General features: G+C 40.5%; 1 protein-coding gene across 3 annotated transcripts; it reads left to right on the top strand.

Moving 5' to 3' along the window:
• The first annotated feature begins 3,157 nt into the window (after nt 1-3,157).
• On the top strand, nt 3,158-54,309 carry ZDHHC13 (zinc finger DHHC-type palmitoyltransferase 13). Of its 3 annotated transcripts, XM_061406224.1 has the most exons (18): nt 3,158-3,272; nt 9,431-9,498; nt 17,804-17,949; nt 20,156-20,278; nt 22,488-22,565; nt 23,736-23,880; nt 25,288-25,352; nt 26,710-26,872; nt 27,271-27,396; nt 30,680-30,813; nt 34,135-34,237; nt 39,662-39,784; nt 40,849-40,911; nt 41,619-41,712; nt 43,471-43,554; nt 47,997-48,154; nt 51,316-51,413; nt 53,697-54,309. In XM_061406224.1, the coding sequence occupies exons 2-18, from the start codon at nt 9,445-9,447 to the stop codon at nt 53,833-53,835; spliced, it is 1,896 nt and encodes a 631-aa protein (XP_061262208.1). In that variant the 5' UTR covers nt 3,158-3,272; nt 9,431-9,444; the 3' UTR covers nt 53,836-54,309. The 3 variants fall into 3 exon arrangements, with proteins under 3 accessions (XP_061262208.1, XP_061262209.1, XP_061262210.1); XM_061406225.1 differs by lacking the exon at nt 9,431-9,498 and having other exon boundaries at nt 3,159-3,272; XM_061406226.1 differs by lacking the exon at nt 9,431-9,498 and having other exon boundaries at nt 3,180-3,272; nt 17,809-17,949.
• The last annotated feature ends 6,639 nt before the right edge of the window (nt 54,310-60,948 follow it).

The following is a 60,948-nucleotide window of genomic DNA, read 5'->3' as shown; positions in this document are numbered from 1 at the left end:
AAAATCAGAGACATTACTTTGCCAACAAAGGTCCATCTAGTCAAAGCTATGGTTTTTCCAGTAGTCATGTGTGGATGTGAGAGTTGGACTATAAAGAAAGCTGAGCACTGAAGAATTGATGCTTTTGAACTGTGGTGTTGGAGAAAACTCTTGAGAGTTCCTTGGACTGCAAGGAGATCAAACCAGTCCATCATAAAGGAGATCAGTCCTGAGTATTCACTGGAAGGATTGATGCTGAAGCTGAAACTCTAATACTTTGGCCATCTGATGCGAAGAACTGACTCATTGGAAAAGACCCTGATGCTGGGAAAGACTGAATGCAGAAAGAGAAGGGGACGACAGAGGATGAGATGATTGGATGGCATCACCGACTCGATGGACATGAGTTTGAGCAAGCTCTGGGAGTTGGTGATGGACAGGGAGGCCTGGCATGCTGCAGTCCAAGGAGTCACAAAGAGTCGGACATGACTGAGCAACTGAACTGAAAAGAACTGAACTGAACTGAACACAGTGTTATGGGCTGCATTTTGCCCCTCCTCCCCATTCATATATTGGAGTCTTAACTCCTAGTACCTTAGAATGTGACTGAATTTGGAAGTAGAGTCTTTAAAGAGAGAAGTTCAAATGAGGTCATTTTAGGGCCCTAATCCATTATGACTAGTGTCCTTATAAGAAGAGGAGATAAGGTGCAGATAACACACACAGAGGGAATGTGAAGACACAGGAATAAGATAGCCATTTGAATCCAAGCAGAGAGGCCTTCGAAGAAACAACTCTACTGACACCATAATCTTGGATTCTGGCCTCTAGAATTGTGAGAAAAATAAATTTCTGCTGTTTAAACCAGCCAGCCTGTGGCACTTTGTCATGGCAGCTCCAAGTCAACTAATGTACATGGTAAATAATGGCAAAGTTTGGACTAGAAGCCAGGTCTGCTGAGTGTGTGTCTTCAGCCCTTTACATGACCACCTCCAGCTGGTCCATTTGGTACTCTTTCCACCACCCACTGCTGAGGAGGACGATGACAATGACAATGGCAGCTAACCCATATACAGTGCCTATTAGGTTCCATGCACTCCTCTAAGTACTTTACGTACAATGGCTCATGTAATTCTCCCAACAGCCCTGTGAAGTAAGTACTATCATTTCCCCATTTTTATATTTTACAGATTAGGAAACTGAAACACAAAGAGATTGAGCAACTTGCCCAAGATCATATGACAACTCAGTGCTGGCACTGGGATTCAGGCCCAGATGGTCTGCTCTAGGAACATGCCCCCTACCACTGGGCTATTCTCCAGTGCTATGTCAACACGCTAAGCCAGAGGCATTTTCAAAGATGAGAAGTAAGGGTGGCATTTCAAGGCCTCACTGGGTTTGCTTTCCTTCAGCCACCAGCTACGGATATACCCATCCCAATCTGAAGAAGCTCAATAGAGGCATTAAAAAAAGGGGGCGGGGGAGGGGACTTGAAAGTGAAACAACCAAACCACTTCTGCTGAAGCACTTTGTGGTAAGAGACATGGGTTAGAATCCTTTCTCCACCACTTACCAGCTGAGTGATTTGGGGTTCATGGAATCAGTCTGAAACACAGTTTCTCCTTCTGGAAACATAGTAAGTGATCAATAAACAGAGCTCTTGTTAAGCAAAATGACCAAAGGCTCTCTCCTCTGTGAAACCTTGCCCAGTGTCTCATCCTGGGGTGTTCAAATTGATTGCTTGCTCCACTGGCTTTCAAGGGACGTTGCTTGCACTTCTATTTGCCACTTAATTTGTCCTACCTTATATCATAGAAGTTGATGACACACCTATCCATTCACCCATCCACTCAGTAAAATTGTACCAAGCATTTTCCATGTACCAATGCTGTGCCAGGCACCAGGAGTTCACAGGTGGATACAATAAGGCCCCAGCCTCGAAGACCTTGGGCTTTTGGGGCAACTCAGGACTGCTGCTGCTGCTGCTAAGTCGCTTCAGTCGTGTCCGACTCTGTGCGACCCCATAGACAGCAGCCCACCAGGCTCCTCCGTCCATGGGATCTTCCAGGCAACAGTACTGGAGTGGAGTGCCATTGCCTTCTCTGAACTCAGGACTGGATGTTCCCAATAGGTAGCAGCACTATAATAATAATAATAACAGTCAAACTTTACAATTATACTGTATTATAGTATTTATCACAGGAAAACCCAGCACTTTGTTTCCTTTCTAGACATTTATTTTATGGTTTAGAACTATTATAGTAGAATAGAGGAGACATCATTCTTTCAATCTTTTTCCAGTTTAACTTTCCAAAGGTTTGGTTTGGCAACAGATACATTAAGGAACAATTGCAAAGACTGTATTAAGTGCTGGGCTAGAAGAAGCCCTAGTGTTTTCTGGAGGCTGAGGCAGGAGAACCCATTTCCCCAGTGGACTCCCAAGGGCAGAAGCTAAGTCTTCACCTAGCTTCATGTCTGTCCTTCAGGCTGGATAGAGGTTAGGTGTCAGCTACTTCAGTGCAGTTCACAAAAGGGCGTGGGGAGCGCAGATGGCGGCTCTTCCCAATCCACCTGAGCGATGGAACTCACATATTTTTTTCTTTTGCTGAGGATGCAGAGCCCCAGAGGTGAAAGAGACTTGCCCAAGATGACAGGAACAGAGTGGCAAATGTTTTAATAGTTACCATTTATTGGTTCCTTCTTATGTCAAACATTGGCTAGGGGGCTTTACATGCTTAATCTCGTTCAACCCTTCTGACAATTCTGTGAAATAAGTACCCTCGTTTTCTCCATTTCACAGATGTGAAAATTGAGGTAAAGTTAAGAGACGGTTTCACAAGGCCATCTAGCTATTAAACAGCCAAGTCCCGATTTGCACTCTGCAGATGGTGGCTGACGTTGGAATAACCGCCAGATCCTGGACGTACACTAGCGGCAGAATGAGGCATGGGGACAGGGGGACACCTACCTGGGCAAGCAGTGCGCAGCCTTGGCCAGCGGCTCTTAGCACCCGGCGTGGGCGGGGTGTGGGCGGGGCCTCAGACTCGCAGTTCTCCACTAGCCTCCCTGGCGGCGTGAGAGTCCCGCCCCCAGCCGAAAGAAGGCCATGGATTGGCTCTTTCGAGGCCGATTGACGGCGCAGCGCTCGAGCCAGGGACGCGGTGGAGGCGGAGTCACAGGAGGAAGTGGGAGTAGAGACGGCTCGAGGCGGGCTGGCCAGCGGGCCGCCGCCGCCACTTTGTCGAGTCGCTGCTGCCACTGGGGAGATGGAGGAGCCGGGACTGGGCTCGCAGGTGAGTGCGGATGGGCGCAAACGTCTCAGGGGCCCGGCGGGTGGCCGAGGCGATGAAGAGACGGAGAGTTTGGGTGTGAGGTAGCTCCCAGAGGGGCCTCAGGGAGCGGAGGGGCAGGATCCAGGGAGGGGGAAACCTGGAAACGCCGAGAATGATGCAGGGAATTCTCTCCGAGGCGACCGGGAAGAAAAGGCGAAGACATAGGGTGAGTGCCATACCGGCTCTCCCGCATTCGCCGTAGGGCTGGGACCGCTGTGGGGCCTGGGAGGGGAGGGAAGCCGTTCCTGGGAGAGGTGTCAGCTGACACACCTGAGTTGGACCAGCCCTTCGTGACCTTGGCCTGAAGTCTGTGAGGTTCTATTCATTTCTTTTCCGGCCGAGGCGCCTGGGAACCTGTCTTCGCCCCACCCAGCCCCGTACTAGCTCCCTGTTGCCATATCCTTGCTTATTCCTTGAAAGATCTGAGGCTGTTTGTTTAGGCCAGAGAAAGCGGGGTGGAGAGGGAGGTGCGTGATGGCTATCTGCAAAATCCCAAAGGACTCTGTGTGTGTGGCGGAGGTCGTGCTGGAAGCCAGATGTAGTTTCAGAAAACAGAAGGGGCCAATGGCGAGTGACAGGAGGTACATGTTAGCTCCAGGAGAACTAGATTTTTGTCCTTTTTGTTTATGGTCCTGACTGGCATATTATAGCTGTTTACTTAGTATTTGTTGAATATATGAAAAATACTCAGGTTCGGCCAGGGTCTAGTGAGTTCTTAGCATATATATGCCAAATGCTTTTGTGTGCATTATTTAGTTACAGAATTGAAGCATCCTTAAGAAGGTAATAGAATCCCCATTTACAGATGAGAAAACTGAAGCTGTCTCCAGCTGGAGTGAGTTGGGTAGTAGATTTTTTCTGTCCCTAAGTGGGATTCAAGCAGTTTGAGATTGATTGGCTTAGCTGGCCTCTCTAAGAAACGTCTTTGCCATCTTGAGAATGTTCCTCATTTTTCCCTTTTCCCTCCATTCTTTCAGCAAGCTGATGTAAGATTAAGTGAGGAACAAAACAGGAGGGAAGTTGTCAAATGTTCTTGCATTTTGATAGAATAAAAAAGGTTTGCAAGCAGACCAGATATTACAAAACAGTGTAGAACCTTCACGTGGAAACTGTCTCCTTTGTTTGTTTTCTTCCCCCTTAGAGTTTCAAGGAAAAGTTAGTAGGAATAATTATCATATCTTAATTACTACCACTCATTTACAGAAGCCTTTAAGTGCTTAAACTTCATTACCTGGTGCTTCAGGAAAGATTGCCCTGCTTGAATTCCCTGCCACATGGAGGGAGAGCATGATTCAGAGGTTGGGATTAAATGGGACAAGGTAGAAATCATTGTTGTTGTTAATAATAATTGCTATTAACTTTTTCAATAATAACGTAAAGATCTTACCTATATACGATGCTCTGCAGCTTGCAAAATACTTCTGTATTCTTAACCCTCACTGTGACTCTGTGAGGTGGGGAGGGATTGTTGCTACAGTTTTAAAGATTAGAATTGAGGCTCAAAAAGTTGAGAGTCATGGAATTTCCCTGGAGGTCCAGTGGTTAGGACTCAGTGCTTTCACTCCCATGGCTCAGGTTCATTCCCTGGTTGGGGAACTGAGGATCCTGTAAGCTTTGTGGTGAGGCCAAAAAAAAAAAGAGGAGTCATTTGTTAAAAGTCAAATAGCTGGTAAGTGACAGAGCCAAGACCTCATTCCTTCTACCAGGGGTTAAGCATTGTTACAGGTGCTGGAGATTAATTGGTGAACAAAACAGACAAGAACATTCCTGCTCTGGTTGAATTTGGTTCCTCTGATTCCAGATGAAAGGTTTTTACCAGATTTGCCTTTACTCTCTGGCCCCCAGTTTCCTCTCTGACCTCATTTTTTATTAATACTGCTTTCTTGCTCAATCAACCAAAGCCACACTGGCCCCAAGGCCTTTGTACTTACTATTTGCTCTATCTGGAAAACTCTTTTCTCATATATTCACATGGCTTACTCCCTCCACTTTTGTAAGGTCTGGACACAAATGTCATGGCAATGTTGGCAGGCCCTCCCCATCATAACCACTATCTGCAACATTCCCTAACCCCCTTCCTTCCTTTATGTTTCTTCTCAGCATTTAATGTCATTAACATACTCTGTAAATAATTTCCCAGTGAATAAACTTGGATACTTAACTCTGTTAATACAGAGTACTTGTTAATGCCATGAGAAATTTTAAAGGTTATCTGTCCAATCTCTCTTTCTGTCTTTGTTTTATTTGATAATCATCAGGATTTTGAGCCTCATGAGAGTTTAAATACGGTTTTCTAGATCTTGGTTTTCTCTTTAGTTAATTAACTTTAATGGTACTTATATACTATTTAGAAAAAATAATTGGATTCAAGATATCTCCATGTGAGAAATACCTGTTATATGTTAACTGTGTTCCAGTCATCTACTGCTGCTGCTAAGTCACTTCAGTCGTGTCCGACTCTGTGCGACCCCATAGACGGCAGCCCACCAGACTCCTCCGTCCCTGGGATTCTCCAGGCAAGAAAACTGGAGTGGGTTGCCATTTCCTTCTCCAGTGCGTGAAAGTGAAGTCACTCAGTCATGTCCGACTCTTAGCGATCCCATGGACTGCAGCCTACCAGGCTCCTCCATCCTTGGGAGTTTCCAGGCAAGAGTACTGGAGTGGGTTGCCAGTGCTTTCTCCGAATCATCTACTACTGTGTAACAAATCATCCCTAATCATAGCAGTCAGGATTTTGGCCAGGGCAAAGCAGGGATGGTTTGTTTCTGTTCCATCATGTCCGGAGCCTCTGCTGGAAAGACTTGTCCCCTGGGATGACTCAGACTGGTATCATTTGGTGGTACCCTCAGTCACATGTCATGATGATTTTGAGCAGGGACACCTGCACATGCCCTGGGCCTCTGGACAGCATGGCGGCTGGGCTCCAAGAGTGAACATTTCAAGAGACAGAAAGAGGAAGCTGCCGGTTTCTGAGGCCTGAGCCTGCCGAGTATCACTGACCGAGTGTCACTTCTGTGGTATTTTATTATTGAAGTAGTCAGAGAGCTCAGATTTGAGAGGGAGGGACATAGATTCTTTCCTTTTGATGGAGAAGTATCAAAGAACTTGGGGACTTTGTTATAATAATCACCACACATGTATTCATAGCTGTCTTATAGAATTTTGTAATATCTTGTTCTGCTTTTTCTGTTCCTTGTGGAGGAGAGTATTCAGCTAGCTACAAGTCTTTTTTTTTTTGGTATCCCTGCCCCTCCTTTTGGAGAAGGCAATGGCAACCCACTTCGATACTCTTGCCCGGAAAATCCCATGGACGGAGGAGCCTGGTAGGCTGCAGTCCATGGGGTCGCCAAGAGTTGGACACGACTGAGCGAGTTCACTTTCACTTTTCACTTTCATGCATCGGAGAAGGAAATGGCAACCCACTCCAGTGTTCTTGCCTGGAGAATCCCAGGGATGGCAGAACCTGGTGGGCTGCCATCTATGGGGCTGCACAGAGTCACACGACTGAAGCGACTTAGCAGTAGCAGCAGCCCCTCCTTTTCTTTTTCTTATTTTGGACTGTGTTTGTTGTGTTCAGGGCCATATCAAGGTATTTCTCCAACAGTGACTGACACATTGAGTAGGCATTCAAGAAACACCTGGTGAATGAATGAATGGATTGTAGCAAGAATTTTGTTTTATTCATCCTTTATCTCTAAGTACCTAATACCCTGATTGGTATATAGTAGGTGTTCTTTACATTTCCCTGAGTGAATGATTAATGAAAACTCATATGAGTTTGCTGGTGTCCATTGCTCAGTCTATTCTGTTACCTTAATATTGTAGGTAGCCATATTATCAGTTAGGCTTCCACTGCCACGAAGGGTGTTTGTTTATGCAGTGATGCCTTTACCAGTACACATGTCAATAATAACTACTGTAACAGCTCTTCTTAGAACTGTAAACATGAATTTGGAAGTAACTTTATAGCTACATTGATCTCCTCCTTTCATTTTACAAATGTAGAAACTGAAGCCCTAAATCAGGTAGATGATTAGCTACCATCATACAGCCAACCTGAAATCTGAGACTTGGACCTTGTTCTCAAGAAGATTTTTCCTTTCAACATGGTAAAAAGGAAACAACTAGAGAAAACTTAAAAAAACATTTTGTAAGCTAAACAGCAAGTAATTTCTAAGAAGGATGTGGGATCGCGACAAACTTTGCTTTAACCTTTGCACTGGGACTCCATGGTTGTTTTCTGTAAACATTTTATGTGACTGTCCCTGAAGTTAACCTCCTCCCAAAGCAGGTCATTTCCTTTCTCACCTGTAGCTCTTACCGCAGAATTTTGAGAGGGAGTGATATCTAGAGCAAAGAACATAACTTACAGCTGTGTCCTCTAAGCTTTTTTGATCAAAAAAAAAAAGAACTTGGGGACTTTTCACTTTCATGCATTGGAGAAGGAAATGGCAACCCACTCCAGTGTTCTTGCCTGGAGAATCCCAGGGACGGGGGAGCCTGGTGGGCTGCCATCTATGGGGTCGCACAGGGTCAGACACGACTGAAGTAACTTAGCAAGTTATTTTGTAAACAGACCATGAGGAGTGACCTGCTTGATATACAGATTGCATGAGTCTTCCAGGACTAAAAACTCATAAAGATTAAAGAAGACAAATTTATAAACTTTTGTGGCTTTCCCTCCCCCCTTTCTAAAAAATACAGAAGTTATTATAATAGTAGCTTCAACATTTTCTTCTGTTACTGAGTGCTTGGCCTTGAGTGTGGCTCCTCACTTTGGAGACCGTTGGCTCTGAAACAAAGCTTTGAGTTTATGTAATCATCTTTAGCTTTTACTCTGATTTGGATTTAGGCAAAAACGGCATGAACACAAGGTGCCTCCTGTTGTCTACTCTTGGTCACCAATTTTTGCCGTTGCATCATATACTGCTTCAGTTATCACTTGAAGTATCTCTTTGTCTCTGACTTAGCTTCCCCATTAGACTTAAGCTCCTAAAGGATATACACTGATGTCTTGTGTTCCTAGCATAATGCTTTGCATGTCATAAAAACACAGGAATTAATTGCTGAATAAACTTCATAATAAATAAATGCTCTTTATATTGAAATGTGTAATCCTCCTCAATTTTCTGCATGAAAAATGAAACTGATGTCCTTAAAGCCCTGAGGCATAATGAGAAGTAATACATTTTTATCTATATAATATACAACATTTATTTGTGATGAAAAATCTGTATATAAAGAAAGGCTTAATCTTCTTAATGTATAAATGGAAAAAAGATACATAATCCATTAGAAGAACAGACTATGAAAAGGCAACCCACAAAAGAGAAAATATGAGACAATAAATGATAAAAAGCATTTTTTTATGTGTTTTAGCCATCAGATTGGAAAGATTGTAAAAAGATTGATAATAATCAGTTATGGGGAGGTTTTTGGGGAAAAGAACACTTATAGTTGCTGCTGGGAATGTGAATTAGGGAAGATAATTGGTCAGTATCTGTTTATGTTTAAAATACGTATATATTTTTTTGACCCAGCAGTCCTGTGTTGGTGAATCAATGTTAGAGAATGTATGCGATGTTAATTACAGGGTTGTTTAGAGAGTGAATGCTGAAATCAGCTTTCATGTCTAATGTCTAATTATGCTAGGTCTTTACAATGGAATAAGATTCAACTATTGTTTACTGATTCCAGGGCTGTACATGATATATTGTTAGGTGAGACAGGCAAGTTGATGAATAATTATATAATCAAATCCCATGTTTGAAGATGTTTTGTTAAATATAAGAAAATCATAAAAACCTGTGTATGCTCTATGATGTTATATATATTAAAGTATATACAGATAGTGAGGAAAGATATATACCAAACTGTTAATAATAGTATCTCTACTGGTACAAGATTGGGAGGGAAAGAGTCCAGAATATCAGCTAAAGTCTTCATGTCTGTATTGCTGGAGCTTTAAAATTAGTGTGAATTACTTTATGATTTAAAAAAATTTAAGTTTTATATAAAAAGCAGACTGATTTCTCTGTCGTCTACATCTGCTGTTTATTGAGACTGTAGAAATTCTGAGTAGAGTTTAACTCTTTCCTTGGTCCTTTGTCTTCTCTCAGTTGGAGGTAGTTACATGCGGTATGGTGAAGAGAATCCTGATGTCCTTTTGATGTTTTCATCTCACTACGTATGTGTTTATTTTTATCTGTGTGTGTGCATGTAAAATTAGAGTTTCATGCAGTGAGGTTGAATTTACCAGAGAAGTCAGAACTTGTGTATTCAAAAAAACATTTGTGATTCTAGCTCTGGCTAAGAAGGAGCAAAAAACACTCCACCCTGTCTGTCCCCTTGAATGGACTGGATAGAATAGAATGCTCTTTAAGGATTCTCGAAAGAAAATTGTAGCAGGCAGAGCAGAGGGAAAGACCGGAATTCGAAAAACCACTGAACCAGGAGCTAATTTACTGTTTTCCCATCTGAGTCCCCTCCTCTCCGTCCCCCACCCTGGGACTTGAACCCTGGCAGTGAGCATCCCTGCAGACAGGAGTGCTCCTGGAGAAGCCCTCTAGTTCAGGTTCAAGGAACAGGAAAGCGGTCTCCTGGCAGCACAAGCACCTGAAAGCCTGAGGGAGGAGAACTTCCTCTCTGAGCAGAGGAGTTGCAGTCCCAAGGCAGTGGTTGTTAGAAGTGACAGCAGAAGCATGATCCATGAAAGAAAAAAAAAATTGCTACATTATACTTTATTAAATTGAAAATCTTTGCTGTATGAAAGAGACTTAAGAAATTGGAAGGTAAGCTACAGATGGGGAAAATATATTTACAAATCACATATCTGACCAAGGACTTACTTATGTCTAGCATGTGTAGTATGGAGAAGGCAATGGCACCCCACTCCAGTACTCTTGCCTGGAAAATCCCATGGATGGAGGAGCCTGGTAGGCTGCAGTCCATGGGGTCACACAGAATTGGACACGACTGAGCGACTACCTTTTCACTTTTCACTTTCATGCACTGGAGAAGGAAATGGCAACCCACTCTAGTGTTCTTGCCTGGAGAATCCCAGGGACGGGGGAGCCTGGTGGGCTGCCGTCAATGGGGTCGCACAGAGTCAGACACGACTGAAGCGACTTAGCAGCAGCAGCAGCAGCAGCATGTGTAGTATAAGGAACTCTGAAAACTTAGCAGTGAGAAAATAACCCAATTAAAAAATGAGTAAAAAGACAGTTCACCCAAGAAGATACACAGATAGCAGATAGCACATGAAATGACACTCAGCCCCCATTAGCCATCAGGGATATGCATCTCTTACACTGACAAGAGAGAGTCAGTGCCAGAGGATGCAGAGCAAGTGGAACGCTCATAATTTGCTAATGGCAATGCAAAGTGGTCCAGCCACCCTGGAAAACGATTTGGCAACTCCTTATAAATTTAACATCTACTTACCAGATGGTCAAGCAAATTTCACTGTTAGAGAAGCAAAACATACGTTCACACAAAATGTATGTTTATAGCAGCTCCATTTATAATTGCCAGAAGCTGGAAACAACCCAGGTGGGTTGTTTAAATGGATAAACTGTGATACATTCATGTAATGGAATACTATATAGCAAGAAAGGAACTATTACTAACATACAGTAACTTGGATGAGTCTCAGCATTATGCTGAGTGCCAGAAGCCAGTCTTAGAAGATTATATTCTGCATTATTCCATTGTTTGACAGTCTGGGAAAGAAAAAAATAAGTAATGAAGAACATATCCGTGGTTGCCAGGAGCTGAGGTAGTTGAGTTAGAGATGTGGCTTAAAAGGAATATTCCAAGGGAGTCTTTTGAGGTGTTGAAACTGTTCTGGATCCTGATTTTGGTAGTGGTTACAAGACTCCACATGTGTTAAAATCCACAGAACTATACACCAAAAGGTCAATTTAACTGTAAGATAACTTAGAACAAAAGTACTGATCCCTTATGAGTAACCCTTTGAGGGATTATGAACTTCTTTCAGTAAACCTATCATTTCTTGAATCTTTTTTGGAACTCCTGGAGAATTGATGTGAGCACATTTCACGTATCTTCAATTTTCTATTCTTGATGTGTATTCATCCTTTCAGAGTTGTTTTTAAACAATGAGAAGTTGTTCAGAGACAGGTCTGGTGAATAAGGTGGATAAAGGTCTGGTAACAACTTTATGGTATCTTTACCATAGATGGGATTAGAAAATAACAAGCCAGTTTGGATTTCTAGGCATGATTTGCTAGATATTTGATGTGAACCTCTCCCTTAAATGCAACTAAACATGCTGGATACAGTAGAAAATCTTTTTAAGTATTTTATATTGTATGCTACTGCTGCTGCTGCTAAGTCACGTCAGTTGTGTCCGACTATGTTCGACCTCATAGACAGCAGCCCACCAGGCTCCTCCATCCCTGGGATTCTCCAGGCAAGAACACTGGAGTGGGCTGCCATTTCCTTCTCCAATGCATTTAAGTGGAAAGTGAAAGCCGCTCAGTCGTGTCCGACTCCTATTGTAAATTTTAAAAAAGATCCCTTTGGGTTTTCTGTGTATATGATCATATTGTCTGTATATAAAGGTGAATTTGCTTCTTTTCTAATCTCTATGCATTTTTTCTTTCCTTTACTCTTATTCTGTCCAGGACCTCATTACATTGTTGATTACAAGTGGTGATAATGGGCATTCTTGTTTTGTCTCAGTCTTTACAGTTAAAGCATTCATTCTTTTACTGTTAAGTGTGTGGTAGCTATAGATTTTTAAAAAATAATTTACTTATTTTTGGCTGTTCTAGGTCTTTGTTGCTGTGTGGGCTTTTCTCTAGTTGCGGGGGGCAGGGAACGACTCTGTTGCAGTGCATGGGCTTCTTGTTACGGTGACTCCTCTTGTGTTTAGGCTTCGGTAGTTGGGGTGCATGGGCTCAGGAGTTGTGGTTCTTGGACTCTAGAGCACAGGTTCAATAGCTGTGGTGCATGGGCTTAGCTGCTGGCAGCATGTGGGATCTTCCCAGTCCAGGGCTCATACCCTTGTCTCCTGCATTGACATGTGGATTCTTTACCATTGAGCTACCAGGGAAGCCCTGTAGATTTCTTATAAATGATCTTTATCAGGTTGAGGAAGTCCCCTTCTTTCCCTAGTGTCCAAAGAGTGTCATGCATGGGTGTTGAATTCTGTCAAATGCTTTTGTTCTGCTGAATTGAATATATTTATTTTGTGAAGATGATGGATTGTACTGATTCCTTTTGAAATGTTTAAGCTTGGTTGTAATGTATATTACCCTTTTTATATTTGAATCACTGAATACAATTTTGCTGACATTTCATTGGGATCTTTACATGTGTGTTCATGAAGGGTATTAAGTCTGTAGTTTTGTTACTGCGAATGTCTGTTGGTTTTATTTTGGGGATCATGCTGCTTCCTAAAATGAGCTAGGAAGCAATTACTCTGTATTCTGAAGGAGCTGGTATCGTTTCTTCCCTGAATGTTTTCATAGTGTTTGCCGGTTAAAAGTTATGTGGGCCTGGAGTTGTTTTGCTTTTGTTTGATGGGAAGTTTTTGTTTGTTTAATATTTTTATTTATTTACTTGACCACACCAGGTCTTCACTGTGGGGTGTGAACTCCGGTGTGGGATGTGGGGTCTAGTTCCGTGACCAGGGATCAGACCTGGGCCCCCTGCATTGGGAGCACAGTCTTAGCCACTGGACTATGAGGAAGTCCCTATTGGGAAGTTTTAAAATTATGAACTCAATTTCCTTAATAGATAGAGTGCTACTCATTTCTTTTTAATTCCATTTTGATAACTTGTGTGTTCCAAGAAAATGTTTTGCATTTCATCTAGGTCATTGAATTTAATGGCATAAACATGATCACAGAAGTCCCTTATTATCCTTTTAGTGTTTCCAGAATCTTGTAATAGTGTCCTCTTTTTTAAACCTGCTATATGTCATTGACATCTTTATTTTTGATCAGTCTGGAGGTTTATCAATTTTATTGATTTATTATTTCCAAAGAACCAGCTATTTAAAGAAAAACTACACTCTGTTTTTGTTTTTAGTAATTTTTATTTATTTTGGTTGCCCTGAGTCTTCATTGCTTTGGCGGGCTTCTGAATTTCAGCAGTCACGGGCTACTCTTCGTTGCGATGTGTGGGCTTCTCATTGCAGTGGCTTCTCTTGTTGCGGAACACAGGCTCTAGGCACGGGGGCTTTAGTAGCTGTGGCTCGTGGGCTCAGTAGTTGTGTCACATGGGCCCAGCTGCCCTATGGCCCATGTAATCTCACGACCAGGGATGGAACCACGGGCAGATTCCCATCTGCTGCACCACCAGGGAAGGCCCAAGAACAGCTGTTGGTTTCAGTGGTTCTGCATTTGTTTTCTTTTTTATATTTCGTGGATTTCCATATCTTTATTGTTTCATTCATTCTATTTTGGGTTTACTTTCCTTCTCTAGGTTCTTAAGGCAAAAGCTTAGGTCATTTATATTAGTTCCTTCTTTTTTCCCATTTAGCCACTCAGTCGTGTCCAACTCTTTGCAACCCCGTGGACTACAGTACGCCAGGCCTCCCTGTCCATCACCAACTCCCGAAGTTTACTCAAACTCATGTTCATTGAGTTGGTGATGCCATCCAACCATCTCATCCTCTGTCGTCCCCTTCTCCTCCCGCCTTCAATCTTTCCCAGCATCAGGGTCTTTACCAATGAGTCAGTCCTTCATATCAGGTGGCTAAAGTATTGAAGTTTAAGCTTCAGCATCAGTCCTTCCAATGAATATTCAGGACTGATTTCCTTTAGGATGGACTGGTTTGATCTCCTTGCCATCCAAGGGACTCTCAAGAGTCTTTTTCTGATTATAAGCGTTTAAAGCTAAAAATTCACTGTATTTACAACTGTGTTGTTTAGTTTCCAAATATTTGAGAATATTCTACATATCCTTTCGTTATTGATTTTTAATCTAATTCCAGCTATGGCCAGAGAACATACTCTGTATGAATTCAACCCATATAAGTTTGTTGAGACTTGTTTTATGGCCCAGAATATTATCTGTCTTGATGAATATTCCATGTGTACTTGGAACACATATCTATTTTGTTGTTGGGTGGGATTTTATGAAAATGTCAGTTAGATCCAGTTGGTGGATAGTGTTAAGTCTTCTTGGTGGTGCAGTGGTAAAGAATTTGCCTGCCAGTGCAGGAGACAGGGTAGACGCGAGTTTGATCCCTGGGTCGGGAAGATCCTCTGGAGAAGGAAATGGCAACCCACTCCAGTATTCTTACCTGGAGAATCCTGTGGACAGAGGAGCCTGGCGGGCTACAGTCCATGGGGTCGCAAAGAGTCGGACACGACTGAGCGATTGAGCACGCACACGTGCATCTGTTTCTGATTTCTCTGTTTTTCTAGTAGCTGAAAGAAGTATTAAAATACTCGACTATAATAATGAATCTTCCTGTTTTTCTTTTTTGCTTTATGAATTTTGAAGTTCCTTTTGGGTACATGTGTATTTAAGGATGTTGTATCTTGATAAATTGCCTTCTTTAATATTTTGAGATGTCTCTCCTTATCTCTGGTAATATTTCTTGTGTTGATGTCTACTTTGTCTTATATTAATATAACCATTGAATTCCTTATGCTTATTTTTTTTTTCATGGCATATCTCTTTCTATCCTTTACCTTTAACCTATGTATATTTTTGTATTTAATGTGAGTTTCCTGTAGATGACATGTAGTTTTCTAGGTGTTTGCTTTTTAAAAAATCCAGTCTACCAAACTGTCTTTCATTTGGTTTTCTTTAGACCATTAGTATTTAACGTGATTATAAATATAGTTTAGTATAAATATATTACCGTATATGTTTTATTCCTTCTCTGTTCTTTGTTCATTTTCCCTCTACTTTTCCTGTAGTTTGAAAAATACTGAGTATGTTTTAAGTATTTTATTTCTGCTATTGGCTTATTGCAAGACTTGATTTATTTAGAAGTTGCTCTTGGGTTTACTTATAACTGTTTATCTGCAAATACTGTTTTAAGAATCTCCTGTAACAATATACTTCTGTTTTTTGTCATCAAGAAATTAAAAAAACGTGACAAAATCTGTTATGTTGACCCACATAATTATACATATTAACCATGTAGTTCTGTCACTCTCTATTTCTTTGTATTGATTCAGATTTCTATCTGGTATTATTTTTCTTTAGCCTGAAAAACATCCTTTATTATTTCTTGTAAGATAGTGTCTGTTGGCAGTTTTCTAAGCTTTGATTTGTTTGAAAAAAGTGTTTCTTTCATTCCTATTTTTCAAGAATATTTTTGTTAGTGTTTGCAGGTTAAGTTTTTTCTTTTAGATTTTTAAAACTGTTTTGCTTTTGTCTTCTGGCTGGTACTTACTGATAAGAAGTCTGAGTTCATTCTTATCTTTGTTTTTTTGAACATAATGTGTCTTTTTCCTTGGACCGCTATCTTTATCATTGGTTTTGAGTAGTTTGATTTTTATATGCCTTGGTGTAATATGAGCTTGGTGCCGCTTGGGTTTGTTGAGCTTGTAGGAGCTGTGGGTTTATAATTTTCACCAAATTTGGAAGATTTTTGGCTATTTTTTAGTCAAATTATTTAAAAGTATTTCCTTTTCCTCTTCTGGGATTTCATTTATACATTGGGATGTAGCCTTAGGGTGTATTTGCCATGACTTCCTGAAGCAGACGTGACCTTCCTGCTGTCAAGAGCCATGACCCTCGACCTATTACAAGTAACAGAATACTTTAGTGTCTTTTGCAGATGGCCTTTGTTTTATGGCAGAACTATTTGGTTGGTGTAAATGTTATTGCGGTTTCAGACCATGAATGTTATATCATTATAACTAGGTTCAAGCACATCTTTATTAATAGGAACTATTACAATCAGCATGTTTTTGTCAACGAGAATAAGTGTGTGTATTCCTGTAGTGTAAAAATCTGTGCTTTGCAATTCAACACTCTTGAAAAGCATTTTCTGTCTCTTGTTGGTTTTGGAAGGATTTTCCCTGCAAAAAGTTGTCGAGATGCTTGAAGAAGTGATAGTCATTTGGTGAAAGGTCAGGTGACAATGAGGGCTTCCCTGGTGGCTCAGATGGTAAAGAATCTGCCTGCAATGCAGGAGATCCAGGTTCGGTCCCTGGTTTGGGAAGATCCCCTGGAGAAGAGAGTGGCTACCCATTCTAGTATTCTTGCCTAGAGAATTCCATGGACAGAGGAGCCTGCTGGGCTAGAGTCCATGGAGTTGCAAAGAGTCAGACACAACTGAGCAACTGACACTTTCACTTCAGGTGAGTATGGTGGATGAGGCAAAAGTTTGTAGCCCACTTTGTTCAACTTTTGAAGTGTTGGTTGTGCGATGTGTGGTCGGGCATTGTCATGGAGAAGAATTGGGCCCTTCGTGTTGACCAGTGCCAGCTGCAGAGATTGCAGCTTTCTGTTCATCTTATCGATTTGCTGAGCATACTTCTCCGATGTAATGGTTTCACTGGGATTCAGAAAGCTGTAGTGGATCAGACTGGCAGCAGACCACCAGACTGACCATGACCTTTTATTTTGGTGTAAGTTTGGCTTTGGAAAGTGCTTTGGAACTTTTTTTCAGTCCAGCCACTGAGCTGATTGTTACCCGGGGTTGTATGGAATCCACTTTTTGTCGCACATCACAATCACAATCAATAAATGGTTTGTTGTTGTTGTGTAGAATAAGAGAAGATGACACCTCAAAACGATATTTTTGGTTTGCAGTCAGCTCATGAAGCACCCACTTACTGAGCTGTTTCAGCTTTCCAGTTTGCTTCAAATGCTGAATGACCATAGAATGGTTGATGTTGGGTTCTTCGGCACTTTCAGTAGCTGTAAGAGGATCAGCTTGATGATGGCTCTCCGCTGGTCGTTGTCAACTTCTGACGGCTGCCACTGTGCTCTTCATCTTCGAGGCTCTCGTCTCCTTTGCAAAACTTCTTGAAGCACCACTGCACATACTGTTCATTAGCAGTTTCTGAGCCAAGTGCGCTGTTGATGTTGCGAGTTGTCTCTGCTGCTTTGTGATCCATTTTGAACTTGAATTAAAAAATCACTGGAATTTAGTTTTTGTCTAACATCATTTCCACAGTCTAAGATAAATATAAACAGTAGGTAATAAGTCATTAGCAAAAATACATAGTGAGAAGTATGCATTAAAGTGATATATAAGATAACCACATTTATTTAAGAATGTATTCCAGTGTTGAATGGCAGAGTTCAACAGTGCAAAACCTCAATTACTTTTGCACCAACCTAATACATAGTTTGGACTTTTCTAATAGTAAGCATCTAATCCTAGTGAATAGAATTAAAATGAAAATTTTCTGTAGGATGTACCTCTAAGAATGAAAAAAAATCATTTAATTGATGGATATTGTTGATAGTACCAAATGCTTTATGATGTAGTTGAATGTGACATTGATTCTTTTACCGTGCATTGTCAAATTACTCTTACTCTTCAGTGCAGGAATCACAGCCATGGCCCCTACCCTCCAGGATTTGGTCGACATGGAGTCTGTGCACATGAAAACAAAGAACTTGCCAAGGCGAGAGAGGCTCTTCCTCTTATAGAGGATTCTAGTAACTGTGACATTGTAAAAGCTACTCAGTAAGTCTTCCTAATGCTTTGTTTTATCCTTCATTTCTGTTGAGTTGTAATAACCTATGTGCAGTCCGTGGCACTCCTGTGCACACCTTCTCCCTTCATACTCCAGTGATAGTATGTATGCTTGTCAGACCAGCATCAGAACAGCTGATACAGTGCAGCTTAGTTTTTTATTAATGGTCTCTTCCATTAGATTGTGAACTTCTGAGCAAAAGCATGTCTTTTTCATCTTTGTAAGCCCAGTGCTTTTGCACAGTTTGTCTTGTATTAGGTGCTCAGTAAATGTTCATTGAGTGAGCAGATGGTTTTAAATGACACTCATGCTAGACTCTGAATTTGAAACACACAATCTTAGGCTTTTAAAATGTACTACAACCTAAATATGAAGATGAGATAGAAGAATATAACTCACACATTAATGAGTATTTTAAACATTTATTGATTACTTTCTGTGTAGCTGTTATCTTGGGTGCACTAGAAGAAAGTCAGCAAAATAGAAACAGGTTTTCTGACCACTTGAAACTATAGTCGGTTGTTTTGCTTTCACTGAAAATGAAATATGTTTCGAGTTTCTCCTTAAGATTTCCACCTGTGGGTATTTGCATAAAATCATTTCCAACATTATCACCCTCATGGATCTCACTGATTGTTAACATCTACCACATCTCTTGCCATTGAATATGTTTTGAAATATTTTACTTGTCAGATTATGTTAATTAGTAGGCCACTTTATTAGTAATCAAATATTAGCCTGCCTGTCAGAGCTTCTAATCTGCATGAAAGAAACTGATGTTACTGCACAAACTTGATATATATCATTTCTGTCAAAAGTGAAGATGTTTGGTGATTAGTTAACCTGTTTGGCTTTAATGTAGACTAACATATTGCTTATATTTGTTAAAGAGTGATTGACAATTATTTGAATATTATAATTACTAATTTACATTAACTCTGGAGGCCCTGGGAACCACTACTTTGAGTTCAGTTCAGTCGCTAAGTTGTGTCCGACTCTTTGCGACCCCATGAATCGCTGCATGCCAGGCCTCCCTGTCCATCACCAACTCCCAGAGTTCACTCAGACTCACGTCCATTGAGTTGGTGATGCCATCCAGCCATCTCATCCTCTGTCATCCCCTTCTCCTGCCCCCAATCCCTCCCAGCATGGTTTAGTAGGACTTAATAGTTTCTATTGAAAAGAAATAGAGCTAATGAATGATTTTGAAAATTATTTTAGCATTAAAAAGAGATAAATTCTCTCCTACTTATCATTCTGATAGTTAAATAACTGTCTTAAATATCCCTTCAATCTTTCCCTCCTTTTCCATTCCTTTTACCTGAGGCTCCCTTTGCTGATCACCTGTCTCTAATACAAGAGCCTCTAAACTGGTCTCTCAGTCTTCACCTAAAATTAGCTTCCATACTGCACCAATGTGATCTTTCTTACAGCCCAAAGCCTGAGTGCTTTCTTCTTTAAAACCTGCGCTGGCTTCCCCTTGAGCCGTAAAGACTAAATTTCAAAGCGTGGCAGAGAAGGATCATGCAGGCTTTGCCTGCCTCTCCTAGCCTCATCTCCTGCCATTGCCTTTCTTATGCTTTATGCTTTTGCGGTGCTAAATTGCTTATTATTTCTCCAGGTATCCGTGTAGTTTCATATCTCTGGTTTTCATACATGCTATTCCCTCTGCCTGAAATGTCTTCCCTTCGTAGCTTGTATATCGTGTTCCATCTACTTCAGGAAGGGCTAATCATTCCTTCCTTTTCTGTACCTACACCGTGTCCATGTTTTATTGTTGAATTTACCCTGTTCCAGTTTGCTTTTAGTCTCGCTCCCTTATTGTGAGATCATTGGTTGGGCTTTGTTTGATTTGGGGATACGATTATTGTCCCGAATCAGCACCATGCATTCCTGATGCGTAGTGGAAGATCCAGTGAAACTTATTGAAAGAGGGAAACTGTGAATGTTAAAAATTTATTTCAGAAAATCAGGTAAGTCCAAATAGATTCATCTATCTCATCAGCTAGTAGCCAAGTTTACTTCTGTTGTTTGGCTTTACATTCCATCCACTTTGTGAATACCTTTGCTAATTATTATATTTCTGCATTGACCAAAATACACACTGGATAAAGACATGGTAAAAGAAAGAAATCTTGACAGCTGAAATTATTTTAATAGTATCATTTATGCCTTTTATTTTCCATCTTATTGCAGATACGGAATTTTTGAACGATGTAAAGAGTTGGTAGAAGCAGGATATGATGTCAGGCAACCAGACAAAGAAAATGTGTCTCTTCTTCATTGGGCTGCCATTAATAACAGGCTGGATCTTGTAAAGTAAGATGGGATATATGTGTGTTAATTAAGTATGTGTTTTATAATTCTAAACCTTTCCTTCATTTGTCTTTTCTCTTTTCAAGTGCAAGTATGTATGTTGAGCCATCTCTAATCCTTTATTATAAATGAATGCTTGAACTTTGTACCATGCACAATGGTTATTATAGTATTGAAAAGGACCTCAGAGATCATCTGGACCAGGACTCACTGGCCTAAAAAGAAAAATTAAAAATGAAGTCACAGTTCAGGCAATGAATGTGAACATTTTTGGACATGGAACAACAGGCTGATTCAAAACTGGGAAAGAAGTACATCAAAGCTGTATATTGTCACTCTGCTTATTTAACTTACATGCAGAGTACATCATGCAAAAAGCTGGGCTGGATAAAGCACAAGCTGGAGTCAGCATTGCTGGTAGAAATATCAATAACCTCAGATATGCAGATGATACCACCCTTATGGCAGAAAGCGAAGAGGAACTGAAGAGCCTCTTGATGAAGGTGAAAGAGGAGAGTGAAAAAGCTGACTTAAAACTCAACATTCAAAAAACTAAGATCGTAGCATCTGTTTCCATCACTTCCTGGCAAATAGATGGGGAAACGATGGAAACAGTGACAGACTCTTTTTTCATAGGCTCCAAAATCACTGCGGATGGTGACTGCAACCTTGAAAGTTTTAAAAGACACTTGCTCCTTGGAAGAAAAGCTATGACAAACCTAGACAGTGTATTAAAAAGTAGAGACATTACTTGGCCGACAAAGGTCTGTATAGTCCAAGCTGTGTTTTTTGTAGTAGTCATGTATGAATGTGAGAGTTGGATCATAAAGAAGGCTGAGCGCCCAAGAACTGATGCTTTTGAACTGTGGTGCTGGAGAAGACTCTTGAGAGTCCCTTGGAGTGCAAGGAGATCCAACCAGTCCATTTTTAAGGAAATCAACCCTGAATATTCATTGGAAGGACTGGTGCTGAAGCTGAAACTCCAATACTTTGGCCACCTGATGTGAAGAACTGACTCAGTGGAAAAGACCCTGATGCTGGTTAAGATTGAAGGCAGGAGGAGAACGGGATGACAGAGGATGAGATGGTTGGATGGTATCACTGACTCAATGGACATGAGTTTGAATAAGCTCCAGGAGCTGGTGAAGGACAAGGAAACCTGGTGTGCTGCAGTCCATGGGGTCACACAGAGTAGGACATGATTGAGTGACAGCATAACAACATGTTTTTCACAATAGAACAGATAGTTTCACCAAGTTTAAAAGAATCACTGAAATTGTTACATTGTAATAATGCTAGGAGGAATGGATGGGTAGGGGAATAATTTAACAGCAAAATTAAATATGGAATACATTTTAGATTAGGCATGTATTAGATTGTATAAAATTATTCCCCTACATAAAGCACTACTGTGGGTTTTTTTTTAATATCTTAGCATGTAAAATGTGTATGTATACATGAATGTGTATATGTTTTGTATTATACACATTTAAAATCCTGTGGTTTAGGAAAGTAAAAATATACTGAAGGTTAGAATAAGGAGATATACTCACAGCCATACTCCTTTTCTGTGGAAATAAACTGGTGTATTGTTTAGATAATGTATATGAAGCACAACTTTGAAATAATGAGACTAATTCCTGTAAGCCACAGAAGAAAATAAGTCTCTTTACCTTATAGTTTCACTTTATACAATGTATCCCATCAATACCTCCAAAATAGAGAGTGAAATGCTCAAAATGTCTAACTTTTCTGGAAGAATTTTGAGTTATTTTTTTGCTACCTACTTTTAGCATCATTATTTCTACATAGTAACTCTAACTTTAAGCTGTTAGTTGTGACATGGTTTCACCTTTCTTCTTGCAAGTTAAGTAGAACATCTGTAATAGAAACCTTTTAAATATAAACCATTTCAAGAGTTTTGTGGTTAGAATAAGCAGAGAGTAGTTATTATGTGTTCAGTGTATAGTTGTAAAGGAATACTCATGACAGCAGGAGTAATCACTTACATGATGAGAATATTTCACCAGGGATCTGTTTGATGCTTTTATGTGAATCTTTCCGACTTCTGCAGATCTGAGTGTTTTAGAGAGGGGCATTATTATAATTTCTGTTTTCGAATACTTTTATTACTAAGAAAAATGGATATTTTCTTTCTTAGTATGAATTTTAAATTTTAAACCTTATTTTCACTTATGTCTGCTCTTAACAGGTTTTATATTTCAAAAGGCGCTGTGGTAGATCAGTTGGGTGGTGATTTAAATTCAACTCCTCTTCACTGGGCCATCAGGTAAAGGTTTCTTTAAATACTGAAATTGCTGTTCAGAATCAAAACTGACATATGTATTTTCTGAACATTAAAGACCAGCACTTTGCAATAGAATTTTCTGTGAAGATGGAAGTGTTTGTGCTGTCCAGTAAAGGAGCACCACTAGCCACATGTGAAATGTAAAGTGTGGCTAATGCCACTAAGGAATTGGGTTTTTAATTTTAGTAAATTTTAGCTAATTTGCATTTAAATAACTATATATGTCTAGTAGTTCATATTGGAATTGCAGTTACAGACCACTTGAAAGACTTTCTTTTGTTTTTACCCCTTCATTGAAAAAAAAAATACAGTTTTAAAGAGTTTCCATAGATGATGTTTTTGTGTTTAATTGAGGCCCAAACTAAATCAAAGTAAATATTTTTAATATTTGATCACATGGACAAATGTGGTAGTTTAGTGAGTGTAAACTCCATCAGTTCTTTTCCCTGGTATGTACTGGCATCTGAAGCTGAAGTTAGTAAGTGTCTATTTGGATACTTAGCAACTTCTTCATCTTTCATTTTAACTCCATGCTCTCTGATCAGTGAAATTGATAGGAACCTGAAAGTGAAGTGGATAATTGTTCATTTAAGGCAAGAAGTTGAATCTTTGCTCTGGAGTCGAGAATTTTGAAGAATCTGGGGTTAGCTCATTCCCTTAAGCTACAGTGCTTTACATAGAAATGAGCTGTATTCAAAGAGAAATATGTAGTTCCTAAGAACAGTATTATCACCTGTGATCTGGGAATTGTTACCCTTCATTCAGCATACCTGTTTCATGATTGTTTTTTGTTTTTAAAATAACAATGGCAAAGTCCAAGTGATTTTTAATTTCCATTTTTATTGTTAGTTATGTAAAATTATTTATACATGGTAGTAGTCTTACACATAAGATTTAAGGTAGATTGGGAGGTTATTATTAATAAGCTTATTACCTGCACTTAAGAAGAACTGTCCAGATAGTTCTGAGTTTCGAATGTCTACGTAAAAGATATTTAGAGAAGCTCCAGTGTTTTAAAAATCTGTGCACTGTTAAGAAATACTCTTTATATCTAACCACAGTCCCTCATGTCTTAGAAATATTAGTTTCTCCCTGAATTTTTCTCTTTTGCACTATAGAGTACAGTATAATTTTTGTTCTCTCTTTTTCCAGACAAGGTCATTTACCTATGGTCATATTATTACTGCAGTATGGTGCAGACCCCGCTCTCATTGATGGAGAGGGATTCTGCGGCATCCACCTGGCAGTGTTATTTCAGCACATGCCCATTATAGCATATCTCATCTCTAAAGGACAGGTATGTTTTGGGATGTATTTTGTATTGCAGCTGTTGTAAATCTGAAAGGACTCAGAGGATCGTTAGTAATAGTCCTCATTTTTAAGGTATAAAAATCATTTTTACAGATACCTGAATGTTCAAATACTAGCCTCAGTAAGTCTAGCTATTGAATACTTCTTTTCCAGCTTCATTGGAGCAAAAAGGATAGGTCATTTAGCTCAGTAACATATAATAGTTGTTTCTGAAACTTGTAAGCTTATAATAGTTTTTCTTGTAATCCCAGTAATTTGCAGAGTTTTTCAAAAACATGACTTTAAAGCCTGTATTTTTCTTTTGGTTGAATGTGGAAATGGTAGTCAGATCACTAAATTAACCCATCATTTGCTTTCATTATTTGAGTCCAAGTGGAGACCAGTTTGAATGTGTGTTTCTTATTGTTCCCTGAAGTAATCCCATGAAAAATGACTTGCCTTAAGAGACATTCATTTGTGGCACTGGTTAAATTATGGGTTGTTGGCAGTGGGAGTTTCACTGTCAGTTCTGCTTGCCTGGGATATGCTTTCTGATAACAACTAGTTTAGATATCAGTAGTTTCGTGTAGCAGGCATGGAAACATGTTTGCACAAATGCTGTTGGAATGACAGTATTCTCTTTAAATAAGCACTTTCTGTTAGACTTAGCAATTCAAGTAGAATAATTATAACCTCTTGGTTCTCATTTTGGAAACTATATGAAGAGTCATCTTTTCTACTTCACTTTGGGTTTCTTCCTCCAAGGCCTGTAAGAATATTCAGTCACTGACTTTTTTGGGGGTTGGGGGCCCTTGGTTGAGGTATTATATACCTCAACTCTGGACCCATTTTTTTTTTAAGTGGACCGTATCTTCTTGGACTATGATTTCCTTTTTATTTCCTGTATTCTCAAAAATAGAAAAGAATTTTTCATGTTTTACTCTTTGAAACATAGTAAATCCAAAAATACAATATACTTTGTATTCTTGCTTCAGAAGGTAGAGTTCACTCTTACTGAAAGTGTTTAAGTAGAGACTGGATGATTTTGTCCAAGAGGTGATAGTTTGAATTAATGTGTCAGTTAAAGTCTAAACTAGATAACTTCTAAGGTCTCTACTGTCTCATATTTGATGGTGATTATCAACATTTTTCTGTCCCTTAGTCTTCTTCCATTCACAACATACAACACTTGAAATCATATATTCAGATTTTTCCCTTTAAAAATATTTTGTAGCAATCAGTGGATTTTTACCCTATTGATGTAAAACAGAACAGTATTTTATTCAAGTGATATTTGAACACTTGTAGACACACTGGTGGTGTTGAATGTATTAAAGGGATACTTCTACTAAGAGAGAAAACAGTAACTTACCTGTGTTTACAGTTAGGCTGATCAACTCTTCTTTTTTAACAGAGTGTGAATACGATAGATGTAAATGGGCAGACACCACTCATGTTATCAGCTAACAAAGTACTTGGGTAAGTAAGTTTAATTGAATTGCCTTATTCTGACTCTTGATTCCAGCAATTTAAGTATCTTATTCTATGTGAGGTGACAAAACATTCTGAAGAAAGTAAGATTTTCCGTCTTGTGACTGTGACATGCTCTTTTAATGTAGTTGTAGTTAGAAAAGCAGCATTGAAATAAGTTTTCTCTTTTCTGATAGCTTTGGGGAAAAATTTGAAAGCTACTAATAAGAAAAGAATTTCCTTACAGAACACCTGGAGATTCCAGAGCATATACTTATTAACAGAATTTGCATTTCTTAGTTTACGTTTCTCGAGAATGGCTACAGGTTTAAATGCTCCCATAATTTGAAATCCATATGATAAATATGCAGTTCAAAAAACAATAAGTTTGAGGGTTCTCTGATATTGTTGACAACTCTGAAAATATTAATTGCAGTTGATGAAAATTGCACTTAAGAAAATAGCACGTTTGTTATGTTCATGTCAGTTACTTACGTATTTAAGTTTTTGTGTGTTTTATCATTACTGCTTGTGACTATTGGTCACCACGTTGTCCAACTTCTGTTATTCTTCTGTTCAAATCCGTGCTACGCTTGGTCCTTTGTCAGTTTTGTTTCCAGTGTTGTACTTAGTTTCTGAGTCTGCTTTTACTCAGGATGTTGCTCCTAGGAACTGAGTTAGTTCTGATGCTATTTCCTTTTAGTTCCTAGAGTGATAGGGCTCAAATTTGGGGTAGAATTTTGTCAAAAAGCATTTTGTCATCTTTGCTAGTAACTCTCAGGTCATGTATAATGTTTAAAAATCTTGAATAGAATGAGTAAAATAGATTATTATTTTATTAAAGGAATCTTTTGAGTAGTCATGAATGAAGTAAAGGTCTTGAAGATGAAGTAAAAAATATTTCATTAAATTCTGCTTTCAAGTCCATAACTTTCTATGGTAAATAATTTAGGGCATTTTTATACCACTTTATGTAATAAGTGGTTGGAGGGAGAATGTGAAGTTAGCTTTTGGTTTATCTACATAGCATTTAACGTTGGCCAAAGTTAAAAAAAAAAAAAAAAAAACGTTAACCATTAAATCAGCAGCATGAAAATAAAAATTTGAAAAACAAAAGCAATTATTCCATTGTATTGATATTAAAATTACATTATGTAGCAGACAATTAATACATTTCTCTTGGGGCAGCAACTTGGGCCTCACCAGTATTAGCACCTAGAATAAAACTCTGCACAGAGAAGTTCTGCAGTTTTCAGAATACTTACTGATTGGTTCATTGATACATTATCAAACAGGTTCATTATTTACATTTACCCTTCAAATCATTCTAATAAATGATCCTTGGTGTTTTATTGTTTTGAGACAGGCCAGAACCAACTGGATTTCTTTTAAAGTTTAATCCTTCTCTCAATATAGTTGATAAAATACATCAAAACACTCCACTCCACTGGGCGGTTGCAGCAGGAAATGTTAATGCTGTTGATAAGCTCTTGGAAGCTGGTTCTAGCCTGGATGTCCGAAATATTAAGGTATGACCAGGTGTTTATCTCTCTTAGTTTATTATGTCTTCAGTTACCACAAGATACATAGAAACAATAATAGTTGGCTACCCTTGGAATAAATACATTGAATCTATGATTCTTGTGAGTTTGTAAAACTTGTTTAGCATTGGGACTTCCCTGGTGGCTCAGTGGCTAAGATTCCACACTCCCAATGCAGGGAGCCTGGGTTCAATCCCTGGTCAGGGAACTAGGCCCCACATACCCCAACTAAGAGTTCACATACCACAGCTATAAAAGATCCTGCATGTGCAACTAAAGATCACACGTGCCGCAACCAAGACTCAGCCAAATAAATAAATACTAAAAAAAAGCTTAGTACCTATGCTGTATTGAAAATGAAATTGAACTGTTTCTTTCTTTTTTAGGGAGAAACCCCTCTTGACATGGCCCTGCAGAACAAAAATCGGCTCATTATTCACATGCTAAAAACGGAGGCCAAAACTCGAGCCAACAAAAATTTCAGACTTTGGAGATGGCTGCAGAAATGCGAGGTATTTTCATACAGGGCCTATCCTGTGGGCTCTTTGTCCATTTGTTTTCGTGTTTGAAGTCATCAGGGAGAACCAAAGAGTTGGCCTACTGCTGCATTGTATCTGCCAATTGTATCTTTCCCATACATCCTGTAACCCAAAGTTGGAAATTTGGCACTTCTACTGGCAATTTATTGTTGGTTCTCAGCTAGATGGCTCAACAGCTCCATGTTACCTTTTGAATACCATAGCATACTTCACTTTTCACTTTCATGCATTGGAGAAGGAAATGGCAGCCCACTCCAGTGTTTTTGCCTGGAGAATCCCAGGGATGGCGGAGCCTGGTGGGCTGCCGTCTATGAGGTCGCTCAGAGTCGGACACGACTGAAGCGACTTAGCAGCAGCAGCATACTTCCACGTTTATTTCATGAGTGAATTGAAACACAAATAGTTTAGATTCTTAGAGACGCAAAAGGAAGAATCCTTGTTGCAAGGAATTTTATAGGGAGTTATTCTTAAAGAACTTGTTCCTATTAAAATTTTTTTCAAAGGGGAAATAATAGCATTCAAAACGTTTTCTTAGAATCAGGAGGAGTTAAACTTAAAAAATGACAATGTTGCAAGCTTCAGGCGTATGATGTCACTTCATAAAATTAAAAGCATCCAGAATTTTGAGAGATGAAACCCAACCTTTATTCTTTTTTTTTTTTAACTTGTCAGTTCTTCTGAGTGGTGGTCTTCTAAAGTTAAAAGTGAACAACAACAACAAAAAAGTGAATGGAATGATAGAAAAAATGAGAACGGTCAGCTTGCTCTTAGGTCCAGCAAAATCTAAGTTGTAATAGAGAATGTATTATTAAAATGGATATTGGATTGATTTTACTGTTTAACATCTTCACATACAATAGCGTTGTCTTCAGAATGTGTGGAATACCTTCGGATTCTAGATTAACAGGCATGAGATTTCTATGCAGAGGATCCCCACGAAATCTACACCAATTTTGCATTTAAGTATGGGAAGGGAGAAAAAAAGAAATAACAGTTACTTCTAGTCTCCTTTGCCATCTCCTCTGCTCCCTCCCCTGCTTTATTAGTAGAGTGTCCCAGGGTTTTGTCCTTGGGCCTCTATTCTATCTATTCATTCCCTTGGTAGTTTCCCTTCCATGGCTTTAAATGCTGTCTATATGTTGACAACACCCAAATGTATCTCTAGTTCAGACCTATCCAGTTACCTACTTGATTTATCCATTCACCATCCAAAAGGCATTGTCAGTATAACATCCAAAACTGAGCTCCTGATCTCTCCTACCCCTTGCTCCCAACTATTCTGTCCAGAGCTTCCCCATCTCAGCAGGTGGCAACTTACTCTCCAGTTACCTTTGCCTCTTTGTCATACTGTGTATCCAGTCCATCAGAAAAACATATTGGCTAGTTCTGCCCTCAGTGTATATCCGGCATCTGACCTTTCTCACCACTTTACCGTGACATTGGGTCCAGCAAAATGAATTCCTGCAGCTCTCTGACATTTTCCTGCCTCCACTCACCTCTAGTCTCTTCTCAATAGAGCAGTCAGATGAATCTTACAATGTAAGTCAAATCCTGTCATTTATCTGCTCAGAATCCTGTGATGTTTCCCTCTTTCTCCCAGAATAAAAGCCAAAAACCTTAGAACACACAAGTGTACTAAGTGAATATTAGAGTATAGAGAAAGCTTCCATTTAGCTTTCTCTATACTCTAAAATTCACTTAGTATGTTTGTCTGTCTTCCCCTGCTAGAATTTAGGCTTCGTGAGAGAAAGACTTTAAATTCATTGATGTGTTCCCAAGTGCCTAGAACAGTGCCTAGCATATGATGTACACTGGAATATTTGTTGAACAAGGGGAAAGTGTGGCTCATCCATGAGTGTTGTATCTGTGATTAAAATTGTGCGATTCACATTTAATTATTATTTCTGTTCTGAGATTATATTGCATGTAGATTCTAAGTTTACCTTTTAAAAAAACAACCCTAGACTTGCTCATTTTGTGTTATCATGCAAATTAGAATTGGAAGCATATTAAAGATTTCCTGTCATTTGAAATTGACTTCCCTGGTAGCTCAGAGATTAAAGCGTCTGCCCGCAATGTGGGAGACCTGGGTTCGATCCCTGGGTCTGGAAGATCCCCTAGAGAAGGAAATGGCAACCCACTCCAGTATTCTTGCCTGGAGAATCCCATGGATGGAAGAGTCTGGTGGGCTACAGTCCACAGTGTCGCAAAGAATCGGACAATCATTTGAAGTTAGCCATTCTCAGAATGTGGTTTAGAGGAGTAAAGATTGTAGAAGATAGAGCAGAATATAAAGGTCATGCATACTGGAGTTAAGGGACCACACTGCACAGATGTGGCGTCCGGCTTTAATACAGACAGCCACAGTGTTGCTTCCTTCTTTTAACTTTGTGGAATAAACTCATATTATTAGCATCCTGAGGATGTGTTTCAGACTTTGACCTCCATGTGACATATGACACTGAGAATCTACTCTTCTTGAAAGTCCCTTCCCTTGCTTGACTGGAACATTTCTTCTGGTTCTCATCCTGCCTTTCTGGTCATACCGGTCACACTGCCTTACTCACATTTTGGGACTTAGCTTTTTTCCCCTTGAGTGTTTCTGTTGGCCAAGCTTCTGCCCTATTCACCTGCACACAGTCCTCAGGATGCTTTTCATTCCTGTCTTTCCAGTCGGTGTACTGATTAAAGACTAAGTTTTGACCTGTATGGTAGATCTGCTTTTCTGACTGACCCTGGCTATCTCCTAGATGTCTGTAATTCCACATGCCCTAAATGAAAGTCATCTTTTCTGCAGACTTGTTCCTTCTGACCTTCTTTATAAGGGCATGGCACCATGCAGTGCCCAGATTGGAACTCTTGTACTTTCTTCGTTGAGTCTTGGGTATACTGATTTTTGTGTGGTCTTTTTGTCCTGCTTTATGCCTTCTGGCATATAATACTGTTTGAAAGAAATCATTTTTAAATGTCAGCTATCACTAACATGTTTCTAGAACATCAACATTTCTTGAAGTGGAATACAGCAAAACTAAACATGTTTAAGCAACATTTTATTAATGCAAGATTTAAAAGATTGCTTTCAAGATTTGTAATTTGTTAAAGTTCAGATTTATCTATCAGCAATTTTGAAGAAAAACTGTGTTGTGCTGTTATATTAACTTGCTATATATTTAGGAAATAGTTTTGCTTTTGAACAATTATTAGGTGCTTAGGAGGTAAAATCCATTAAGTTCTAAAATTCTGAATCTCTTAATAGGTCTTCCTGCTGCTGCTCCTTTCTGTGATTACCATGTGGGCTGTTGGATACATATTGGACTTCGATTCAGATTCTTGGCTTTTAAAAGGATTTCTTTTAATAATATTGTTTTTTCTGACGTCTTTGTTTCCAAGGTGTGTATTAGTTTTTGCAAAGCTGGTTATTGCCCTTCCAATTTGAGTACTCTTTTTTTACTGTTATTAGTTGGAGCCACAGATTTTTATTGAGCTATGAATGTTACTTATCACATAGAATGATCCTCAAGGTGGGAGGGCAGGGCTTTGGTGGTATATGATTTGACTGAAAGCAAATCGGTCAATCCAATAATTTAATTATATTGACAATTGGTAGAAAATAAATATCCTAGCTCACTTTTTTTCCCTGGGTCACTTTTTGAATTGTTAATGAATAATGGGAAGATTTTTGTAACTATTTTGCATCTTGAAGCATTTTTCCCATTTTTTGGAAATTGTTTTTTTTTCTATTCTAAATCTAAATTCATTTTAGGCTAGTTTTTAGCTCATAATGTTTTTTAGGTAAGAAACAACCTAAGTAAATCATAGGAAATTATAAAATAGTAACTGTGGTATAGTTCTATTTTTAATAATATATTCATACATTTTATATATATATACATATATACATTTTATATATTTACATATTTATATGTAATACACATAGGTATGTATATACATTGTATACAATGTATATACAATGTATGTATATACATTTTATATATTTACATTTATATATGTGTATATATTTACATATATACATCTGTATACATTATATATATATGTGTATATATACGTCTATATATATACACATACACACATGTATATATATGTAGTCGCTAGTTAAGAGTCAGATTGCCCGGGTTCAAGTCACGCTTTACCACATGACAGTCTGACCTTGAGCAAGTTGGTTTACCTTGTTGTGCCTCGATTTCTTCATCTCTAACATGAGGATGATGTTTATGACCTGCCTTGTGGTTAATACAAATGTAAAGGTTAAAACCATTACTGATGCCCAGTACTCAGTAGTCAGTACCCCAGCGCTGCTTTTCGTCTCCCTTTCCCAGCAGAGCGGCATGCAGTTTCTACATGAAGAATGGGTCCCGTCCTCGGATTACTGCCCCCGCTGTTCTTCGCTGCTCCTCAGCCCCACACCCAGTGCCCTCCCAGGCCTTCCCTGCCCTGTCCCACTTGGTCTGCTCACGCCCTCTCCTCCACCGGCTCCTTAGGCCAGGCCACCTCACTGGTCTTCTGACTCCAGCTCTTATCCCACTGTAGTTCCTCCTCACTCAGCAATCAAGGGTGGGCTTTTAAAAAAGCAAACCAGTTTCTGTCTTCTCTCCCTGCATAAAGCCCTCCCGTGGCTTCTCCTTGTCCTCAGAATGTCATCCAGACTCCTTGCCTGTGAGGTGCTATGTAGTCACCCCTTCCCCTCTGGCATTATCGATTACTTTCACTGCCCTCCAGCCTTCTTTCTGTTTCTAGAACATAGGAAGCTCATACCCACGTGGGGCCTTGGCTCTTGCTTGTGTGTCTGTCTGCAGGGCTCTGCTCTGTACCACATTGTTACGTAGCGGGAGACGTCTCATGGACCTCAGCTCCCAGCATCCCCTCCTCAGCCAAGCCGTGTCTGACTGGCTCTGCTGTATCCTCCCCCATGGCACTTAATTACTATTTCCTGGAATATAAGGCCCGTACAAGCAGGACACTTGTCTCTCCTGTCAAACGTTTTCAATCACTGAAGGAAAGGAAAATGTAACGATGATGATCTGTAAGAGAGAATCTAAAAGAAAGTGTGTGTTGCTGTCTTCAGGGTGTGATTATGAGTGTTCTATGTCCTTTGTCTGCTTACCAGCATTTTGTGGAATAAGCATGAGTTGCTTTTGTTATTTAAAAAAAAAAGCATTAGCGGAATTTTACCACTTAGTCATTCAAGAACAGGACAGTAGGCTGGAAATGAATTTAAAAGCTCAAATTTCTGAAAAATAGTAAAATGCCTGAAATTGCCTGCTATGCAGAAAATTTGTAAGTTAGAGATATTCATTCATTTTCCACTAATTGGATTGACTTGGTTTTCAAATAAATTTTAAGCCAAATTGCAGTCATATTTTTTCTTTTTTCCAGAGAGAAAGCAAAGGCTGGCACAATATCTACTCACCTAGGATAGGGACATTTGAGATTTTGTTTTAATAGAAACTCATGTTATAAAATTTTTATATGGAAACTTTGTGAGTTGAGGGCTTCATGTGCTTATGAAGTCCATAGGCTTAGCATACGGACACTGTTCAAATGGGAGACAAATGCATATGGCAGCTTTGTCCGTTCTACTTTTATTTCTTCCACTTTTCAGAGTCCCAGTTTCACGGAGTAAGCAGCTATAAACTTCCACTATTACTGGCTCCACAGGAGGTTGTTTGTTGATCCAGGCTGCTGTGTGATACCTGTCAGGAGTAGACAGGTCATGGTAGCAGGCTGTTACAAATAAGATAGTTCACTGCACCACTTAATTAGGTCAAACAAATTTTGCTGCAGACAAGCCATGCCGTGAAGGATGTGTGGGCTTCAGTTGGCCTATTCTGGCAGCATACTGGGGGCCTGAGGTTTGGGATCTTTACTTGTTGCCAAGTGTTATTTTATCATAGTTGAGCTTAGGATCTTGATAGCTTTTTAAAAACCCTTTAATATGTGTGTTCAATCATTGTTGTTTTATGATATAAATTTTAAAATAGATCTAGGTAAACTATATTCATGCATACATTTACTGTATTGAGTGTTTAATGTAAAAGATTTTTTTTCTTTTGAAACTATAATAATAAACATTTGAGTAAGTTTTATGTGGACTGCCATGTTGCTTGTGATCCAAGCAAGATGGTTGGGGTTTGATGACGAGAGCCACCGATAACCTGTATGTACCTTTTTATGTTATGTGTCTGCTTCGAAAGCTGATTGTAGGATAAAAATGCTCAAGGTTGTGTGCCTCCGTGTGTTTCAAAAATACACTGCTTGCTTCACATTTAGCTTGTTAAATGTGAAGATGAGTCTCCAGGGATTTAAATTTTTGCATTTTGAAAATAGAACGTATATTTGAAAATACAACATGCCAAAAATACAAATATGTATTTCAATAGAAATGAAAAAGATTAATTGAAAATATAATGTTATTGGGAGTGAAATAACATGCAAGTTAGTTACAGGATCTAGAACATTCACTTTTTGAGAGTCCCAGTGTTTCCGTTTTCTCACACGTAAAATGAAGCGATGATGGTGCGTGGCTCTTACCACGTGGAAAGTGGCACATGGCGCTTAGTGAAAGCTGTTGTTGTTATCTGAGGTCGTCTTTATTTTCACTGTTATTATTATTTAAAGGAATTTAGAACTGAGATGAATATGATTCATACTTACTTTCACTAATACCTTATGTTTATACTTTTTTTCTTTTAGGTTCTTGCTCGGGTACAAGAGCCTTATATACTTACCAACAGTCTTTCTGCTGAGTTCCATTTTTTGGATGTTTATGACTTGGTTCATCTTATTCTTTCCTGATATCCTTCAAGTTTACATTTAAATGCATATCTCGTTTAGCTTTTAAAAATGACTAAAATTTAGATACTAGATGAGATCCAGGGAATGCAAATCAAATTTATATTAATTTAATGGTCCTGATTGAAGGTGTTTAATGTTGGAAATCTCCTGAATTCTGGACATGCTCTCAGGGTACACTATGGAAGCAGCAGGTGTTTAGTATTAATTACACATAGGAAGGAAACAGTTTAACAGTATATTAAACAGTGAATGAATTATTTAGATCCATAAAAATTACTGTATTGCCTTGAGGTTCTCTTTAAGGTCAGATGGTTCTCTTAACTTGGTCAGCAGTTATAGTCGTTTAATAAATCTGGATACCAAGATTACCTGTATAGGTGGAATACTGAAGGAAATGTGTCCTCCTCAGCAGTGGTCAGTGCAGTGTTATTATCCAAGGCAGTGATTTTCAGTGCACAGTAAAAATAAATTTGTGTTGCCACCCAAAATATATGTGAGACAAAAGCACATCCTAATACTTGCTTTACTCTAATAGTTTTGTTTTTTATTCTATTTCCTTTTTAAAAAATGCGAGTCATAGACCACTTAAATCTTTCATGACCTACTAGTGGATGGCAACTCATAGTTTAAAAAAACAACAACTCATCCAAGGGATTGGTTTATCACTTGAGGAGCAGGGCCCAGGCCAAATCCAGTCACCTGAAAGTGAGGATAGGGGTTGCTGCTGCTGCTGCCAAGTCGCTTCAGTTGTGTCCGACTCTGTGCGACCCCATAGATGGCAGCCCACCAGGCTCCCCCATCCCTGGGATTCTCCAGGCAAGAACACTGGAGTGGGTTGCCATTTCCTTCTCCAGTGCATGAAAGTGAAAAGTGAAAGTGAAGTCGCTCAGTCGGGTCTGACTCCTAGCGACCCCATGGACTGCAGCCTACCAGGCTCCTCTGTCCATGGGATTTGCCAGGCAAGAGTATTGGAGTGGGGTTCCACTTTCATGCATTGGAGAAGGAAATGGCAACCCACTCCAGTGTTCTTGCCTGGAGAATCCCAGGGACGGGGGAGCCTGATTGCCTGCTGTCTATGGGGTCGCACAGAGTCGAACACAACTGAAGCGACTTAACAGCAGCCATTGCCTTGGATAGGGGTTGCTGCTGCTGCTGCTGCTGCTGCTAAGTCGTTTCAGTTGTGTCCAACTTAGTTAATAGCTATTTATAGCTCCCATTAGGAAGGAAGCGTTTTCTCCAGTTTTCAGAGTTCCCACCTCTTTCTAGGCTCCTTTCTCTTCCTCAAAGGGCCCTAGGAAGCTACTAAAAGCCTTGCTTTCCTTCCAGGCCAGGAAAAGGGATGTGGTGAATAGACGTGTACCTTTAAGCATATTCCTTTAACTCTGTTATTTCTCTTTCTGGGAGTGATACACTTGAAAAGAAAGAATACTGCTTATAAGAGAGATGCGTTCACTCAGTGTATTTTTTCATTGGAATAAATGTAAAGTGAGAGAGGCATATGAGTTCTGAGTGCATTTATCACCCTTCATTATAGCATGTTTTTACTTTAGTGATGCTCTTTATTTCTGAGCGTTATCTCTAGTACTTTTCAGATTCCTTTAAATAAATGGCATAGTATACCATGGGGGTCATTTTGACTTTTCAAAAGATCTTAGTGCATTAATTTTCATCTCAATTATTGATTTGAGGGCAGCTTTTTAAGCACTGGCCTTATGACCACCATTTAATAAAGGCTTGGGTGATATTATGTGATACAAAAATACTTTTATCACTTATAGAAGTCCCAAGGCTAGTAAATGTTTTGGTAATTGACGTGGTACTGAAAGGGCTGACTGATATTTTCATACACAGTGGAGTAAACATAGTTTAAAAATTGTGTTTCTTGATGACTTTTTAAAATGTGGGTAACTCATGCTCTTTCAGATTTTGCATCAAAAAAGTGTGGTAGTTTTTACATTGAATTATTTCAAATTTGCAGTGTCAGTATTAACAAAAATGTTACTCCATCATAGTTTGAAAACCTCAATTACAGAGGTATTTAGTTAGTACTCAGCTGAGTTTACTGCTGTTCAGTATTTGTGAAGATGTCATAACATGAGAAGGACTGATTTGATTTCCATAGCTGGACAGAATCTTAAAAGATGTTGGAGTTGACAGGAAGGTATTTTACTGACATGTACAGCATGAAGCCAGTTGTTCTAATAAGCGCCCAGGCTGCTGCTGGTGGGTCCAGGTCAGTCAGTAGGTGGCGCCATCAGATCAGTGTTTTCCAAGCTGAATGCTAAATGCTATCTGAACTGCCTTCGGTGTGCACTGAGGTGCTGCCCTGAAAAGACCCATCCTGAAGGTGTGGACTAGTGTTGCCGTGTCTGGATTGCATGGGGCCTCCACTCCCACAGCCGCTTTGCCCATCATGGGAAGAGGGCCTGGAAACATTGTGGAAGGAGTGTGGTCTTTGGAATCAGACAGAATGAACTGGAGTTCTGGCTTTTTTTTTTTATTCTTACTAGTTATTATGTGAAGTGAAGTGAAAGTCATTCAGTTATGTCTGACTCTGGGACGCCATAGACTGTAGCCCACCAGGCTCCTCTATCCATAAAATTCTCCAGGCCAGAATACTGGAGTGTGTTACCATTCCCTTCTCCAGGGGATCTTCCCAACCCAGGGATCGAACCCAAGTCTTCCACACTGCAGGCTGATTCTTTGCCTGCTGAGCCACGGTACCATTGGGCAAATAATTTCACTGAATATCAGTTATCCTATAAATTAGGGATAACAGTACCAAGTTCATCAGGTGGTTACAAGTATTACTATGTTAGGATATCTGTAAAATGCTGACCATAGTCCCCATTCTGTAAATAATACCTATTATTTTATTATTATCAATTACTCTTAAGAACAAAATCGGTGTGGAAGATTATATGTTGGAATTTTAAGAGCAACTCTAGGTTAGCTCTTGAGATGAACACTTTCTTTTAGTGCCTTTTGTGTGTACAGCGAGTGATATGTGGTGCCAGGTTTGAGAGAAGGAGAGAAGGCCTTACTGCTGAGTTTGAAGGTAAGATTAAGATTCAGCAAAGAGATGGTGAACCACTGAACATGACGTTTGGGATTCCAGCTATAGCTGAGTTAAATTTAAGAGGGATAAATATGTGAAGTCCTAATACTGAGTTTCAGACAGTCAGCGTGATACAAGTGCACATCGTGATGAGAATGACACAGCTTCAGATCAAATGAAAAAGAGCCAGGAGCTTTGACTAGAAGCTGGGTATGTGTAGTGATGTGGCTTTCAAGGAAACCAGTGTATCGTCTAGTAGTATTAGGACGTGAGTGTCCAGGCAAAAGACATCAGCATCTCACGGTCTACTGCGCTAGTCAGGACACACCTGAGATGTGTTTGCTCTGTTTCACATTCTGTTCTTTCGAAAAGAGACAGTGGCAAACAGAGGAACACATGCAGGAAAGCGTGTTGTACGAGCAGTGATACTGCTGCTTATCCTGGAGGTGTAAGCTCTGCCTTCCAATTTCAAGTGCCTGAGAGTCTGTCATTTGGAAGCCAGTGCATTGTACAGAATGAGCACTCAATAAAAATGTTGGAAGCAGCCCCTGTAGCATCTGCCTGTAGGGCAACTGTAGTGTAGATCTACAGTGTAGATATAAAGGAGCTAAAGAACGAAAACCAGTTAATCCAAGTTATAGAACGGCAGATCTCAGATCCATGTTGAGAAATATTTTAGCTACAAAAGGGTCACAGGCTAACTGGGGAGGTTAAATTGTCTACAGATAACTATAATCCAGGGCTGAGTGCCATAGAATTAACATTTCTTGGGTTTAGGGAAGGGAGAGAATCCTTTTCCACAGGGAAAGACCTCAAGTGAAAGGAAGGCTATAAAGTCTTGAAGGCAGTTAGGACTTGGACATCCTAAAAGTATGATTTTAGAAGTAAATGGGGAAAGTGGGGAGCACTTGAGAGCAGTGAGCCATACAGAGCAAGCGCATGGGAACAAGGAATGCTTGGCTTTTATGTGAGGGAATATAGTGAAGGGATCTGTTTATTTGGAAGGAGAGAATCCATCAATTTCTGCAGGATTTGTTTTAAAGATTATTCGGAACAGGAGCCCAAATTTGTTCTACTCAGTACGTGAGATTATCCTATGATTCAGTTGGAGGTTTTTGAGACTGTGTCATGTATGTTGATCAGGATTTTAGGGGAATGCAATTTCAATTTCACACAGCTTTTTTTTTTTTTTTTTGGATCCTGGCTCTTTCATAAAGCCAGGCCCATCTACAGATAAACCAATAAGCTAAACCAACCATTCCTGCTTACCAGAACCAGATGTGGTTGTGCTGGTTTTTTGTGGGTAAGAGCAGTGCTTCTCAAACTATAATGTGTGTGTGCCTCCCCTAGGGATCTTGGTGAACTCCAGAGTCTGCTTCTGCAGGTCTGGGGTGAGGTCTGGAGCTCTACCCTTCTAATAAGCTCCCAGGTAAAGCCATTGCTGTGGGTCCACGGACCACACTTTGAATAGCCAAGGGTTTAGAGTTTGTTCTATGGCTACGTGTTTCCACTCTGAAGTTTAGCACCAGGCAGCTTGGCAACACCTCCAAAGGCAGATACAGTTACTGTGTCAATATAATGATTTTAATTGGACAAGGAGAACTGGTTTACTGCTGGCTTATTGGTTCATTATTGCACGTTCATTTGTCCTTCCCTGGAGCAAAATTTTCCCTTTTGGTACAAAGGATTTGAACTACTTTAAAAGCACTTCAAAGTGGATAATGTCTATCTTTGAAACACTTTATCTTAACTTGTCCATAATATCTGCCTTTCCAAATAGTATCTAATTCGTAACCACTTTGCAAGGAGAGCAATTTCTTTGTTTCTGAATTAACTCAGCCTAATACAACTACAAGAATTATGTTATTAAACTTCCTTGTAAGAAATATTTGCTAGCATTAATCTAATATATAGGGAAATATTTTTAATTAGAATCTCTGAATTCAGTGATTTGTTTCTTTGAATAGTTTTGTTAAAATGTATTAGGTGACCAGAAAATACTATTTTAGATGCGCACAAGAGAGGCACAATTACCCCATTAGATATTAATTTGTTTGGATCTGGAAGGTTTTTCAGTATTTAGGAGGTTCTTCATATACCACAACTGTTCCTCTCAGTCTTTTATATGAGTTTCAGCTGATGAGGAGAGATAATTATTAGCCAACTGTGAGCAAATTCCTGTGGGAGTAGACCATAGGGTGGGACCAGGTTTTAGGGTTAGTCCACGTAGTGGTGTGTGTATGTGGGAAAGGCAAGGGTAGAGTGCAGAGTGAAGAGACTCTTAAGCGCCAGTGATGAAATGTGCCTACATCACAATTAGGGTGTTCTTACGGAAGTCTGATATGTTCCTTAACTTGGCTTTCACATGTAGCAGGCACCCCTTTGTATTTCGTTTTCATTATCAGCATAGCAGCCTTCCTCTATTTTTTCTACAAGACTTGGACAACTGATCCAGGGTTCACTAAGGCTTCAGAAGAAGAAAAGAAAATGGTGAGCTTTCTCTGTACCGTTACTGGTTTGTTTTTATAGAAGGGCGTGGAAACGATGTCGGTTTTCATTGTGACTGCATCTCCAGTGCCTGCGGCTAATCAGTCTGTTAGTCGCTTCAGTCGTGACAAACTCTTTGTGACCCCATGGACTGTCGCCCGCTAGGCTCCTCTGCCCATGGGATTCTCCAGGCAAGAATACTGGAGTGAATTGCCATTCCCTTTCCCAGGGGGTCTTCCCAACCCAGGGATTGAACCCGAGTCTCCTCATTACAGCCGAATTCTTCTGAGCCGCAGGGAAACCTGGCATATAATAGGTGCAGCGTAAATGTGGAATAATTAAATCAGCAAGCAGATTTCTTCACTGTCATTTATTTATATGAACGTTTAAAAAATGTTTTTATTTTCCATTACAGTAATATACCACCAAGACTTTTTCAGATATAATTTCTGTCAGTAGGTATAAGCTCCTGCTTCTTTATAATAATACTTAGGTAATGATCATACAGCTTAAATTCCCCTATTAAATATATGGAGAGTATCTAGGACGAGACCACGGGGAGTCCTCCTCCTTACTGGCTGAGGAGATGCCCTTTTTGTCCTCAGACTGAAATTGTCTGCAGTCACGGTGTGTCTCCCATTGCTCGTGAATGTTAGAAGTTGGGGAGATTGTCGTTTTCTCTGTTATCTAAAGCCAGTATTCCTGAAAGCCTGCCTTTGGAATTTATAACCATCAATTCTGATGTATAGGTGGGTTTTGTTCTTTTTTTATGAGTGTATAATGTATGTGTTTATTTTTCTTTAGCATATTATAACTAAGAGATCATTGCCATTCATGGAATACAGGGAGGGGGAGCAATCTGTGCATTCTAATTTATTGACTGTGGTTGAAAATGCAGCCTTGAAAAGTCACATATTTCAGGCACAGAATGATATGGTGGCAGGTCTTCTAAATTGCTTTTCTAGCTGTTGCAGTTTGGAGAGAGAACTGTGAGAATGGTATATAACCATGCATCATCCATTCCCCCAGTAAAAAGCAAACGTAAGGTCAAACTTAATGTCTTTCAGAGTATCATCACCCTTGCAGAGACTGGCTGTCTGGACTTCAGAACATTTTGTACATCCTGTCTTGTGAGTGAGTCTTTTCCTCTATAATTCTTTTCCCATAGTAAAAGCAAATTCTTTGTTACAATGCTCATGTAAGCATTTTTCACATCTTCCTGGTATATTTATACACCTTTCTTTTTACCAGGTATAAAATTGGTTTCTTTTAAATTTCGCATTGCTGTCAGAACAATTTTCTGCCTTGAACATATAAGAGAATGATGTTTATAATCTCTTGAAGTTGCCTATGGTTGAATCTCTTTGTGTGTGTGGTTTGCCTTTTCCTGCCATGAAGCATATGTTAGAACTAACTTGGAGTCTCAGGATCACGGTAACCCTAGAAACCACCTAGTGAAACCTTTGATTTAGCAACTGAGGATTCATGGCCTAAAGAGAGGAAGTAACTTTCCCCAAATTACTGACAGAGCCAGAAATGTAACTCGTGTTCGATTTCTCTTAGTCCCGTACTCACCCTGCTGTGTGGTGCTGCCTCATTTCCCCTTCATCGGTGTCAGTAGGCTCTGGACTCCATATCCTCTTATTGATGGCCCAATTAAAGTAGACACCCAGAAGCAAGAGCAACAAGGCCTTCCAGAGCCTGAGTGAAGTGATGATCACTATAGGATTATTTGTGCCAGTATGTCTTTATAATTTAGAAGCAAGATTTTGCTTTTGATTTGTTACCACTTTGGGATTCTGATATCTGCTTTTCGCTCTCTTAATTGTCGCCTTAGATAAGGAAGCCATTAAGGTCACTCCATTGCCACGTGTGCAACTCCTGTGTGGCTCGGTACGATCAACACTGCATGTGGACTGGACGGTGCATAGGTGAGAGTGTCAAGTTTCCATCTGAAGTTCAGCTCTCTTTTCATTAATGTGTGTGACTCAGAAAAAGCAGTAAGCATCAAAGGATCTAAGCATCTGTAGCTCTTGCTTGTCAGAGGATCAGCTCTGTGGTCTTAATACTTTTGGAACACTGATTTTTGAGGTTAATAATAATTTTAAAGCACCTTTATAGATAGTATCCTATTTGATCATGAGAGGTTGGTATTACTATCTTCATTTTAGAGTTGGAAAAAATACTAAAGGTCAAATTATTTGCTCGAGTTCACTTTAGTAGTATCAGTTTTCCACTCCAGATAGCATGTTCTTTCCATAATTTGTATCTTATCCCTTTTAGTCACCTTTTCTCCTTGCCTCCCAGGCTCAGGTAGGCACCAGAGCCAGAGATGGCAGAGGTCTGGGGCCTGCCTTCCATGGGAGTATTCACTGTCTTGATCTGCAAGCCCTGGGTTTCCTCTGAGCCTTCACAGTAAAAGGCAGGGCTTTATTATGAAGAACTTCAGAGTCTCATGAGTCTTCAAGGGAAGGTTATGCTTGTAGAATCTTGATGAACAAAAGGACCTTTCCGTGGTGCATTTTGATGTTTTCTACTATCGGGAAGATCCCCTGGAGAAGGAAATGGCAACCTACTCCATTTCTACTCCTATTCTTACCTGGGAATCCCATGGACAGAGCCTGGTGGGGTACAGTCCATGGGGTCACAAAGAGTCGGACATGACTGAGTGACTTAACACTTCTGTGAGCTTTTGTGTTTACAGAACAGGTGAAGAGATCATTCCTGTGTTCCCAGGCTTTGTGGACCCCATCCCACCATAGGGATGAGATGAATAGCATTGATGACAGGCAGCTTTGAATGGCAGTGGGAAAACAATAATATAAGCCCACGTATTTTTATCACACCGTGTTTGCATAGTATTTGCATTTATATCATCCTCTTTGGTTGCCACAGGCTTGTGAAGTAGACAGAAGAGATATTTTCCTCATGTTACAAGAACACTGAATCAGAAGTTAAATGACCTACCTGTAGTCACACAACGTGTCATTTGTAAATCAGGGTCTCCTGATTCCAGTGGGTGGTGTTCCTTCTGCTGGGCTTTGAGAAGCTGGGAACATGATGGTGGCTAAGGAGCTTTGTGTCATTAGCGTCAAAATGCTGCCATTTCCAGCATGGGAAGGGGGCAGCACATGCAACAGTGGGGCTTGGATACCTGGCACCCTCACCCTTCCCTTGCTTCTGTAGACCTTTCTCAGGCATTGCAGGTTGCCCCTCTTCTGCTGTATCCAGTTCCCTCCAAGATATCTCTTGCCCCTGTTTGTTTTCTGGGTTCCCCTGGTTGAGTCAGTCGTTAATGTCCAGAAGTCATACTTGTATAAACTCATTCCATGGAAGGAAGGAAGAGACAGGGTATGATTCGCCCCAGCTCCTGCCCACTCATCTCCCTCCAGCACTGTAGAGGCCATCCTAGGGCTGCATAGGATTTACTTAGTAAGCTTTGTTCTCTGCAAAAAAAATGTCTTCTTTTAGTAAGTAATGAATAAATATTAGTTCAGTTGATGTGGACATTTGAACAGGACATATCAAAGCTGTTTGGTTTGGGTTTAATGGCATTTAAAAGCAAAACAACAGCTTAGTTCTTTTTTACTTTAGTGAAAGCTTTTGACAGGAAATTGTTTAATAAGACCTTGTTCTAGAAAATCATTGTAAGAAAGTGTTAAATATGTTGTTTTTCTTTTTTGATGTAGGTTTTGGCAACCATCACTATTACATATTCTTCTTATTTTTCCTTTCCATCGTGTGTGACTGGTTTATATATGAATCTTTCATCTGTAAGTATACATTTTTTCTTATAGCAGATTTACACACCCACACTCGATACACTGTTTCTTGTAAACTCTTTTATATCACATTGTGGCTGGATGACTATAAACCATGCCCTAATAAAAGTGAAATGAATGCCCTTAAGACTCTCTCAGCATCGGGAAGCTGTAAGAAGTGCTAGGAGAGGTTAGTTGTCAGTAGTTTGGAAGAGATTGAAGTGACCTTGATAAGTTTGAGAAGTGGTCAAAAATAGACTCATATAAGTGCAGATTTATCCCTCAGTGAGATGAGTAAAAATCAGTTGCTCAAGTACAAAGCAAGGGGAAGTGATAAGTAAATAAAATAGGGGGGAAAAGTTGGTGGTAGAGAGGTTGAGGGAGTGAGGTGGAGGTGGTCATAGTACTTAAGGCACGGAACTCTGAAAGCTCGTGCCATTTGATAAATATCAAGTCAGGACTTAGAACTGATGGGAAAACAGTGACAGTGATTGAAAGGTTGGAAATAATAACTTGGAAGAAACAGCAGATCACTTATTCTGCTTCTCTGAGAAAGGAAAACAACTTTTCAGTAGCCGTGCAGAAGGTTGTCAGTGGCTGGCGGGGGTGAGGGGGCTCATGTAGGGAGTGACGTCCAGCTGTTCCGAGGTGATCGAATAAGAACAGGGTTTAAATTGAAGCAAGGAGGATTTGGGTTAGCTCTTAAGAATTGTATGCCTGTGCTTTTCAGACCTAGGAATAGGCTATCTAACTGGAAAAACTTACAGAGCTTATAGTTTATTTTGATTTTATTGGTTTAAGTGAAAGTGAAGTCGCTCAGTCATGCCTGACTCTTAGCGACCCCATGGACTGCAGCCCACCAGGCTCCTCTGTCCATGGGATTTTCCAGGCAAGAGTACTTGAGTGGGTTGCCATTGCCTAACTGTTTATTGTTTATTTATTCTGAAAGTTTTAGGAGCATTTGGTTCTAGAGGCACAGGCTTTACTGCTGATCTGTTTCCATCCACATTCCCATTATATTCATGCTCAAGTCTTAGATTTTGCCAGTAAAATACAAGTCTATTGCTTGAGCTAAAATGTGGAATGATTCTAACAGATGTGGAAAATTTATTCCTACGTTTTTTTCTTTTCCTCTTTAGCATCCCAAGTCCCATCACTCCTTACTCCCCCAACCCCACTCACCAGCTGGCTTTCTCTAGGTTAAATTTTGTTTAGATTTTGAAAGGTAATTTTTCCCATGCTGTCCGCAGCCTCTCACATCTCCTTCCAGAAACATCCAGTATTACAAGTTGTTTGCTGTTGTTCAGTCACTCAGTCATGTCAGTTGTTTGTGGCCCCATGAACTGCAGCACACTAGGCTTCCCTGTCCTTCACTATCTCCTGGAGTTTGCTCAAATTCATGTCTGTTGAGTCAGTGATGTTATCTAATGATCTGATCCTCGGCAACCCCCTTATCCTTTTGCCTTCAGTCTTTCCCAGCATCAGGGTCTTTTCCAGTGAGTCAGTTCTTCACATCATGTGGCCAGAGTATTGGAGCTTCCTCTTCAGCATCAGTCCTTCAAATGAATATTTAGGGTTGATTTCCTTTAGGACGGACTGGTTTGATCTCCTTGCAGTCCAAAGGACTCTCAAGAGTCCCTTTTGTTTTGTTTAGAGATTGTTAATTGATATTCATGAAATGGTCTGGTTTTAGCCCTGCCATAGGCATGGAGAGGACCTCAGTTACCTTGACAGCCCTGTTTCTACCAGACACCTTTGGTGTCTCTGATCACTAGGGAATGCTTTTGGAGCTTAGCGTAACCGTCACCATCGCAAATGGAGCTGAGTTAGAAGGTTGTGATCCCTGATCTCAGTTCTTGTCAAAGACCATCAGTAATCCTGAGCACTGAAATTTTAAAACTGCTTCGATTATTATGTCCTGTGGTATAATAAATTAAAGATTTAAAAAAAAAATGCTTCTTTCTGTTGAAAGAGCTGCCCTTTTAAAGGCCTGAAAATAAAGCATATTCCTGGAAAACCTTTTGAAGCTGGGCCCCTGGACCAGCTTGTCCCTTGGACTTGATCCTCAGGGAGAGGAGCCAGATTTTACGCCACTCTTGTCTCTCCGCACTCTCTCTCGTCACTAAAAATAGTCACCCTGTGCGGTGGCTGTGTCCAGCATAAGACTGTTGATAAGGACAGAAGCAATTTTCCATCACATTCATACTTCCCAAGTCGCTTTCTTGTTACATGCATTGGCTCTTCCCTCCTCTTTGTCTTTATTCTCTGGCTCCAAAGCAATTTTTGTGTTACGTTTTTTGTTTCTTAGAAACAGTTCCACCTTACATTCACTAACAACTGTGTAAACTAGCTGAACATGTTTTGTTACTTTAATTTATCGTTTTGCTATTTTGTGACGGTCACAATATTTCTTTACACTGAACAAGAGCATCATGTCCGTTTATCATTACTTCACAGAAGTCAAAAGTGAATTTTCACTCCATTTTTCTAACAAGGCCTCATTGTCATCCCACCTTCTTTATTATCAACACTGATGCTAGAACACTGCTGTGTACCCTCCTCCTCGTGGGATCCAGTTCTAGCTACTCTGGCTTTGAGCAGCCTCTGTGCATTTCCCCTTTTGTGGGGTCTGTTTTCAGGGTGGACAGAGTGTCAACATCCTATGAGCTACAGGCACAAAGATTTTTAGGTCATTGTTAGAACACCATAACTGTCAAAGCTATTTAAAGATGAAAATGATTGATCTGGAGCACAAGTTCCCTGTTATTAGCCAGTGGCCACCTGAAAAAATGTATTATTAGTACACATTAAAGTGTTGTATTGCATAACATAATGTATGTGGCCATTGGCAGCCATATCTTCGATAAACATGAAATCAGTCCCGTGAAAATTCCTGTTCGAAGTCATGCAGTGTTATCAAAAAAATTCCCGGAAGGGAACAGTAGCCATTCAGAAGCAGAAAGAAAGTAGGTATTCTTTCCCGCTCAGCAGCTGTTTCCTAAGCCTGCTGTTGGAAATTATACATGTATATTTTGTCTATCAGGTGTGTATGTGGAATGCATCTTTGTTTGCTGTCCTGATGAGCAGCTTTAAAGAGAGTGTAATTTGCCTTAAAGTTTTTTTTACCTTGATTGTTGCTCTGTGAAGATTGCCCTTAGAATGCTTCTGGCATATATTCATGAAAGATTGTTGGAAATCAAATGGGACTCCAAAAAAAAAAAAGATTTTCAGGACTAAAATGGTCAGACAGATGATAGTAAAGCCATGGACTCATTTCCTTTCTGTCCCAGGAGCTCTTAAGTGCTGCTTTGGGAAAATGTCTGAACTACTTATCGAATTGTCAGAGGCATTTATAAAACCTCAAGGTGCACATCTATACAATTCTTATTTCCTTGTCCTTTATGAATGCTCATGATGCCTGTTTGATGTCACTGATTTTTACCTTGGGCTTCCCTGGTGGCTCAGATGGTAAAGAATTCGCCTGCAATGTGGGAGACCTGGGTTCGATCCCAGGGTTGGGAAGATCCCCTGGAGAAGGGAACAGCTACCCACTCCAGTGTTCCTGCCTGGAGAATCCCATGGACAGAGGAGCCTGGCAGGCTACAGTCCATGGGGTTGCAGAGTCGGACGTGACTGACTTTCGCTTTTACTACCTGGAAGCTCTGTTCCTTTTTTTCTGCCTATTCCTGCCTGTGTTCTCACTACCGATGTTCTTGGCTTCCTGGGTTAGGGGGTCAGTATCATGAAGACCTCACTTTTGACTGACATATGAATAGATATTCCTGCAGAGAAACTGAGCTGCGACCATATGAATCTTGTTCTTTTTTTTCTTAGGGGTGTCTGACTCATGAGTTCTCTCACCTGGCTTTTCTCCCTCTGCGGGATTAATTATGGTCCCATTGCACAAGTACAGTCAGTAACTGCCTGCTATAGGTTGTGTTACAGTGACACCCAGGTGCTTATAGGATTTCTTGTGTCCTCGACAATGGCCTCTTGAGCTGAGCCCTTAATAAGAATTTATGTTCAATTCTGTAATAGACCCTTATCTTGGCTGTAACATGGATAAGATAGAGAATTTTCTCAGACAAATATTTATTGAATATATAATCATTTTCAGTTATCAAGTCCTTGAATAACTAACTTCTGGCCAGTCTATTTTATGCAGAATATACTGATTTTAGTGATGGTTTTATAAAGGTTTTGGCTTTTATTCCTTCACTGCCAACTACCAATGCAGTATTGTCATAGCCTTAACAGTACCATTTTTAAAAAAATCTTTGTTGAGGTGACATTTATTTGGAAGATAAAGTCTTTAAGTTGAGTTCTGATCTGTGCTATTATGTGTTACTTTCTCTTCTCCCTAAATAGAACTGCAGCGATTTTTGTCTTCTTGAAGAATGACCACTAGCTTGTTACCTTTTTAAATAATGGATCCCTCTTTTGTGAATTCACAGATTGGTCAAATCATTGTACCACAACATTCAAAGAAGATGGACTGTGGACCTACCTCAATCAGGCTGTGACCTGTTCCCCTTGGGTCATGTATATCTTCGTGTTAGCAAGTTTTCATTTCTCATGGTCAGCGTTTTTATTAATAAATCAACTTTTTCAGGTATTTATTTATTTTCTTGTCGTGCATATACAGTAATGCTTACTGAGGTAGAAGGACTTAGATTTGAGTGCTACCTCTGTCACTTACTCTGTGGGTCTGGGCATGTCATTTGACCCCTGAATTGCAGTTTCCTGTAAAATGGCAGGAGGGGCGGGGGTAGTAATTGCTGTCAACTCTAACAGATGGTTTAAAGGTTAGAGTAATAAGATGTTAGTATAGTCGTAAGAGTTATTTAAGCTGACCTCTTTAACAGATAGAGGTCAGGGAGGTGAATTGAACTGCTCAAGATCACCCACTGAATGGCAAAAATCAGAACTGGTAAGTTAGGTCTTCTGACAATTCCATTCAAGGGCTTTTTCCATCATATAATTAAACTATATGGTGTGTAAAAGCACGGTATAAACTGTAACGCATTGGGCAGACGTGAGATGATTATGTTCCCTCCCTTTTCCTAGCCCTGTTTGTTATCCTTATTATTATGTGGTACTTAAGGGCATGGAAGTGGAGAAGAAATGAAAGATGCATCGCTAACCAATGGACATGGTAATTACCCTTGCAGAGAAGGTCATGACCATTAGAAAGGTCACGCTCCAGGGCAGTAGCCACCACCTTCAGCTTTCTGTGAAGCTTCTGTTCCTGCCCTGCTGCGTGCCTGCCTTTAAGAGCATAACCTAATTCCCATTGTTGCTGTGGCCTCCTTCATGGAATGGACAGCCATGATCAGTCTGAGCCAATTACTGCCAGACCTCAGATAATTAGAGCATTACTCAACAAAAGCAAAATGTATTCCTTTTTTATGAAGAAGTAACCAATTTTGCAATAATAATAAAAAGTAAAGAAAGGAAAAGGGGGAAAATGCTGAAGAAAGGAATTAAGCTGATAATACTGACTGAATTGAGGTTTCTGAATATTTGTCCTAATCTCCTATCTGACATCTATAGACTCGGGCAGTAGGAATGGGTATTAGCAGGACTTCCCTGTTGGTCCAGTGGTTAGGACTCCTTGCTTCCACTACACAGGGTGTGGGTTTGATCCCTGGTATGGGAACTAAGATCCCACATGCCATGTGGTGTGGCCAAAAAATAATTTAAAAAAAGAATGAATATTAGCATCAATGATTATTAATATTATAATAATCATTTATAATGTGTGTGTGCTCAGTTGTGTCCAACTCTTTGTGGCCCCATGGACTGTAGCCTACCAGGTTCCTCTGTCCATGGAATTTTTTAGGCAAGAATACTTGAGTGGGTTGTCATTTCCTACTCCAGGGGCTCTTCATGACCCAGGGATCAAACCCTTGTCTTTTGTGCAGGTGGATTCTTTACCACTCGCATCACCTGGAAAGCCATAATCATTTATAAGTTTGTTCTAAGAGTCCAGGAAAGGAGGAAGAAAATTCGAACTGATGTCTCAAATCCTAGGTTCTGGCTCTAACTCCACCTCTGACTAAGTAAATGTGTTAGTCACTCAGTCGTGTCTGACTCTTTGCGACCCCGTGGACTGTAGCCTGCCAGGCTCCTCTGTCCATGGGATTCTCCAGGCAAGAGTAGTGGAGTGGGTTGCCATGCCTTTCTCCAGGGGCTCTTCCCAACCCAGAGATTGAACCTGGGTCTCCTGCATTACAGGCAGATTCTTTAACATCTGAGCCACCAGGGAAGCCCAACCATAAGTAAGGCACTCAACATCTCTTAGGCTTAGCTTTCTCATCCGTAAAATGGACACACGAATTTGGCACAGTCTCCATCTCAAATGTTGGGGAGCCCACTGCCGGGAAGGTGCTTTGGAATATGTAAAGCATATATAAATAATATATGTATATAATATATATATATATAAGATATTAGTAATGCAAATGATTATTTATATATGTTTTATGTATTCCAAAGCACTTTTGCATCAGTGGCCTCACAAACATTTGAGATGGAGACTGTGCCAAAGTCGTGTGTCCATTTTACGGATGAGAAAGCTAAGCCTAAGAGATGCTGAGTGCCTTGCTTATGGCCATAGGGCTCAGTTAGAGGCAGAACCTAAGATCTGAGACATCAGTTCTAAATTTTTCTTTCTTCTTTCTGGACTCTTTAAAGAAGTACAAGTATTTGAGGATATAATATCTTTGCTTTTTAAAAGAAAGTTTGTTTATACTCTCTAAGGCAGGAAAGTGGGCTCAAAGTTTTGGATAATGTTTGAATATGAGAATTCAGAGTAAAGTTGTTTTCTTAATAAACAAAATAGTCCAATTATTTGCAGTCTTTCATTTCCTAAGTGTTCTGATGAGTCATGGTTTTGACTGTAGCAAGTCAAACGAAGAGTGTAGACTGCTGACAGGGACCATGGACTTTCCCATGCTGACATGGTAGGGACAGTGTCAGTGCTCGGACGTTCCCATGCTGACCGAGGTGTCCATCCCAGTTCTGTCATTTTCTAAGCTGTGTGGCCTTGGACCAGTTGCTTCACCTCTATCAACCTCTGCACTAGATCATTTTAAACATACTATCGCAAGTCCTTAGACAAGCTGAAGAGGGTGCTGTGATAATCTGTGTTTTACAGATAAGGAACTTGATGTTTGAGTTGTTAGAGAATTGGATGAGATATCTCAGTGAATAATATTGGTTTTAATGATTCTAGAATTTTTTAAGTTTCTTTAATTCTTACCCTTCCCCAAATTTAGGGCTGTCCTTATAAAGGATAGTTTTCAAATGTCCTTCACGTCAGATTAACTTTATTTGACCCTTCTCAAAGAGATACTAAGAAGCATATAGAGGTTGAGATAATTGTATTAATATTGACATTATGTTGCTTGATTCATCTGAAACTTGAATGTGTTGAGAATCTAAACACTGCCATAAGCCACGGCCTGAATTGCTAAAGCAATCTTTTCATGATTATCAGTCAATGCCCTCTGCTTTCTTGAAGGTTAATAAAAAGCAGACAATACAAAAAAAAAAAAAAAGCCCAGCTACTAGATTTATATAGGAGAGTCTGGTTTTGAGCTATCAAGTCCTTTCCCTTAGCACCATCCGTGGTTAGAAGGCTTGGTGATATTGTCTTTGGCGAAGAGCTGATTGTTTATCAGTGTCCCGTGGTGCTCTGCCAAGAGTGATGAGCCTCAGTGTGGTGGTGTGGTTTCTTTTTTTTGCATACCTTCCAGTATTCTTTTTCAGATTGCTTTTCTGGGCCTGACCTCCTATGAGAGAACCAGCCTGCTGAAGCAGAGCAAGCACATGAAACAGACATTGTCCCTCAGGAGGACCCCCTACAAGTAAGTGAGACCTGTTCCTCCTGCTGGGCCTATGGAAGGTGCTGGCCTCGCCGTCACCACCCATGGCCCTGCTGCCATCCTCCTGACTGGCTTCCTGGTGGAGTTGAACCTCTTCTTTCTTGGAAGCCTCAGTGACAGCAGATGAGTGGTAAGGTCATGAGCCCCAAGGTGGTAAGAATTTGGGATTTAGTCTACTGGACCGAGCACAAACAGTAAGTGACTTTGAAGTTTTGCCAAGCCGGGGGATCTTTTCAGTCAAGCCACATGGTCACAAGGTTGCATATTGCTGGCATGAAGTCAGTGTGAGATAACTGAGCACGTGGCTGAGAAAGTCAGCCACAGGGCTCTCTGCAGAAAGCGTTAGATTGTGAGCTTTGCCAGGATTTTCAACCTGACTTTCTATCACCAGTAATTCTTTTAGCCCTATGGTTTAATGAGCCCACCTGTGTCAAAGAAAAGCTACTTTTTCAGGTTTGGGATATGTTCTCCTCAGAGCACCAGCTGTATAAAACCCGTCCTCTGTCAAAAATGAGTGTGTCTGTAGGAAGGCCATCCTCTTATGATGTGAACGATCAGCCTTTGAAGCTTATCTCCCTGTCACATATATCGGGATCTGGAGGCTGGGAGCACTGCAGAGGTGACCCAGGGCCCTCCAGGGATTTGAACGCTTACTGCATATCTCATGAGCAGTCTATTTTAAAGCACACTCATGGTACAAGATGAAACTGTTAGGCTGTTAGACAGGGAAATCATAGCCTGTAATATGACTGTGATGTGTGTTTAGAGAAGAGAAATTGACTTAATTGGGAAGAGGGGACCAAAGTGATGGAGAATAGAGAGTGGTGTTAAGCTTGTGTTGATTGCTTGAGACTGGCAGTGGTGGTAATAAGTCCCTTTCTCAGGGATGTAACCAGAGGAATAAATATTTAGTCCATTGAAGTATGGACCTCTTTGTGATAGAGGTGGAATTTTAAGCTGAGCTTTGAAAGACATGGGGTTGGGGAGAAGGAAGGAAGGGCATTCTAAGCCCTGGAGAAGAGTCTGAATAAAGGGCCAGAGGTGAGCGAGCTGGGGCATGACAAGTAACGGCAGCATCCCTGGAGGAACTAAAGGTAAAGCCTTGGAGCCACTTTGAATCTGGCTTCCAAATGCTGCTCAGCCCAAAGGTTTGTCTTATATGTCCTCCCTAAGTTACTTTTACTCATAGCCAGCTCTTGAGCTGGGCCCTGTCAATCTCCAGCATGCCTTCCCGCTTCTACGTGGTCAGTTCCACGTGGGCAGCCCTCTGCCTGGGAAGCTGCCTTCTGAGCAGCCTTGGAACTCTTTCTGATGGCTCTTGCCAACCAGCAGCAGCACACACTCATCCTCACTCACAGATGTGTTCTCGCGTAAGATGGGGCACATGCATAAAAATGAATATTCATGGTAACTGGAACAGATAGTAGCATTCAGGAATTTAATGGAGGAAAATAAAGATGGTGAAGATATATGCAGTCAGGATGGCTCCAGAGGCGAAGTGGGCCTTGCCCTGGGCCTTGAGAACTGGTAGGACTTAAGAGGATGAGAGTGTTACCTGATACAAAATTAGTGAAATGTGGGTTCCAGGGTAGTAGAATGGCCCATGCAGTTGTGATCACGGGGAAAGTAAAGCCAGGGTAGCTATCACAAAAGGTATGTTTGGAGCGTTGAAACCCAAGGAGTCTTGGGGCTTTTATTGTGTAAGGCTGTGAGTACAAAGATGAGGAATTTGGATTTGAGCCTCTGGGCAGAGGAATGTCTTTAAAGGGTTTTGATTGGGAGGTGAGGAGTTGTGATGTATCATGTTTTTGGAGGCCCAGTCTCCAGTATGTAAGATGAATTAGAAGGAATTGAGACAGAAGCATCATTTAGAGAGTTTCTTAGAAGAATCCCATCTTATTGATTGTGTGTGTGCGTGTGTGTTTCTGGCCTGTCTGGCCTTCGAGATGGTCCAGGTCTGAATTAGAGCAGTGGGAATGAAAAGACAAAACTTAATAGTGGTGGTGACCCTTCCAGTAAGTGAGGATCCAAAATGAACTTAAGTTGCCAGGAATCTCAAAATAGGGATTCATGTTCAGAAATGGAGCCAGGCTTCAGTTTTAAGGGTCCCAGATTCAAGGAACTGTCTGATTCACCTCTGGATTTCTGTGGGATCTTAGAAGGATGTGTATTGTAAATTCTCAGTGCACATTTAGGGTTTGAGTGAATGTTTATCACGTGCTAACAGGAAATGTAGTAAGACGTGCTCTGTTCCTTTCTTGGCAGCCTTGGGTTCACACAGAACCTCGCAGATTTCTTCCAATGCGGCTGCTTTGGCTTGGTCAAGCCCTGTGCAGTAGACTGGACTTCCCAGTACACCATGGTCTTTCACCCGGCTAAAGAGAAAGTTCTTCGCTCAGTATGAAGAAAAGCAACCCGTAACTCTCACTTTGATTTGTTTGTACTTACGTCGATGCTCTGTGGTCTGCAAGTGAAATGAAGATTTAGAGTTCACCTAAGCGCGAAGGAAAGCACAGGTGGCTTTTAAAGCCATCTGGTAAAAACAGAAGTTCTCAAGAAAGCATTTACACTTTTTCAGGTTTAGTAAGACGGACTGTTCCTGAACAATCTTAGCCAACGTCTAAAAAGAACTTTTATATTTTTCATGAGAAAATGCAAGTTCCTTTTTTTTTTTTGGCGATAATATTCACCAATTATGGAGAGAGTGTGGTATTTTCAGATACTTTATTGGCTGTTTCAAAGTAGTACTATTCTTTAAACTTGTAATTTTTGATAAATTATTTGTCTTTGTTTTATCTATAAATATGTAAAAAAAAGTATTTAAATAGATGTACCTGTTTTGCTTTCACATGTAATAAAACAATTTTTTTGTAGCTGAGATTTAGTTTCTGAAACTTGACACTTCTTGAATCTTAAATTAAGAAAAGGTGTATTTAGGACTGAAGAAACATTCCCAGTTCCAGGAATGAGGTGAGATCATTGTTAATACAAATAAGCAAGTTTTTATTTCTTTTCCTGTTTTACTTAGAAAATTGAACATAGGAAGTATTAAAGACTAATTAGAATTTTTACTTAGTACCTTCAAAATAATAAATGGATGTGATTGTAAATGCTAATTTCCCCCTTCTGGAGGAAATGCTAGTTCAACTTTAACTCTTGGTATTATTTATATGCACACGCACGCACGCGCACACACACACACACACACATATACACACACACACAGATATATACACATCCCTGGACATGGCGCCTACCTGCTGAAAACCCTGCCTTCGCTTCCCATTGTCCTGGGGCAAAAGCTAAAATTCCCGTCACGTCCTGCTGGCCCTGTCCTGTTGCTGTTTAGTCACTAAGTCATGTCCAACCGCTTTGCAACCCCATGGACTGTAGCCCGCCAGTCTGCTCCACCTGTGGGGTTTCCCAGGCAAGAATACTGGAGTGGGTTGCCATTTCCTTCTCAAGATAGCCTTGCATGATAGAGCCTTATTTTGTTTACCATCTTACTTTGGACCACACTTTGTCCTCTGACCACATAGACCTTTCAGTTCCTCAGTAATCTGTTCTCATTTTTTCTACAGAGCCTTTGAGATAAGGAAAGTAAAGCCTAAAGACGTTTGCATGCTCTGCAAGGTCACATGGATACTAAGTGGGCTACCCACTCTAGAGTGCCGGCCTCCTAGAATACCGCCTGACATGTATGTGTTCAGTAAATATTTGAGTGAACTTGTTAAATGTGTGGTTTTAAAGCAAGAAATGATGTGACCAGAATTGTGCTTGAAGGCTGATTCTCGTTTGAGAGGCAGAACGACTTTTTCAGGCTATATCCTCTCTCCATTCCTTTCCTATCAACTCCTGCCAAGTAAATATTCTCAAATTGTGATCCATAGACCATTTAGATCAGAACCACAGGGATAGGGCAGGGACCTGGAGCTCACTTGTTTATAATTCAGATTCCCAGAGCCACTGTATTCTACCATATCTAATTGATATGTAACATGGAAAGCACATTTCATTCATTTTAAAATTACCCCACAAATATTCATGGAGCACCATGTTAGGTATTGTAGGCCAGAAAACATTTAGTTGGGCATACTAACCTTGGCATTTACAGTCTAGAGGGGAAGCTAAGATAAATGTAGAAGATAATTCTACATTTAGAAGAATATACATTTAGAATGTAGAAGAAAAAATGTAAGATAATATAGAAACTACTAAACGCCATAAGAGGGATCCAAATAAAATATTGTTAGAGTTTAGAGGTTGGGGAGACCCTCAGTGGTGTGATCAGGGAAGTGTTTATGGATGACAGGGCATTAGAAAGTATCATAGTCTTCTGTGATACTGAGTTTGAAAGTAGATAGTTGGAATTGAGAGGCATTCTCATGGAGAGAACTTTGAGTAAAGACAACAGAAAACTCTGTAGTCAGAACGATGACACCCTGGGCCCATAGAGTACTGGAAGTGGGGAGCTTGGTTAATAAGTTGGAAAGGTGGATGAGAGCTATTAGTAGATCACCAGGAGTCTTGAATGTTAATTTAGGGAGCTATAAGATTAAAGTGAGCAATAAGGAGCTATTTCTTTATACATATGTATGTATGTGTGTGTGTGTGTGTGTGTGTGTGTGTGTGTGTGTGTGTATTTGTCTGCACAGGTCTTAGTTGTGACATGTGAGATGTTTAGTTGCAGCATCGGGGATCTAGTTCCCTGACTAGGTATTGAACACAGGCCCCCTGCATTGGGAGCTTCGAGTTTTAGACACTGGGCCACTAGGGAATTCCCAAGGAGCTATTTCTTTACTCTCATGTCAGTAGAAGTTCTTGAAAACCTTGTCAGTATCTCCAGGTTCTCTCTCCCATCCTCCTCATAACCCATCTGCAGTCAGGCTTTGACCTCCAGCACTTCATGGAAGCTGCTCTTGTCAAGTACTCTGTGTTGTTAATTCAGCGTTAGCTCCAAGTCCATCTTACAGAACCTACAGCAGCATCTGACAGTTGCTCACCCAGCCTCCAGAAGTGAGCACTCCTGAGTTTCCTCCTCATCTCACTGGTTGCTCTTGAGAGCCTGACATCTCCTTGCTGTTTTTCTACCCCTACCATTTTGTGCTGGAATGTCCCAGAGGCTAGTCCTTGATCTCCTTGCTCCTTATCTAAACTCACTTCCTCTTTGTTGATAATCTCATCTGATTTCGTGGTGACATACACCCCAGGTTATTAACTCCAGTTCAGACTTCCTTCTCAAACTCCAGACTGTGTACCTGACGTGTCCACTTCAACATCTAACAGTAGACATATTAAAATTTACTTGTCCAAATTGAAACTAAACTCTGATTTCTATCCTAGCTCTACCCGCACAACAGATTTTTAAAAATAGATAAAAATAAAACATACATTTTAAAATAAGTGAATAAAAAGTAAACAACCTTATTCCCTACCCTCAGTGTTCTTTGCATCCATTGATCAGAAATTTAATCCTTTCCATTACTGAGGCCAAAACTTCACAGTTTTTCTTGATCACTTTTTCCCATAATACTGCATATTCATTTCTTTGAGAAATCCTACTGGCTCCGCCTTCAGAATATATCCAGAAGTGACTCGTGGCCACCGTTGTTGCTGTGTCCCCGAGTTACATCACTTCTTGCCTGCATGACTACAGCCCTCTGATTTGGTCTCCTTGCTTCCACCCTCACCCAGTTACAAGCCTTGGAGTAAGCCCTGTACAAGGCAGATTGAATCACGGCACTCCTGGGCTCAGGAGTCCTCCAGTGGCTCAGCATGTCACCAGGGAAAGAGGTGAAGCCCTGACTGGCCTGCAGGGTTGGGCTGGCCGCTTGCCCTACTTCCCCCTTGATCATCCCACACACCCTGCACACTTCTGCCTCAGGCCTTTCCCTGCCTGTTCTCTCTGCCGAGACTGCTGTAACCCCAGAAATCCACAGTGCCTTTCCTCCCAGCTTTCTTTGAAATGTCCACTTCTCAATGAGGCCTGCCTTCATCCACATTTTGAAAGTTGTAACATCCTTTTCTTGCCCCTTTCCTCCTCTTTGCCCTACACTACATTTTTCCCCATAACACTTCCCGCCTTCTAACATACTGTGTTCTTTATTCATTGTGTCTACTGCATACTGCCTCCCTCTCCGCCCCGTTAGAATGTAAGGTCCATGAGGGCTCTGTGTTCTGTTCACTGATGTATCCTAAGCACCTAGAATACTGTCTAGCACGTAGTATATATTCAATAAGTATTTGAATGAATCTGTTGAGTGGAATTGAAGGGATTTTGAGCAGAGCATGATGTGATCTGAGGTGTTTGAAGTCTGATTCTCAGTTTGGGGGCAGGTGGACTTTGTCAGGTTATATCCTCTCTGCTTCACTCACCAATCCCTGCCAAGTTCGTGTTCTACAGGCTGCTCACATCAAATAAGGGGCTGGGGTGGGAAGAAAGGGTGGTGTCCAGGGATAGCGTGTTCAAAATTCCGATTTCTCATTTCAGACCTTTTAAGTCAGTCTCTGAGATCTCAGAGAGTCCTGGAATCTGAATTTTTGTCAGGTTCCCCCGGCGATTCTCACATAGACCTGCTACAGTTTGAGAATCATTTGCTTAAGGAATCTTACCCCATTATTCTATTTTGGCATCTCCCTCAGGTATATGTGGGTGTGAAAGTTACAAAAAGCCTGGGCATCTGTTTCATACTGGGCACCCTGGGTTTGCATCCTGAGTATGTCGGTTGTAAGTTACTTTCGCCTCTTTGGGCACATGTGTTCCTAGTGCCTCAGTTTCCTTGTTTGTATTCTGATTAGTTGTAGTACAGTGCATACCTCCAAGTGTTATTATGAACACCTCCAAGTGTTATGATGGGGATTAGCGGAGTTAACCATATAAAGTGCTTAGAATTGTAATTGACACATAGTAAGGGCTCAATCAATGCTAGCTATTCAGAAATCCTTGTAAGGAGAGAAGCTATTGGTAGGGAAATGTGCCCAGTCTACCTCTCTCCTCTACATTGTGTGTCCACGTTAGGACTCTGAAAATGATAATCTCTTTGCCAGCCGACTTTGTGTTAAGTTCTGCCAGTAGGCTGGAAAGAGGAGGGGAGAAGGGACTGACTCCATCCTGCTCACCAGCTGTTCCCCTCAGTGTTGTTAAACAATGGCCTTTCACCCCCAGGATGACAGCTGGAGTCAGTGTCTAACTTTAGCTCCATGGTGCCCCTTGGAAGCGACAACCGTCTGCAGACCGAGCACTTTCCTCAGAGATCTGACTCCATGCCTCTGGGAGAGCTGTCCTTGAGGCATGTAGATGAGGGTACCACCATCTCTTCTCTTTGTTTCCGAGCCCCAGGGATAGTGGAGCTGTGTCCTGTATCTCTGTGTTAAGTCAGTGTGTGCCTTGTTAATTTTTCAAAAGTTTAAGCACTCGTTTAGCCAATTTCTGCTATTTTCTCTCTTTTTGAAAAAAATAGTGTGATTTGTTTTTCTGACTGGACCCTGGCGGATAAAAATTGTTAGAGATAAACTTTTAATTGTGGTCTAGGTAACAAATAATGAAGGAGCAGGAGAGATCCAGCCAGCTCCATTACTGATTAAATGTGGGCAGAAGAGAGGGAGCCAAAGATGGCTTTGCAGTGTTGAATCCAGTGAATGAGGAGGGTGGGGTGCAATTTTGAGAAGTAAGGAAAACAGTGGAAAGACTGGGGGGTGAGTTTGGTAGTTGGGTCTGCTTGAGGTACTTGCAGACTGTCCACTGGAAGAAGTTAAGACGGCTGGAAAGAGGCCAGGGCATGCCTGTGAGTCACCTGCACAGATGGTGAGCTAGTCACAGGAGAGAGGCGGAGAAATGAGATGAAAATAAAAAGGGAGTTGCCCTCCCAAAATGGGAAGGTCAGTTCTAAAAATGGACCAAAGATGAAAACCAATGAAAACGAAAAGAGAGAGGAGAAGGACAGGAACATGACCTTAGGGAATATGGATCTAGGGAGCTGGAGAAGAAGGGGATGGGCTGAGAGGAGGTTGGGTAGGAGGGTAATCAGGAGGCAGTCATAGCATTCAAGGAGGGGAACCTTCAAAGAGAGAGCAGTGGTCAGGAGCTAAGGCGAAGCTGAGAACCACTGAGGCAAGACCAGAGAGTTTGTGATCAGTGCTGAGGGGGTATTGGAAGCCAAATACCAAGATGCTAAGGAATAAATGAGTCTTAGTCTTAACAGTTTGGCTCTGAACGAGAGGAGAAGGCTGTAGGTGAATAGCAAGGTTTTGTTTTTGTTTGGTTTTAACACCAACGCAAGCCCAATCATGTGACTCTTATTCTATCTTCCCATAGCTTCATTTCTTTTCCCAAATGCCTGTATAGTCACATTGGAGATGACACATCTGAATCATTTTCACAAATATTAGGCAAAATCCTGGTGATGCTCCCTGTGACTTGAATGGACGAGATGGACACTGACAGTGAATGTCTTGGATGCAGCACACCCAGTATTTCAGGTGCGTTTTAGTCAAGGGGGTTAACAAAGTAATAAACGTCCCCCAAATCTCAGCGGCCTAATACAACATGAGGTTTATGTCTCCCTCTTGTCACAGTCCATTTAGAATTAGCAGGTGTTCTATGCTGGGACCCAAGCTGCTTCCCAGCTAATGGCTCCACCATTTCCTAGGGCCTCAGTGTCCACCAGACTTTCTGTATCCACAGATGTGCCAAAAGAGAGCGGAGACTTTCCTGGGGGTCTTGGGGGCTGGGCCTCCACTGGCCAACTCCGTCATGTGGCCTAGTCGCTGACTGGGAGCCTGGGAAATTCAGTAGAACCATGTGCCCAGGAAGCAGAGGAGAAACACAAACCCTGCCAAACCACAATAAAGTTCTTGCCTTTTTTTTTTTTTTTTTCATTTCCAAGCTCCTTTGCTCCCATGTATAGTATCTTCTAAATTTTAGCAGAATTTGCTTTTAGTTCAGCCTACAATCTCTCACACATCACTCACTCCACACGTTTATTAAATGCCTGCTATTTTTTAAGCACAGTGAATGCAAATGTGTCACAGTCTAACAAGGAGGCAGATCGAAGTTTAAAAATTCAATGCAGTGAGACAAGTGCTATGTTCATTACATACCAGCTGTGGGAACACAGAGGTGGATTAATTGGCGTTTGATCTGTGACTTGATTTCTAGGAGTTCACCAGGCTAAGGAGTTGGGAGTGGGTTCCATGTTCTTGGCATTCCAGGCAGGAAGAATAACATTTGCAGAAGCATGATGGGATGGGGGAATTCGTGTATTCGGAAAGCTTTGCATCTTTGAGTGTAGCTGGGCTCACATGGAGGAGATGGTCTGAAGCTAAGTTGAATGAGTTAAGTCCGAGGCAGTTTGTGTCCTTGATATGACACACTGTTACAAACAGAACTGTGCTGCCCACCCTGCCCCCCAAATTCTGTGTTCAGGTCCTAACCCCCAGTATCTCAGAATGCGATGTATTTGCAGGTGGGATCTTTACAGAAATAAGTTTAAATGAGATCATTCAGGTGGTCCCTAAT

Source organism: Bos javanicus, chromosome 29, assembly GCF_032452875.1.
Source record: "Bos javanicus breed banteng chromosome 29, ARS-OSU_banteng_1.0, whole genome shotgun sequence".
In the NCBI taxonomy this organism is placed as follows: domain Eukaryota; kingdom Metazoa; phylum Chordata; class Mammalia; order Artiodactyla; family Bovidae; genus Bos; species Bos javanicus.
This window is presented reverse-complemented; position numbering and strand designations above follow the sequence as displayed.

Coding starts and splice junctions, on each gene's coding strand:
- ZDHHC13 (XM_061406224.1), top strand. CDS start 9,445: ATGCGGTATGGTGAAGAGAATCCTGATGTCCTTTTGATGTTTTCATCT. Junction 30,814..34,134: donor CTGACGTCTTTGTTTCCAAG/GTGTGTATTAGT, acceptor TTTTTCTTTTAG/GTTCTTGCTCGGGTACAAGA. Junction 34,238..39,661: donor TCATCTTATTCTTTCCTGAT/ATCCTTCAAGTT, acceptor TGGCTTTCACAT/GTAGCAGGCACCCCTTTGTA.